This window comes from Podarcis raffonei, chromosome 4 (assembly GCF_027172205.1).
Source record: "Podarcis raffonei isolate rPodRaf1 chromosome 4, rPodRaf1.pri, whole genome shotgun sequence".
Taxonomy (NCBI): Eukaryota; Metazoa; Chordata; class Lepidosauria; order Squamata; family Lacertidae; genus Podarcis; species Podarcis raffonei.
This window is the reverse complement of record NC_070605.1, coordinates 35,060,262-35,121,209: the sequence shown is the minus strand read 5'-3', so window position 1 is coordinate 35,121,209 and position 60,948 is coordinate 35,060,262. Positions and strand designations below refer to the sequence as shown.

At 42.5% G+C, this 60,948-nt stretch overlaps 1 protein-coding gene across 2 annotated transcripts; it reads right to left on the bottom strand.

Moving 5' to 3' along the window:
* Positions 1-332: 332 nt before the first annotated feature.
* ST3GAL6 (ST3 beta-galactoside alpha-2,3-sialyltransferase 6) lies at positions 333-43,860 on the bottom strand. Of its 2 annotated transcripts, XM_053386177.1 has the most exons (10): positions 43,227-43,860; positions 15,592-15,691; positions 14,272-14,352; positions 10,104-10,207; positions 9,340-9,403; positions 6,692-6,790; positions 4,958-5,147; positions 3,293-3,430; positions 2,096-2,248; positions 333-1,071 (listed from the first exon to the last, which is right to left on the bottom strand). In XM_053386177.1, exons 2-10 carry the CDS (start codon positions 15,678-15,680, stop codon positions 985-987), a joined length of 1,005 nt encoding a protein of 334 aa, XP_053242152.1. In that variant the 5' UTR covers positions 15,681-15,691; positions 43,227-43,860; the 3' UTR covers positions 333-984. The 2 variants fall into 2 exon arrangements, with proteins under 2 accessions (XP_053242152.1, XP_053242153.1); XM_053386178.1 differs by lacking the exons at positions 9,340-9,403; positions 10,104-10,207; positions 14,272-14,352; positions 15,592-15,691; positions 43,227-43,860 and adding an exon at positions 7,930-9,312.
* Between the last annotated feature and the right edge of the window lie 17,088 nt (positions 43,861-60,948).

The window sequence follows — 60,948 nt, the reverse complement described above, 5'->3', positions numbered from 1 at the left end:
TTGCATGCACTACCAACATAAATTATTGTTTATGGCTTCATGTAGGATTCTAAACCACTGACTGTTCGGAACAAACATCTTCAGTTCTGGAATTGTTCAGAAGAAGATTCACCAGTGGCCACCAATTCAGCCACTTCAAAATTTCAGAGACATTTTAACTAATTCATGTAGAAACACACAAGTTTCCTATTACAAGATGTTGGGGTTTTAGAGCAGAGCAACTGCTTTAGCTTCAGCAATAATGCAATTATTTTAAAAACTCAGCTACTCTCAAACCACTTTTTAACAGTACCAGTGAGAAGACTCAGACCATCAAAATCAAACTTTCCATGTTGTGAGTGGACCATTATATTTACTGTCCCTATCACACCTGTGTCGCCTTAACCCATAATTCTCCTTGGAAAGGCCAATGTTTGTATCCATCCAAGCTGGATTAAGTAGCATAAATGACTTCTAGCATTTCTGCCATCCTGGAGCTGGATGAAGATTCATTCATGGACCTCTCTTTTAACACCTCTCTTTTTCACTCACAAATTTGACAGAGGGCTTTGTATATGCCCCACTTCCAAAACCTAGACCTTTGAAAGTCTACGATGGTGCTAAGTGATCACATGGAGACAAAGCAAATTGGGGGTGGGCGTGGAAAGAAGAACATGAAGAAAAAGAAACCAGCAACTGAAAACTCCATGTTGTATCATTTTTATAGATCTCCAACACTATTCGCGGAAGGTTGCGTTTCTTCCATTATTCAATAAATCCACACGTCAGTTAACTCTGATGGTTGTTTGCTGGTCAAGTATCAACAAGGCAGAGGCATCCTTCAGCGTTTTCAACACTTGGGGGTTATGCACAACGTGTCTTCTTCAATCCTCTTCTTAAATAACTTGGCAGATATCTTATTAAAAAATAAGAATCCAAATAAAAAATGAGTCCACGTCCCACTCCAGATCAGTCTGGTGGTGAATAGTGATTATTCTTTCATATTTATTTTTCTGTGAGATTGACCACAATGCTGCGGTCCACAAGTTCCTTCAGAAACCTTTGTTCAGCAGAAATATCATGGTATTCATTCTGTGCAAAACAAAAATAACAGAGAATTTTGTAATCTTTTTAAAAAAGTGAAAAGGGGGTATCTGTATCTTAATCCTGGGGCCCTATCAGGGGAACATTATGTACCCTAAATCTCACTGAAATAAATGGGATTCTAAACAAGGGTCCTTGATTTTTAACTAGACTCGGTAGCCAAGTCAAAAATGATGGTGCCACTTCCCTGAACTTGCTTGCTAGTCTTGCCACTGCACAGCTAACGTGCTTCAGGTGCTTCTGAGCAAGGAAATGGGAAACCTGAACAACTGCTCAGCCAAGTAAGCTCCTCACCTCCCTTTCATGCCCACCTCTGCAGCTCCAAGGGAGGAAGGCTGGGGCTTGGTATGCTTACAAGGGGGCAGACACATCCTTGCCATGGTCAGCAAAAATGGTGGAAGATTGTCCCTAAGTGACAACTTAAGAAAGCCCCTTTATGTAAATTGCAACTTTAACAGAGAAAGCTTTCTCAGGTTGAAGTGCTGCAGACCACCATCCAGTTCCCTTAGGTTAGTTGACAGCCTTTTCAAATGAGGGTCCCTACCAGAAAAACATACAGCTGGTGGTTTGTCTGTAAGCAAAACAAGGCATGAGCCTGGGTTTGGACGACATGCTAAGCCAAAGGACTAAAGGAGGAGCAAAGGGATCCCAATCTCCTCTCCAGGAACCCACAAACCCATGCTAAGCCATGTTTCACTTTGCCTTATGCACCAACTGAGCCCAACCATACATTAGAAATACAGGGTTAAAGCCAATGGCGGCTTTGCGCTGGTGGAAAGCATTTTCACTCACACAAGATGGAGCAACCCATTGCAGCCCCTTGAAACCGAAATATCCTACAACTGGGGTGGGGCGTTGAAACAATATGTACAGAGGACTGGAAGGGGTTCTGCGAAAATCAGGCACCCTCTCTTTCTGCTAGCACCAACCCACTATTTGATAGAATCCAATCAAAATTAAAATAAAATGGAATAAGCAAAACATGCATGCTAAGAAGGAAGTAGCACTTTACCTGGATCATCAGAGACATGGTGTCATGACCATAGTAGTGCAAAGAACTGTTTCGGTCCTCAAAGTTGTACCTGAAGCCTGCCAGGTGAACTTCACTGCATATATGAAATGCAAAAGCAATGGCAATTAACCCTGTGGTGGGATGCTTGGGTTTCTAAAAAAGCAAAACAAAGCACAAAAATACAAGCTGCATAAAACCAAAAGCATTTTATCTACAAACACACTCATCACACGAACACAATGTGTTAGTGTTTGGCAGTGCTATTTTTCTAGAAAAAGAGGTGCCAGAACTCACCATGAACGCCTATTTTTAATGGCTATGGTGTCCATCTGAGAGGTTCCAGAACTGAGTTCTGGTCTGGCGAGTTCTGGCTAAAAAAACAGCCCTGGTGTTTGGTTACTTATTAAGGAGAAAGAAATGTTTTGCCTAAATTAAAAACTTTCATTTCAAGCTTCAGAGAACTAAAAGCCAGATTCAAAATACTTTGCAGCCTATATTATAGTCAAACCAGGGACTCAGCTACACTGGCAAAGAAAAAACATCAGATGGCGCTGTGGAGTTCTGTTTTTGCTAACCTGATTTCTCATACAAAGTTTGCAATGTGTTTAACTGAAACGCCGCTTTGATATGTCTAGATCCAGCCCAGGATTATACCATTATTAGGAGCATCTAATATTAGGAACCTCTTGAATTTCACAAAACAGCAAGGAAGCTTTTAGGTTCTCCAGAATTCACCTTCTGGCTGGATATTAAACAAAAGAACAAAAGGGTCTGCTTGGCCATCTAGTATAAAGGAGGAGTCCTGGAAAACTCAGATGCTTGCACACTACTTTATGACATCTGAATTGATCCTAATAAAGGCATTACCCAATTGTGGGTTTATGTGTCTCCTTTCTATAGCACAGGCTTCCTGTGGCATTGGCTGTGTTACAGAGTTCCTCACAGGAAACTCCAAAGCCAAATGGTATTTCAAGGTGCTTGTGCATCATCATCATCATCATCATCATCTGGTTTGATAATAGCCCTAATCGGTTATCCTAAAAAATCTTGAAATACAGCACAGAAGGAAGGAAAACAAACATGCTGACTTCGTACAGGCTCACCATGTGACTTAGGGTTTATACAGCCTGCAACTCATGTAGAATGGCAGGGACAGTAATAGTTCTCCTGAAATGAGCAGTGTGAAATAATACTTACCACGTGTTTGGAGAACCTTGTAGGCAAGTGGAGCAGTTCATAGGCTGTTTTCCTGGTAATGGCAGGATCAAGGATTCTGATTTGGTGGGATTTATATATCATTTGTGTTGCTGGTTTTTTCCAGAAGGCATTTGTTCTCTGTGGAACAAAGAGCTTGCATTTAGCATTTAAAACTGTACCTCTGTTACATTTTGGCAAATCACATTACTGGAAGGGAAATTATCTTGACGAGGTCACACATCACTGAGAGGGGAGATGTAAGGGAAAGAAACCACACACTGCCTCACCCTGAAAGAAGCCGCCCCAGTTGTAAATACTCAGTCACTTTGAGTTCCTGAATGCATTCTGTGTCATGGGGCAACATTTATGGGAAAGGGAAATGACTGAATAACGAATTTCCTAAATGTGAAAACAATAAGATGATAATTCTTTTTCATGGCTAGATAACAAGAAAACTGTATAACAGAACTGGCAAGAAATTTAAAACATTGTGCTGGGAATTTGTGGGAGAAACACAAGTTTTCAGAATAGATGGTGTCAAGGTCAAGAGGAGTCACTGAAAGATAGCCTTTCCTATTACAACATAATTCACATATTTTTGGCACCTTCTTAAAAGCTATATATCTGGCTAAACTAGATGTAAGTGATTACAACAACCTTTCAGATCCTAAGAAAAAATGCAACACAATTGGTTTATTTTTTCCACTTCGAGGAATGAACTGATCGGAGCTTCAGTGAATATACTGAATAGCAGCTTGATGAAAAGCTAATACCTGTAGCTTCATCTGCCTGCTGACTTTGATGCAGAGTAGATTCTATTTATCAGACAGATCTACGGTTTCTGGTAATATCCCTTTGCCCAGAGACTGGAGGGGTTGGGAAAAGGGGTTTCCATTTTCAAAGAAGCGCTACATTTTGACACACAGTCAGGCCTGATGTTTTGATTACAGATGAGGATTTTGATCACTGCCATTTTTAAGTGAGCATGTGGGTGAGGAACAAATATACAAGGAATGTAAGTATTTTCTGAGAAAGGAAACAGTTGGACAAGGACAGAACAAGAACATCTTAAATCTGCCAAACTCAAAGACGAAAGGCAGACTCCTATAGCATGGTGCCGTTATAGACAATGGGCACAGATTGAAGGCGTATTGATGAAGGTTTTGTTCCAGCATTATGCCGTTGGGAAGGGGAAGAAAGAGAGCTCTTGTGCTTGAGTCCTGCTTGCTGGTTTCCTACAAACATATGGGACTAGATGGTACATTGGCTTGATCCAACAGGCTGTTCTTATGTTTGTTGTGGTCTTTTCAGTGCTAGGTGAAGACATTTTTAAATCACCCAGGCCTTTGAAACATGTGTTGTAAAACAAACACTAGGCCTTTATTGTTTATAGTAGGTGTTAAATAAACCTTTATATTCCTGCTCTTTTAGTGGAGTTTTAAGCTAAGCTATAGTTTTATTTGGTCTCTGTGGGCAAAAGTTATATAACATTTTGAATTTGTTGTTGCTTTAATTAATGCATTTTGTATTTTTTTAAAAAAAGTATGAGAACTTTATATTTTATTTTGTAAGGGCATTTTATTGATGAGAAGCCATGTACATTTCATTATCAACATCATTTTCAACAATGTATGCATACTAACAAATAAAATAAAACTGGCTTACTATTAAACGCTGGCCACTTAGCAGATCCCAAAGCCATTTTAAGTCATGGGTCTTGAAGACAACAAGAACTGCAGTTGTGTTAGGGTCATAATGAATTGGATCTGAAAAACTGGACTCTGGATAAAAGAGCCGGAATGTTGTCTTTCGTCCAACGTCTTCTTCATAGCCTGCAACAGGTCCATTATTCATTCTGTTGAAGAACATTAAAAAAAGAATTGGTTATACAAAACTAAATCCCATTTTTCTGCAATACAGCTTCATGCCTACACAGATGCCCAGTTCCCATTTAACACCAAGCCAAACCATGGCTTAATAAGAATGGGGAAGCATGCAAGTTGTAGCCCAGGTGCTCCAGCCCTGTTCCTGCTTCTGCCATGCTACCTGCCACTAAGACACATATCCCCATCCCCACACAAAACAGATCACACATCCACATACACTCATACCTCAGGTTACTGACGCTTCAGGTTGTGTGTTTTCAGGTTGTGCACCGCGCTGAGCCCGGAAGTATCAGAACGGGTTACTTCCGGGTTTCGGCGCTCGTGCATGCACAGAAGCACTAAATTGCGCTTTGTGCATGCACAGAAGCCGTGCACAGACGGGTTGCGAAAGTGCCTCCCGCACAGATCACGTTCACAACCCGAGCGTCCACTGTACCTAAAACAGGCAAAACTAGGATGGAAAAAAATGGTCAAATCACCATAGGCCGCCATCCCCCAAACTTATCAGGCAGGGCCCTTTCCAAAGAATTTTAGAGGGAGACCAGAAGACAAAGCATTGGCCTCCAGCTGCCCATTCCTCTTCTGTCCCTATGGAGAACATTTCTGTGCACACCTGGGTACAGTGGCATTCTAGGGAAAGGAAGGGAAGAGGGCAGGGTGGGTGGAAACCTCCACTTCTCTTTCTAGGCCAGCACTGATGAAAATAAGGCCACTTCTTTTACTATAAAAAAAAACCCCCACCCAACACCATTTTTTAAAAAAATGGGTCAGGGCTGCCACAGTGTTAACAGGAGCAACGTTGGGCAATGTAACAATACTCCTGTCTATATAAGGAAGTTAAAGAAGAAGAGATCTATAAAGAAGAGACGGTTTAGTGAAATCACTCATAGCTTCTCTAGACTTTTCATTGCCAATATGCAAATCAGTCTTGAGCAAACACTTCTATTGCTGAACAAACAGTTCAAGAGTAAAGTGTACATTCTCTTTAATGAGAAGCAAGTTATTGAGGAAGCTCACTGGGTTCTGAGAGATTTCAAAGCCCGGGCTGGCTGCTGCTGGTGGAACAGAGAAACCAGCTATCCAGGAATAATTAACCCTTCAACACCTTCTCATACGCTGTATTTCTCTTCTTGTCCCTATGCTTCCTTCCTATTCCACAACTGCCAGCACCACCACCATTAGAAGATAACACAATAGAAAAGGTATATCTTGTGGATGGTTGCCAGTCACACAATTTTCTGGATGTATCTATTTGCAAAACTTCAAATATTGCCTCCCACCCACCCCACCCAAAAAGTTGAAAATTATAGGATTTGTACCAAAAGAGAAGCTGGCTATTTTTTTAAATACTAGACTAGCACCCAAGACTGATGACAGTGGCCTTTAATTCAAAAGGGAAAAGTCATGGTAGCCACTATTTTGCAGATGAACAAAAGATTCATATAGGGAAAATGATGCTGAACAATAGAAATACTTACTAAAACTTATTAATTAATGCAAAAAATCCATTTACCTGATTACCACATCATAAGAATCAATTGTCTCCCCCAGACTCTTGTTTCGAAGCACCCCTCCATTGCCAACAACAACACATTTTTTACAGGATGGGCTGCTGGAACAAAGAGATTGTGATCAATCAAAGTTTTGTGGAGAAGATGCTTTTCTTGGGGAGGTTTAATTTACCCCACCTGACAACATAATTAGCACAAACATTTAAACTCTGAGACAATTTGACAATGAAAGTGGAGAGCCAAGCACTTGAGGAAAAAAGAATAGGGAATATGACCAAATGATTGGAGGAATTAAGTAGAAGGGGGGATTTTAGGACCGGCCAGCCCTCCTGGTAGTTTTCTGCTCCTGACTGCAGCTTCTGAAGCTTCTTTTCAGGTTTTCCTCTTTTTAAAAAAGTAAGAGAATCCAGGTCTTGTATTGCTCTTGGACTCACAGTAGGGTCCTGTCCAGATGCTGTGGACTACGATTCTCATCATCCCTGGTCATTGGCTGTGCTTGCTGGGGCTAATGGGAGCACCACAAAGCTCTTCTTCCACTATGTGTGCTTAACTTTTTCATAAACCTGCAGTGAAGCCCCTTCTCTCCTGGGCCATACAAGCGGTTAATAGATTCTTCTTCTGAAGGACCTCAATTGCCACTCCAGCCACCTACCTAGACAGCACCAGGCAGTGGGTACGTCCTGTCCTTGAGGTCCTTCTAGCCTCACAAGCCTCAGCCTATTAAACAGGCTGGGCATTCTCAAAGGAGGCATTAATTGCTTATCATTCTCTTCCTTTCTTCCCTCCCACCCAAGAGCCTGAACAAGAATGCACAATGTGTACAATAAATTCATGCATATATCTTAGCTTGGCACTTTGCTTGCTGACATAAATGCATATAATGTAACAAGCTTATTTGTTATCTGTGAGTGGGGCATGGCACTCATAAGCCAGATTAGGAAGCAGCAAACAACACTGGTTCGTGTAACATTCTGGTGTGGAAAAAGCAGACAAAGGCAACTGCTGTGTGACAAGCTCCCCGAAACCAAATATCAGTGCTTAGCACACAGCAACCAATCTACAATAAAACAACACAATACCCTCCCACCTTCCTCTCCATTCCCCAGCAACAGTAAGTCTATTCTGTGGTGTTGTTTGCACTGCACAACGCTTCACCTTTATCCAAACCAACCTCTTCACCCCCCCAGGAGAAATCAGAAATATTCTTTCGAAGTCTGGCATTGTTTTAAACTTAACATACTTTTATCCCTTCTTCTCATCCTTTTAGAACGAGGGTGATCCAAATGTTGTGAGTTGAAGCTAAATGTTGGGAGATCGGGGACAGACAAAAAGAAGTACTTCTTCACAAAGCACAATGGAATTCGCTACCACAATATGAGAGGTGAGAGACTCTGTGTTGACCAGCATGTAATGGCTTTTTCCACCTGCATTGCCTCACCCTCCAGCCCTAAAAGAGCCACTTCCAGAGAACTGGGAGGGGAGAAAGACTCTGTTTGCCATTAGGAAGTGGTTAGTTTCCCCTATGCTGCCCTAAGGAATCTTCAGAAGGGAGTTGCTGTCACGGGCATGAATTGAATAGAGTGAAAGATTAGTAGTCATGGGAGTCTGTGTGTATGATTCTAACAGTGCAGTATCGAACACGAATGGACCAAGATGACTCAGTTGGTAGAGCATGAGGCTCTTAATGACAGGGTTGTGGGTTTGAACCCCATGTTGGGAAAACAACACTCTCTTTCCACAGGCATCTGGCTAGCCACTGTGAGGACAGAATCCTGGACTAGATGGGCCTTTGGTCTGGTATAGCAGGGCTCTTATTATGTTCTTAGTTTTACCTTATCCATACAGTGGTACCTCAGGTTAAGTACTTAATTCGTTCCGGAGGTCCGATCTTAACCTGAAACTGTTCTTAACCTGAAGCACCACTTTAGCTAATGGGGCCTCCTGCTGCCACCGCGCTGCCGGAGCCCGATTTCTATTCTCATTCTGAAGCAAAGTTCTTAACCTGAAGCACTATTTCTGGGATAGCAGAGTCTGTAACCTGAAGCATATGTAACCTGAGGTACCACTGTATTTAAAAATTAAGCCACCCTCAAATATGAAGTTATGGTGTAGAATTCACATGGATCCAGGAAATTAAAATGGGACCAGCTGGTGAAGGGCAGGTAATTGAATGTATATTTTCAGGACCCATTCTATTTTTCACAAGACCCTTTTTTGGTATCTTTCTAATTACATGTTTTTAAACTGGATTTTTTTTTTAATTTTCTCTTTTAAATTATTGTAACCTGCCCTGTGACCTTAGGCTAAAGGGTAGATAATAAATTAAAATCATCATCATAATTAAAATGGCCAACAACATTTTTAAAATGAATGAAAGAATGAATGAATGTTGATGTCAACAATTGAAGAACTGCCCAGATTTTTTTTTCTTTAAATGAACAATCAAAAGGGCAAATCCTTTTGAGTTCCAATTTGCATTTAGAACTCAACTGAGCTATGCAGTGAGTAATTCCATATTGTGTGTCCTGGGCGGCTGGGTTTTTTTTTTTTTTTACATGGGCCTTAATCTCAGCTAAAATGGTAGCAATTATATCAATCCAAAGACTGTATTTTTCATCAACAGTTGGCAATAACACAAAAATAACCTCACCTATCATCTTCAGTGAATACTCTGCAGTTTTGTAGTCTTGAAAGTGCCATATGAAAATACCTTTCTGTAATACAAATTATTTTAGAAAAATCATTAATTAAGAATCAGCACTTTATTGTACCAACAAAATTAAGCGTAATTGTGTTATGTGCATTTTTAAATAAAATATTAAATTGTCAGAGGTGAGTGTGAGTTTGTTAAATAGGTTTATGACCTTTTAATCTCATGAACACTGTTGGAGCAGAGACTTAAAACCCCAGCGGCAATAGTCATACAAAGATTAGGAAGAATACAAGTTTCTTGTGCTTATCTCTATTCCATGTTAATTGATGGAAATATATGGAAGCAGCCTATGATTCTCTGCTCCCAACCAAGGTGCCAGAATGTTGCTGTGATATGCATCCTCACAATTAAATTGGGCCCATTCTGCACATTCCATATCCCTGCAGGCAGCATCCACAATTCAAATGTTTAAAATGAAATATTGCATGGACCTTCCAAAACATTCAATTTCTCCTCTCCACCCCAAATATAAGCAGGTAAAGAAGGGTGCATGCAATACCATGTATGAAGAAGAATGAGGAGGGGGAAGCAGGAAATCACATTCTACATTTTCCATATCTGCTTGGTGTTGTACCATACTGCCTTTAAACAGCAACACCTCAGAAAAAACTTTACACCCATTAATAAATAATGAAAGGTTCACTTTCATCATTTAATCTTGCATAACCTTATATTTAATGCAGCACATATCAATGGCTTACCTGCTCCTTTTATTCCATAAGGTAGTTCGATCCTGTGACTTCCATGGTCCCCAGACACTTTTACAAAATCGTTAATGCACAGAAAAGGATAGAATTTTTCCCCCCTAGAGGAAAAAAGAGGGGAAAAATATTAAAATGTTAGTTCATTTGTTTTATAAAATAATGCCATGTTTGGTGCCAAAAAAGAAACCATCCCAAGACTGCTTACCAACATTTCAGACAAGAACAGACAATAATTTTAATGCATTATAAATAACCCCAAAACAAATAAAAATGGGAGTAGTTAACAACCAGCACATACAACACGTCAATAAAAAATTGAATGAAACAAGTAAATTTGAAAGGTCTACGTAAAAGTAGAGGCAAAGTCATGTGTACTTATTTAGGGGGAGATTTCCAGAAATGTGGGGCAATCAGAAGAAAGGCCCTGTCTTTGATGTCCACTTCGGTGATGAGCTTTGATGACTATTATTATTATTATTATTATTATTATTATTATTATTATTATACAGAAAGCAGGGCCTCTGAGCCTGGTTGTAGGATCTAGGAAGATTCATCGGAGTGCAGACCTGGTCCCCAAGCTTTCAGTGCTTTAAAGGTCAAAACAAGCACTTTAAACTGAGCCTGGAAACAAAGAGGCAGCCAATGTAGACAGCACAGTGTTCCTTGGTTCCCACGAGTTCAGTCAAACCTCGGTTGTCGAACATAATCCATTCTGGAACCCCTTCAGCTTCTGAAATGTTCGACAACCAAGGCATGGCTTCCGATTGGTTGCAGGAACGTCTTGCGACCAAGCAGAAGCCGTGTTGGACGTTCGGCTTATGAAAAACGTTCAAAAACTGGAGTATTTAGTTTGGGTTTTCGGCATTTGGAAGCCAAAACATTCCAAAACAGAGGTGTTTGGGATCCGAGGTTTGACTGTATCTTAAAAGTTGTATTCTGTGCAGGCTAAAGTTTCTGAACTGTCTTTAAAGGCGGTCCTACATATTGCATAATTTCCTCTGCATGCAACCAGAGCATGTGTAGCTGAGGCAAGATCTGTTTCTCCAGAAAGAGCTAGTGAACTAGCATAAACCGAGGCACTCCTAGCTTACTAGGTCACCAGTGTTTCCAGATTGCACATAATCCAAGAGAACCCCCAAACTGTGCACCTGGCTCTTTTAGATGGAATGCAACTTCATCCAAAACTCATACAGCAGTCTGTTCAACACTCAGAACTCCCATCTTTTCTAAATTAAACTTCATTGATTTGCTCTCACCTATCCAGAATCACCCTTCAGACATACATTCAAGGGTTTTCATCACCTCTCTAAGACTAAGTGCTCAGAAAACATTTGTTATGGATGCCCAATAAGCCTTACTATTCCATAGTAAATGCCTTTTCTAGAACCAATGATTGCTGAAATAAGAGCAAAACTTCCACTAGATTTCCAGAAGTGACTTTTATGTCATATGAAAGACTGAATAAAATGCAGTAATTAATAGATCAGGAAAACTTGAGAGCACTACATGTGAAAAGGATCTAGGAGTCTTGGTTGACCACAAACTAGACATGAGCCAACAGTGTGACGCGGCAGCTAAAAAAGCCAATGCAATTCTGGGCTGCATCAATAGGAGTATAGCATCTAGATCAAGGGAAGTAATAGTGCCACTGTATTCTGCTCTGGTCAGACCTCACCTGGAGTACTGTGTCCAGTTCTGGGCGCCACAGTTCAAGAAGGACACTGACAAACTGGAACATGTCCAGAGGAGGGCAACCAAAATGGTCAAAGGCCTGGAAACGATGCCTTATGAGGAACGGCTAAGGGAGCTGGGCATGTTTAGCCTGGAGAAGAGGAGGTTAAGGGGTGATATGATAGCCATGTTCAAATATATAAAAGGATGTCACCTAGAGGAGGGAGAAAGGTTGTTTTCTGCTGCTCCAGAGAAGCGGACACGGAGCAATGGATCCAAACTACAAGAAAGAAGATTCCACCTAAACATTAGGAAGAACTTCCTGACAGTAAGAGCTGTTCGACAGTGGAATTTGCTGCCAAGGAGTGTGGTGGAGTCTCCTTCTTTGGAGGTCTTTAAGCAAAGGCTTGACAACCATATGTCAGGAGTACTCTGATGGTGTTTCCTGCTTGGCAGGGGGTTGGACTTGATGGCCCTTGTGGTCTCTTCCAACTCTATGATTCTATGATTCTATGAAAACAGGAAGATGGATTAAAGTGCCTAAAAAACTCCTTTTAGGAGGGAGTGTGTCATTTGTGAAGGCTGTTAAAGCAGAACAGAAAACGGAAGTGATCCATTTTCATATGTACATTCTGGCAAGTGTAGCTTTTATAGACAAAAACCAGCTGGTGCCTGGCATACAGGCTCGATGCCTGATATGCATTGCTTGGTACTAATCCTCATGTTTTTGTGGCTCTAGTGCTGCACTGCAGCTACAAATCGAAGCTACAAACATGAGTCTGACCAAACTGCGGGAGGTAGTGGAAGATAGGAGTGCCTGGCGTGCTCTGGTCCATGGGGTCACGAAGAGTCGGACACGACTAAACAACTAAACAACAACAGTGCTGCACTGGTGAAAAAGAGGTCCCTGCTCTTGTTGTACATAAATCTGCACTTAGGGTGGTCTGTGCCCACACTTGACTTGTGTAAAGTAGTTTGATTATACTGCAATGATGCAACATACTTGGTGCTGAACTGCACTGGTTTTTCAAGTCACAGCTGTATTTTGGATGAACTGCAGTTCCCAAACCACCTTCAAAGGTAGCCCTGGATAACACCTTGCAGTAGTTTAAGCTGGAGAATAACAGGGTGTGAATAACTGAGGCCAGACAGTCGTACAGAAAGCGCAGCAGTCTAAATTGGTAAATGGTGCACTAATGTCACAAAGGCAGCCTGAACCTCCAGTGAGTAGGCTGCTGTTGCTTACTGGAGGCAGAGGAGCGAGGCAGTAGGGAGGCTGGTGCAGCAAACACACTGGTAGAGCCAATCTAGTGCTCCTGCTGGTAATTTGCACCACAAATACCTCCCTCTCACCTTGCCCTCCTGATCAACAGCAGCAACCCACCTGATGAGAAGTTCGTGTAGTGGCTCCATCCCACCTGGTGAGCTGCTTCTGCTACAAACTTGTTCTTTTGGGGTTCAGGTGGGAAGCCGGTGGATTAGGAGCTGCATGCAAACCACAACCTTATTGAACACGGCCCTCAGTACCTTCTGAAGCTGCCCCACTCTTCTATCCCATCAGAGTTCCTTCCTTCTTGTTCATGCATTGCTTATTTTCCTTGGCTTTTTGCCTTCTTTCTGTGTAGTTAGTGCAGAACAACTAGAAGGACCAGTATTTTTGGGGGGGCGGGGTAACATGAACTGGTGTGGGTGTTGTTCTTTTTCCTGACTGCATCGCTTAGGGTAAATGTCTGATAAGCGAGGTATGTGAGCACACATGCTAAGTCAGAAAATAATTGTTTTCACTTGCTTTCCAGAAAACTGTATTGATCTGTAATGCTTTAAAAAAAAACACATCAGTATACCTATTTGAGAGTAACCCCATCAAATTCAATAGGGTTTACTCTTCCCACCTTGGATCAAATCTACGTTTCCAGGTGTCATAAGAAAGCTGCAGAGATAGTGCAGGATAGTGCGCACCCCGGAAATGATCTCTTTCAGCTTCTGCCTTCTGGAACAGGGTTATAAAGACTAGGACGAGCCACCTGAGAAACAGTTTCTATCCAAATGTGATTTTGGTTTTAAATTCAGTGTAAGGAGTCTCTATGGTAGTATATGGTATTTAAAAATGGGGTATCAGAGTTTTTAGGGGGCTAACCAGGTTGGGATAGCTGGGATAGCAGGCTTGTTGGTTTTTGAATGTCTTACATAGATTTTTCAATTTCGTTGTTCTGACAATGACAATAAAGATTATCGTATCGTATTAAGAGTAGAATCTGCATAGGACTGCGAATTCTAACCTTTGGTAGCCACGCTGAAAACTGGTTTTTATTTGTAAATCCAAAATATATTTGTGTCTGGCTCCACCCACCACCAACATGTGGACATCAACAGATTACCATCAAGGGAATGCAACTAGCAACAGAAAAGAAGTCGCCCACCCTTGCTTTTGGAAGAGGGGACTGCAAGCCCATTCAGCACATGGTGACCATTAGAAATCCCCCTTTCCCCTTACTTTATTAAAGATGAAATGCCAGGTTTGTAAGGGCAACCTATTATTTGTCCTTTTCTGTCTCCTCCATCTGTAGGGGGCAACCTAGAACAACAACAAATTCACCATATTAAAATACACAAACAGACCGATAGGAGGTAGTGAACATCTGAAGCAAAATTTTATATAGATATACACACACACACACTCCATTTTATTTACAGACAATCCGTAAAACCTGCCACAGCCTTCAGTCTCAAATTAAGTCTTTCTAGGTTGCACTGTTTTCAGTGCACAAGAGTCATATGCCTTAAACTATACAACACGTGATGTTGAATTGCATATGTTTCTTGCCTGGTTTATGGGCTACTTATTCTGCAAGTTCAATGACTGATTAAAAAGCACCCAAAAGAGAACTTTAATAGAGCTGAATGCAGAAGGCTTTGAAACATGACATGCCCCACCCACATTGCCATACGACACAAGCTAAATTGAAAAGGACACTGCCAATATCATAGTGCTGTTATACAAATCTATGGTGCAACTACATTTGGAATAGTTCTAAGAAGGAGGGTTGCAGCTTTTTAATTCAGAGAAAAGATGAGTAAGTGGGTTAACAATGGGTGATAAGTCTGTGCTTTTCTCGTGGTTTATTTCTATGGATCATGGCGTCAGTGCAACTGGCATACGTTTCAGATAAAATATACCATTCATGAACTATCTGTGACCCTGATACAAGCTCCTGTCTTAAATTCAATCCGGAAGGTACAGCAACCATCCTGACCCTTAAGAGGTACATACTAATCAGCATACTAATCTTACATTTACCAACACAGTTGAATTACCGCCCTCCTGTAAATAGGAACCAGACTTCACAGAGATAATATGGAGTAGGAACCAATCTTCACACAGATAATGAAATCCTCTTTCAAGAGTAAATTTATGATTCAGGAACTGTATAACCATATTGTCTTCCTGTACTGAAGACTTCAGAAAAGTGTAAAAATTAAAGCATCATGGTGTTCCAGTTTGGGTATTAAAAATCACTTTAAACTGTGAAATCCTCAAGCATCCTTAGTCAAAATAAGGTAGTGATACCTTTTCAGATTAAGTTCCACTCAGGTCAGGGATAGGGGACACTTGCCTATAATGCAAAATGTCATAAGTAATTCTGCAGTCATTTTGTTTTTCCTCAGACACATTTGCTAACTAACCTACCAACATGTTTTCCAGCTCCTGAATAAGATATGCAATTGCAGAGGTACAGCCAAATGATTCTTAGAGAGATCTGCAATGACAAATTAACAGGTAGTTTGTCTAAGTCTAAGAAGATGTTGTAATTACCAATAGTCATTTGTCCTTCGCAGGTTTCGGTGTAGTATAACATACATCACTCCCGCACCCAAGAGAATCGCACATATGATCCGTTTCATGACTGTCAAATCTGAAACAAAAGTTCAAAAGAGAAACGTTAGAGTTATTTCTAGATGTCAAATTTCGGAGAAAGAAAGAAAGAAAGAAAGAAAGAAAGAAAGAAAGAAAGAAAGAAAGAAAGAAAATAATCTGTCACCTGTCATTTATCAGTTTCACAGGTTTTCTTTAAGTGTATGGACTACTGACTCAAATTCCAGCTGAAGTACAAAGGGGTTCATTGACATGCTTGCCTATTAATATGATATGAAGGCAGCTGTGTTTGCTCAATAGGTTTTAAGGTGTTTAAATAAACCAGTCATGAAACAAATCTTGCATAGTCTTTGCTCTGAGCCTGGAAAAATGGTAGATCTTTCACAACTGTTTGATTAGCTATCAAAGCTAAGTTCTGTAATAATATCCTCCGTGATCCTGGTTAAGGGCCTCGTAGAAATCTGTTCCTATATTTGCTCTCTGTCTTTGTTTTCAGCTCATTTCCTTTCCGCTTTATGTAAAACACCTCCTCTGTAGCAAATATTGTGGCTTGCTGAAAACAGCTCAGCGCATTCTCTCTAATATACTATTTCCTAAACATGGCTTTCTGTACTGAGCATCTTGGTCAACCCGCTTCAGCAAAATGGAAAACCTCTATAACCCCCCCCCCAACAAGCATAGACTTTACATTTATGCAAGGGGAGCACTCTATTAAATGGAGAACCAGGGCTGATTTAAATTGCTTAAGAGCACAGATGGCCGGGGGGCAGCGGAGGGGAAGGGACTCTAGCATTTCTTTCCTCAATGGGGCCAAGATGACATGAGTTGTGCTAACTCCATAAAACCTACTACCTCAATCTGGTGCCTTCTCAACTACTACTCCCATCTCCTGTTGGGAGTGCAACAGAGAAGGCCATACATGTTGGATCTGGGCAGATCAGCCAGGAAGGAGAAGCCAGTGGGGAAGGAAACTGCCCTTTTGTAGGACTTGTCTGGTCAACCAAAAGGTGACTCTAACTCAAGCAGTGACTCTAACTCAAGTCCTTGGGGGAGAAAAGAAGGGATGTTCTTTTTCCCTACTGCCTGTTTTCCTTTGGGTTTCAAAGGAGAGGTTCAGAAGCACCCCTCGTACTGAGCCAGGGACCATAGTGTTGACCACGATGCCCACATAGCAGGGGTTAAGATGGCAGCCTAAATGACCCAACACATTTTGTCCAATTCCACATCCAGATGGAAGGTCTTTAGTTCCACCATATCCATGTTGCTGAGATGCCCCAGCTAAGGACACCTGTGTGCCACCCATTTCTTGTTCCTCCCAACTGACTGCTTTCAATGAGGGGGCTGGCACTGTGTTGCTTTTATTGTTATTACAGTGGTACCTCGGGTTACATATGCTTCAGGTTACAGACTCCGCTAACCCAGAAATAGTACCTTGGGTTAAGAACTTTGCTTCAGGATGAGAACAGAAATCATGCTCTGGCAGCAGCGGGAGGCCCCATTAGCTAAAGTGGTGCTTCAGGTTAAGAACAGTTTCAGGTTAAGAATGGATTTCCGGAACGAATTAAGTACTTAACCCGAGGTACCACTGTATTTGTATAGCTTTAATATATATTTATATGTATACATATAGTTTTAATTTAATTTAATTTAATTTTTTTAAAAAAATCTCTATGTTTTTAGCTGTTCTTATTTTTATTTGTAAGCTGCCTTGAGTCACTTTCACGGAAGAAGGTGGGATATAAATAAATACATCATAATAATCCTTGGCAACTGACAACAACAACTGGGGCTGGTGGGAAGTTGTAACTTTGGGGAGGGGAAAACAGCTGGGGGCACCAAGTTGGGAAAAGTTGCCCTAAAGCATTCATCAAATGAACTCAAATGGTTGACATTCTGCCTTAAAAGCATGCAACTATGTTTCAGACCCTCTTGAACACTTGTTTCATTTTTAGATGAAATGCTAATTTTGCATATCTCTACCTCTCTCGTGAATTTAGGTGGGCAGATTCTCTATTCATTACAACTTTTAAAACCCCCAACAACAACAACCTTAACACGTTACAGCTCTAATCGTTAAAACAGTTCGCATTTTCGAGCACGTCTGACCATCCAGTCTATTTGTATAATCTAACAAATCCATCCCAGAAACAAACAAGAATTTCTGGACAGCAGATACCCACACCCAGCTGTTTCAGTTCATGACACACACAGAAAGGAAGGGCTCTAAATTTTATGGATTGTTAACCTGGGCAGAGTTGTTTCTGCTCTAGCTAGAAAAAAACTATTTATGGTTGGCAAACATATATGTGATGTGAATCGATTCTAATCTGCAAAGGCTTGAGCAAACTGACTTCCCTATGATCTCTACTGACTGAACTTGGTAGGCCTGCTGTATTGCCCATAGTGTACAAGGCAATCACAATTCTATACCAAAAAAGGGAACAAAAATGCCATGGTGCCTGAAAGACCACCAAATGAGTTGCAGCATAAGCTTTGGTGGTGGGGAAACCCTCCTCAGATGCATGACATGTTATCCACAGCTAATACCATGGACGTGTCTGGAACCCAATTCCCAAGGAGTACTGGCTAGCGTCTGACTTTAATATCTGTCACTGCCTGGTATATCTCAAGGAGGTTTAACAAACTGAAGGACATTGTCCTCTTTCTATGCTCCTTCCGATGGAAACATGCAAATGGGAACAGATATACCCTGCTTTAAGTCGTTTACATACTGTCTTCCCCTGTATATTATTTACTACAAAGCTCAATGACAAAGCTCTTTAGCGACAAAACGTCTGATTACCCGAATGACGTCTGAGCACTGAACCACTGGTATATCACAAGTGGACACTTTACTTACTGTGTTTGCAACTGATTAAGATAAAACCTGTTTGGGAAAGAAACTACTTTTGCCATCTTTATGGACATCTGAAGTTTGTATTGCTGCATTTTTGCTGCTCTGTTGTTTTAATATGGTTTTGAAATACTGTTAAAACAATAAACTACCGAGCTCCTTGCAGGAACAGCAAGGCACACATGTAATAACATCAACAGATTTGACAGCAAAAGGGAAAAGTGAGTGAGAAGGATAGCAAGCACTGAAGCAGCTACTACATCTCTGAATGGGATCAGGTTACCTTCCTGCTTGTTATGATGTTCTTCCTGGGAGGCAGTGGGTGCTTCTCAGTGGCTCATACTTTCCCGACTGCCTTCAGCTCTGCAGTCCCAGGACTGTTACGGATTCCTATTACTGCTAACATTATTGATGGATACTGTTGTTGTTTTAAACACTGCCCTGGGAGTGGTAACACTTAAAGGTGGAACATAAGTTTCAAAATAAATCAACACATAAAAATATTTTAAGGTGCCGCAAGAAGCTTTCTTGTTTTAACAGCGACCCCTCTGGAGTCACTCAGTACAGACACAAGCTGTTTGAAAAAGGGCTTTCAGGCAGCCCTGTGCTTTGAAGTCCCAGAAATTGGGGCTTCAAAGTGCAGCTTCACCTGATGTCGTAGTGCAGGTGGTCAGTCCCAGCCACTTGTCAAATTTGTTCCACCAGGAGTAAGGAGATAAGAATATGACCTGCTGGTCAGAAACGATTACCTACCCTTTCCTTAAGCCAGGGAAGACAGAGTGAGACCCTGGAACCAAGAAGAGAAAGATGGGCATATTTGCCTTTTAAAAAATCTGGATTCCCTGTCACAGGGCCATGTGCTCTGCAGGCTAGGCCTACCCAACCAACCACACATTTGACAACTGTGGCCAATGATCTTCCTAAGTATGGATGAGCCTCTTACTGTTGCCAAACATACAGCTGATGGGGGAGGTGGGCACTGGTTGCAACTACATGTACAGCAGGGGAAGTCTATGAAGCCCAACTAGCTCCTCACGGATGCTTTCAACACATTAAATTGTGCATCTAAACTGCCCTACTGTGTATTCCTTCAAGCAAATCGGAGCCTAGCTGCCATCTTCAAATGGCTTGCAGCCACTGCTCCTATTTTAAAGTCCCAGAGGATCGGTTTTCTTCCTTGTGCCAACATAAATACTACATTCATAGGTTTTTGCAAAGTTACTTATTTTCATAGCACTAAACTGTTTGCTTTCTCAGGGTATCTTAAGCTATCCTGATAGCAGTAAGCTAGAAAGCAAAAATCAACAATGGTTTTTTTTGTGTTTTTTGCAGGAACAGTGTGTTTTGTTCTACTAGTATTCTGAATGCTCAGTAATTAAGATCCCTAAAGTAGAGGTCACTAACCCCCAAACCCAGAGGTTGGATCAGGTACCCAAAGTGATTTTTCTGTCCCATGGAGACCCTACTCATTTTGGGGGGAGGGTGTTGCAGTAAAAATGTAGGGATGAAGTAAACACAGAACAAGGGAGGGGACAAAGTTTTCCGCCCATCCCAGTACCTTGATGGGAGTCCCTCTTCCAGTTAAGATGGTGACAGGTCAGACAGGCAGCTCCAGAGCGCCACAGATCTAAACTGAGTTTTATTTGATTTTAACCTGTTTTAAACCAAGTGTTTTATCAACTTTCAACTGTTATTTTAACTTGGAAGCTGGACAGCAGATTAACAGCAATTAACAGGCCTGGGGCTTCTCTGTTTTGTTGACATCCCCTTTTATAGAGTGGAGGCGCGGGAAGCGGCTGAAACAGAAATTGGAATTATTGATATTTTAATTTGGCTTTAACACAGCTTTTAATTAGACTTAACTTGGACTTGTTTTATCAACTCCCCATTATTTTGGAGACCTGAGGGCTAGGGACTGTGTTGTTTGTTGTTTGCCAGTCTAGGTGGCCTGTCCCCTTTTAAATAATTCCACAGTGTAGTGAACAAAGAAACGTTTTAAGTTGCTACATATAAATCACCTTGGAGATGAGGCTGAGAATCAACCATTATGAGAAACAGACGGGCCAACCTGGGAGGAAGCTGGCCTTAATAAGAACTCTTATATCTTTAAATAAGGAATTTCAATTATTTCCTTCATCTTCCTGGGTTGCAAAAAGCTTACAACAGGGCAGTGATGGCCAAACTTGGCCCTCCAGCTGTTTGGGGACTACATTTCCCATCATCCCTGACCACTGGTCCTTTTAGCGAGGGATGATGGGAGTTGTAGTCCATAGACAGCCAGAGGGCCAAGTTTGGCCATCACTGCAATAGGGGAAGATGGTACTCACTCGTGCCCAAGCTTCTAGGGCCCCCTCTCCACAAGGAAAGCCAAAGGACAGGCCCAGCATCAGAAAACCATCCTGGACTTTTACAGGACAGACAACAACACACCAACGGGGACTAATATCACAAATACAAGGTGCCTGAACGCAATTCAGCCTCTTGATAATCATGAAAGTAGATTTTATGGGTTAATCGTGCTGTTAATTTATTTCATCGGATAATTCTTCTAGCTCTTGCTCAGTATGTTAATTTAAATAGCAGTGTTATTTCCCAGATTTTTCTCAGCCATTCTGATATGGGAGGCGGATTTTCATTTCTCCAATAACATCTGCAAATCGAAAGACAGAACGTTTTCAACCTCTGTCCAAATCATACATAGCAGGACTGTTTTAGGGTTCCTGGATAATCTAATACATTGTTCAAAAGTTCCTTATCTCAACAGAACATCAGCATATATGCACAAATTCATATTTTACTGATTTACACCTCCAGCATCAGATGAGTTTTATATATTTTGCTTAACCTGCATGGTTGTCAAATGCTACTATACAAATTTTTAAAGCTTTTATGATTTACACTTATCAGTAGTGATGATGCAGTATTAAACAGCCAGAACCGTTATTCAGTTTCCATATAGAGATTATATATTGATAAATCTCATATTTTTAAAATGTTAATCAAAATTGGTATCTTACAATATCTGGTATCTTTTGCTAATTAAGAGGCTTTGGTCTGAGTGAATCAGCATCTCTTTCAAAAGATCTATATTCACAAAGATATTTGTAATGCATATTCAGTTGACTGGCAATATGCCTTAGCTGGAAAGATTGGAATAATGGTAGTTGTGCAGAATCAATGTTACTTGTTTATATGAAATTATGTGCCCATAAATAATCCATTAAAAAAAGAGAGAGAAACTTCCAGTATTTTTGAACACTATACTAGTGAATTTATTTGTGAGCCAAGATGTACTTAGGGATATGCTTGGGGGCAGTGTTAGAGATATGAAGGCTAGGAGCTAAATGGCACCTTAAACCTAGGTTATGGGCGCAACAACAGAATGTCTAGGCATACTTTTAAATAACAAGAATACAAAGCTGAAAATAAATGAACTGCAGCTAAACTCTTATATTCATTTTTTACATGGTCTAGTCCTCTTCTGAAGACTGCAAAAAACAAAGCCATGCTTCCTCTGCCCACCCCTCTAATATTCTTAAGAGGGTCTCTTCTCCAGTCTTCAGAAAGCGGCTGCAAGTGGGGAGGCAGAAAAAGGTCCTTCTTTCCTTCCACTCTTCAGTTTTAATCTGAAATCTTAGGTGCAGTACTGCGTCCAGAGCTCAGAAACTGCTCATACTATTGAAATTACTTGTCCCTAGAACAACGGGAGTTTTGAATGCTGCTTGGGGGAAACTGATGTTAGTGTTTACGCCAAACTTTTAATACAGATTTAGAGTGGATGTCAAGACTTGAGAATCAATAACGTATGTTCTTAGTTGTACCGTAACAGTTTCCAGAACTGCTATTATAGATCTCTTTTTCTGCCTTAATTGCTTTGCCTATTTTGAATCACTTTGAGATATAGGCCAAGCTTTACTGCTTGAAAATATCTTGTTAGGGCAGGTATTTCAAGATCTCCTTTGCTTCTTTTCCAATATAGGTTTTCACTGGTGATTCTCTGTGGTTTTATTTGATCAGATGCATTTTAATTTTAAAAATTGGTCAACTTTTTAATTTAAAACTTTCAACTTCCAATGCATTCTAGGGTTTTGAGGGAAAACAATTTCTGTATTCACCAGGCCTACAAAAGTTCGTAGCCATCAACCTCTGCTACCTTCCTTCTAAATTATATTTGTAAAGCCTCTTGTTTTGCAGCAGGATGCTATGACTCCTGCTCACATAACTGCTTTTTTGTCTCTTGTTTTTGCCTGTACACATTTGTACAGCATCCTTTTTGAGCTTGGGAGTGGGGAAGAGAGAACCAAGCAGAGTATTCTAAATGTGGATACACGATGACCTTCATAAGAAGCAACCCACTTGAACTTTGCAAGAGCTTTGGTCTCTATTAGACTCCTCCCACTTGCTCTTAGCACCCAGATAAAAGAGAGCCAACTAAGAAAGAGGAAGCTGTGGGTGAACATTTCAAACAGCAAAGCACTTTTTTCTGACAGAACTCCCATGCATTTAACAGTTGTCTGGCAGGTAGTCATTTAGCAGCTTGAAACCTTTTCCTACATGGCGAAGTGGTGTGGAAGGCTTCCCTTTCCTGAGCATGTCTGCCGTCCAAGTAGCAGACTTAAATTACAGAGAATCCTTGCCAGAATGGAGGCTACCAACAGCACTGGGCCCTCCTTATCTGCAGATGAAAGAAATAGAACTATCAATATAAGAAAAAGCAAACAAAGGAAGTGTGGGAGGATTGTGGGAAATATATCATCTTCTTTGGCAATCCCTCGTAGATGAGTAAGAAGCAGCAGTATAAGAAAAAGGGTTTGGAGAGGACTTCATATCAGGTGGACTCCACATATATGCGGTATCTACTTCTGTTCGGAAGCCTTTGAGTCGTATCTGGCTCAGTAAGAGGCACTCCTTTAGTTTCCAACCAAAGGAGAAAGTGGCAACAAAATTTGGGAACCAGAGCGCTTAAGAACCCAACCAAAGGCCCACTTAGTCCAGCATCCTCTTGTCACAGTAGCTAGGCAGAGCCCTCCAAGAAGCCAGAAAGTGGGGCACAGGTGCAATAGCACTTTAGAGGGCTAGGAGAAAGAGGGGCTGAGCAGGGGCATAAGCAGTTGTGGGAGACAGAGGCAGAGCACAGTGTTAAGCCCTTCTTCAGGTAAACATGCCTAGATCAGAGAAAGAGGGGTCTCTCTCTCTCTCTCCCCTTCGCTGTGTGTGTGTGTGTAGTTGTAACTTGAAGGTAGAAAGATGTAGCACCAAGTCATTATTCCAGGGGAGGAGTCCCAGAAACAACAGGCAGCCAAGGATAAGGAATAAATAAGGTCAACCTGGACATAGGACTCAATGTATCATTAGAAAGCAGAAAGCACATCAGAGTTTTATATTTTAATAGAAGGTACAGAAATTATTTCCACAGAGACTGTACGCAAAAGTGGTTCCTTCTGCAGCTACATACCCAATGAAAATTTTTCCCTTGTGCTGGAGGGGGTGCTTTTGTTGGGATTCCAGTGAGGGAGAGAACTAAGCCTCACCACCTTGTACACTCTGGTCCCTGTAAAAATTGTTTTCACTTGCCTATTACTATTACTTTCAAAGCCCTAAACGGCTTCCTAACAATTCACTTGGTGTCACATCTACTTTGGCCCTTATTTAAGACAGCAAAAGACCTTGAGAGGCTAAGGATAGTAGAATTGGAGAAGTTCCAACTTCTGCAACATCCATTGTCATGGGCACTCCAAAAGTACTTAACAGTGCTGCATGTTTAGGAACTTCCTCAAACTAAGTTTGTATTGATATATGAGGAAATCCCAACGAAAGAACAGTGACAAGAAAAAGTGACGAGTTATGCAGAGTTGGCTAAACTGACATATAAATTGTGGGATAAGAACAACTGTGGCTTTAAGGAAGAATGGGAGCTTTTAACAAATTATTTAAAAAGGCAACAAAATGAACTGGACTCCGTGTAAACATACACAGATTTATTGGTTGATAACATGTTAGATAGATAATGTAAGGATATGTAAAATTTTATAACATGCAGAGAATAATATGTGCTGAGAAATCAGAGAGAGGAGCTGAGGGAAGTCTTTGGTGGGGGAGGGGAGGGAGGGATGGAATGGGGGAAAGGGGGGGGGAAATAATGTATGTGACTATATGGTTTGATAATTTGTTATGTTGAAATTGCTAATAAAAATATTTTTTTTTAAAAAAAGGGGGTTGTATTGATATAAAGTCTCACAGAATAGCTTGCATTTGAGAAATGAATTCATGCTGAGTGATTGAGTCTAGGGAGTGATGGACCAGTTAGCTTATGTCTGAATTATGCACATGGAGCAGAACCACACCAATGAGCAGCTACAGTCAAAATCAGGCATCCCCAAACTCAACCCTTCAGTTATTTTGGGGCTACAGTTCCCATCATCCCTAACCACTGGTCCTGTTAGCTAGGGATGGTGGGAATTGTAGTCCCAAAACAGATGGAGGGCCAAGTTTGGGGTTGCCTGGTCAAAATGGTTTCTCTTATCCAGCCACGTGAACTAAGCCAGAGTGGCTGATCCACATTAAACATCAAAGCTTAACCCATCTCATCCACAAGCAGGTACCACCAGGGACTATCTATCCTCTTTTTCCAGGACATGTTCTCTTTTTTCATGGGCAGAGTCATCATAGCAATTCATGGTTAAAAGTAAAACTCAGCAAATGTGTCCTCTTTTTTGCTCTTCAAAATATGGCAACGCTATGGGACCTTCAGGGAAATAAATTATTTTTTGCAAAATAAAACACTGGCCGCTCAAGCATATGAGTGTGCCAGCATAGATGAGAGAAAGTTTTATGTTTTGTTTGGGAAGGCAAAGCATTCATTAATTCTCATACCTAACACACACTAATTTATATTATCTCTCCCCCAGCTACACATCCATCCATATTCACTCCCCCCCCCACACATACCTCTGTCCTGAAATTATTGTAGCGGGCGGGGGGGGGGATTGATTTTCAGAGAGACTGTTACTAGAGTTAACATTCCCTCCAATGATACAAACTACACCAAACTACACCAAAATTTGGTGTACAAACTACACCAAAATTCATATTGGGGGAAAAACACTCACAGGAACCATTTTTTCCAAGCCTAATTGTGAAGTGAAAGGGCAAGAGAGAACGTCATAGCACACAGGGAGAAGAGGGTTAATCCTTCCCTCTCCAGTTGAAACTCCTCCCTCCAAAATGTCCTCTGTGCAGCAATTAAATTTGAAAGCATCCTTCCATTAGTTCAAGTGGAAGCGTATTTTCAAGTCTCATTGCTGCACAGGGGAAGAGGTGAGGAAAAGCAAGCCACATAGGGAGACTAGTGGTTTCCCAAACAGCTTGATGCTAGAAATGTATACAATTACGCCTGGCATGGAGAAAGAAAAAATTCCCTCTCATTCGTGATACTAAAACTCAGGTTCCTCCAATGAGGAAATTGCTTAGCAGCAATGAAGGTGGGTCCCTTGCAGTTGCAGTGTACAAGTGCTGCCCCTTGCAGAACTCAGTGGGGAAGAGGAGAGGGGCTAAACTAGAACAAATTCTCCCCTTCTCCAATTGGCCCTACTATTGGTCTGACTGCCTTCCACCCCAATGGGCACCAGCCACCGTGGAGTAGCAGCAGATTCAGAAATGACTACTTATTCATGCAACGCGTGTCTAATTTATGGAACTCACTGCTGCGAGCTGCTGACTATGGCAATTATGTTGTTGTTGTTTAGTCGTTTAGTCGTGTCCGACTCTTCGTGACCCCATGGACCAGAGCACACCAGGCACTCCTGTCTTCCACTGCCTCCCACAGTTGGGTCAAACTCATGTTTGTAGCTTCGAGTCTCCTCCAGCACCATAATTCAAAAGCATCAATTCTTTGGCAATCAGCCTTCTTTATGGTCCAGCTCTCACTTCCATACATCACTACTGGGAAAACCATAGCTTTTACTATACGGACCTTTGTTGGCAAGGTGATGTCTCTGCTTTCTGCTTTTTTTCTGGCAATTATGCTAGATGCCTTTCAAAGTGGACTGGACAGATCCATGAAGAACATGTGCCTACCAGTAATGACAACTGTGTGGAACCTCAGGAACCTCAGCTGCTGGGGAGCACAGAAGGTCTGCTGTCCTCTTTTCTGGCTTCCCAAGAAATCTAGTTAGCCACTGTGGGTATTCTGGCCTGATCCAGCAGGACACTAGTTTAAGATATAAATGCATTTTGCTGCACAAGCTGCATGGCTGGTTTCTGGTATAAATTAGGCAGTTGCCTGCTTGCGGAGAGGGCTTCATGGTTATGGATTCCATGTGCTTAACATAGCTGGGGCACACTGTGTCCAAAAACCCCTATGAGAGATAAAACATCTAGATACAGAATACCTCTCTCCCATGCACATACTTTTAGCCTATGGGCCATCAATTGCTCTAGCCTGATTTACAAGCCACAGAAGGCAAAGGCAGGAATAATACTATTAGAGGTATGGATTACCTTGTTTGAACAGAAACGGCAATGTAATGGAAAATGCATTAAACATACAATTATATGAGATAATGGGTATTTATTTTTATTTTTTTAGAAGTTCACGGATAGGTCAAGGAAGGAAACATTCCTTATATCCTGTAGCAGGAGTAGCATGGACATTCATTAGTTAGTGCTTACGAGGAAAGAGGCAAATTACGCTGACAGTAGGGAGTGTCTTGTTTCTGAAGAGCTTCAGTATGAAACAAAACATGCTGCTGAGCACTTGGCCAAAAAAATAAAAAAGCCAAGCAAGTGGAATGCTACACAGCCAATTAAACTTTTTTTCCCCCCAGAAAGCTACTCACTTCTAAAACAATCAATCAGCAAGAAGCTGTTCCTGCTTAGAAGCAGTGCCAAAGCTGACTGGATCTGTAGATCCCTGGGATACAGATAATGAAAGCACATTCCCCTCCCCCATTTTTTTCCCATAGCAACTTTGTTACTTACAGAGCAATCCTAAATCCGGCAGAATGATGGCTAAGGGGCTCTTATGAGATCTATGAGTGCTGCTCTGCCACTGGAGAGGGAGACCAGATCTCTGGTACGTTAGAGAAAACAGGGTGGGTGGCATCCAGCTAAACAGCTTTTCTACTGCAAGAACTTTGGGCTGCGTATAGTATTTCCTCTTCCTCTCTTCTGTTTGTGTGCCCCCTAACTCTGTTTCAAATGGTATGGGGGGGGATCCAGACCGTATTTAATGGGCACAAAACTTCAGGGTATATGAATCTGAATGGTTCTCCTCCACAACATGGATCACTGCTCCCAACACCCACCTTCCATTCCATTACAAACTGCAGGCTTGGGTGTCTCAACAGGCCCTGCAATATATATTTTCTCTTTTCCCATAACCTTTGGATTTTAATTTTTGTTTTTGCTTACCAGATAAGTTCAACTCTGCTCACTACTCTGATCTTTTAGGCAGTCCCAATAAAGGCATCATCTACTGTTGCTCTGATATGTGTTTTCCCTAATGAGCCAGTGTGATTTTTCTGCTCCTAACAGTATTAACTGTATCATGATATTTTATTATTATTATTATTATTATTATTATTATTATTATTATTATTATTATTATTATTATTTGGGTCTTTCAGCCCATCCTAACACCATTCATGCACCCAGTCTATAAAGGCAGGTTTCAAGGAGACTTTTGCAACAGCAGTCTGATTTTCAGAACCACTTCACTTGTTACAAAATACCTTTGAATCTGTGTAGGAAACAACGTGCAACTCATGTGTAGATAATCATGTGTGATGGTCACACACATTGTTGCTTTTCTTAAGAACACAGAGGCATCAAGTAGACGCTCACTTAAACTGTGGCTTATTACATTCCCTTTCCCCATTAAAGGAGACGCAAGCCAAGAAGAACCGCTCTTCACTCACAGCCCTAATGCTTTGGGGCAATGACAGTTCATTAACCATAGTTAAGAAGGGGGTCCAAGTTCACAAATAATGCTAAGCTATGGTGGATGTTAACTAATGTTTTGTGAATCAACCACAACATTTGATTAATGAGTGAGCTTTGGTCATAGTTAATAAACCATAGTTAAGCTGCCTGGCCTGGGTTCACATTAATGCTAGCCCATCATTTAAGAAACCACATACAGTGGTACCTCAGGTTACATATGCTTCAGGTTACATACACTTCAGGTTACAGACTCTGCTAACCCAGAAATAGAACCTCGGGTTAAGAACTTTGCTTCAGGATGAGAACAGAAATCGTGCTCCGGCGGTGCAGTGGCAGCGGGAGGCCCCATTAGCTAAAGTGGTGCTTCAGGTTAAGAACAGTTTCAGGTTAAGAACAGACCTCCAGGACGAATTAAGTACTTAACCTGAGGTACCACTGTATTAATAAACCTCGGCTCAACATTATGTGCGAACAAAACAACTCTCTATGTAGACTGGCAATAGCTCACTAGGGTTTCAGAGATGCTAGGGGTTCGACTCTACCATTGAGCTGTGGCCCAAGTTATGGTCTAAAAATGTTTCCCCCACTTTTTGTGCACAAACCAGGAAACTATTATTCCACTTTCCCTGCAAAGTCACTGGACACTTACAGTGAAGCAGTCCTTGCATTTGAACACACGGACAGCAGACATGATAAAAATTATTTTCTGAGAAGAAACACTGAGAAAAATCTGCAATTCATAATTCTGATTTTTGCTCTTTCCAAAATTGCCTGCGTTGCTCTGAAAGGGCACGTGCCTGTGGTCAAAAGCGTATCTTATCAGAGGCTTATTTGTCCCTGCATGCTTCATTACATTCTCACAAAAGACCAACTTGCAAGCTGCAGGCAGTTTCAAAGAAACATGTTTCAAAAGGAAACTTGCAACAGGCTTGTATCTTTTGTTTCCTGTGCCAAGATAACCTTTCCCCACAGCTTCCTATCTTTACAACAACTCTTCCTGCCCCCAGGCTCCCCATCTCAGGCTTTGTATCCTGGGACAAGAGGAACTGTTGCCTGCTTGGATGAGAAAGGTTCCTTTGCCTTTCCAAGATTGAAGACCATCTGTTTCTGGAAAAATGACAGGTTCCCCTTTTGGACCTCATTCTTGCACACTATCCTTAGAATCATAGAATTGTAGTGTTGGAAGGGACCCTGAGGACCATCTAGTCCATGGGGAGGCAAACTAAGGCCCGGGGGCCGGATCCAGCCCAATTGCCTTCTAAATCCAGCCCGCAGACGGTCCAGGAATCAGTGTGTTTTTACATGAGTAGAATGTGTCCTTTTATTTAAAATGCATCTCTGGGTTATTTGTGGGGCATAGGAATTCGTTCATTATTATTTTTCCAAAATATAGTCCAGCCCCCCACAAGGTCTGAGGGACAGTGGACCGGCCCTATGCTGAAAAAGTTTGCTGACCCCTGATATAGTCCAATCCCCCATAATGCAGGAAAATGCAGCTGTGGGGCTCAAACCTGTAACCTTCATGTTCTCAGCACCATGCTCTAACCAACTGAGCTATGCAATCCTTGCTCCAAAAGTACAATAATGGGGGCAGTTCCTTCCTAAGAACTCACTTAACAGCAATACTGCACTACAGAATCCATCTATGTGAACTAGTTTTTGGCATGTATTGATTCTGTAATACTGAAGCCTATTCCTGAGGCATATTTTCTTGATCTGCTACTGCATGTAGAAAATGACTAACATATCACTTTGAAGTTCTGAGAAATCTAAAGTGTGTGAGAACAAGTTTGGGTGTGATGGAAATAAAAAGAAGCAAAAAACCACAGATTGGTGGCATCTAAAAATGTAAATACATTTGTTTCTCAGTTGTTAAGAAATTATTATTATTATTATTATTATTATTATTATTATTATTATTATTATTATACACTAGTGCTATGAGATTTCTGTCAATCAGGTTTATTTTTTTTGGTTTTTTTAAAGGTACCATCATCTCATTTTCAACTGGGAAATTGTGGAGGTTATGTAAAGTTTGCATAACAGTTATGAAAGAAGGGATAATCTTTAAAGCGTATGGAAAAATGGACAGTGTCACTTGCTTTGGTGTTCACACAAAGGAAGAGAAAAAGGAAGTGGCACAATTGTAACATGAGAATCTCATGAAAAGTAAAGCTGATTAACATGAAGCAATCAAATACATTTCCACAAGTATAAAAGAAACTATGGCAATCCTATATTCAGTGGCCTGGTAGCAAATCACATTGCACTAAACGACCCTTCCTTCTGAGCAAACATGGGTAGGATTGCACTGTAAATGACATTCAGCCATGCTACATTGACAACGATTTAAAGAACAAATAATTTTAAAAAGAAGGACTGATTAAGTGGAAACCCATGAAACAAGCTTTTTTAAAAATCCTTTCTGTGCCTACTTTGCTTTCCAACACATACCACTCTTTTTACACACAGACATCTCATACTCCCAACACTCAAACCTAAACTATACTTGAAGTTAAATGTGCTTTTCCACCTAACTTGCAACATGTTTTTCTTTCATGCAACTTGCATTGCCATTTGTGAGAGATAACTAAACACAGCAGCCAATCCTTCCTAGCATGCTGCTGTCTTGATGAAAACTTCTGTTTTGAAGGTGCAGTTGCCATTGGAGGAGATCCTCCATTGGCACCTGTGTGGTGATTCTCCGTCCCTGCAAGCTAACAGCGCTTTCAGAGGACGGATTTTAATCAAGACTGAAAGAAGGCCAGAATAGTTTAAATTTCCCTTCTGTTCTTGCCCTGATACGAGCTGGTACAATATTCATTTTTTTAAAACCCTGCCTGATAAGTAGCTGAAATGTTCAAGTCAAGGGTGAAATCCAACAGTGTACCATAGCCTTTAGGATTGGGAACTGGGGTGGGAGTAAGAGCTTCTCACTGTGCTCAACCTATACCTGCAGTTGGAAGTTCTGCCTTTCTCCTGTAACATGCAAGCACGGTTTAAGTGGTGGACTTAGAACGTGCCTACAGTGGTACCGCGGGTTACAGAAGCTTCAGGTTACAGACGCCTCAGGTTACAGACTCCGCTAACCCAGAAATAGTACCTCGGGTTAAGAACTTTGCGTCAGGATGAGAACAGAAATCGTGTGGCAGCAGCAGCAGGAGGCCCCATTTGCTAAAGTGGTGCTTCAGCTTAAGAACAGTTTCAGGTTAAGAACGGACCTCCAGAACAAATTAAGTTCTTAACCCGAGGTACCCCTGTATTTCTTTCTTCAAATCACCTTCCATAAAAACACAAGAACAGTCTGTTGGATCAGGTCAATGGTCCACCTAGTCCAGCATCCTGTTCTCACAGTGGCCAACCAAATGCCTGCAGGAAACCAGGGAGCAGAACATGAGCTTGAGAGCACTCTTGCCTCTCATGGTTTCCAGCAGCTAGCATTCAGAAGCACTGCTGCCTCCAAATGAGGAGGCAGAGCATCAGTACCATGGCTAGCAGCCATCCATAGCCCTCTCCTCCTCCTCCATGAATTCATCTGATTCTCTTTTAAAGCCATCCAAGTTGGTTGCCACCACTGCCTCCTGGGGGAGCAAGTTCCTTAGTCTGACTATGCACTGCAGGAAGAAGTACCGTATTTTTTGCTCTATAAGACTCACTTTTTCCCTCCTAAAAAGTAAGGGGAAATATGTGTGCGTCTTATGGAGTGAATGCAGGCTGCGCAGCTATCCCAGAAGCCAGAACAGCAAGAGGGATTGCTGCTTTCGCTGCGCAGCGATCCCTCTTGTTGTTCTGGCTTCTGAGATTCAGAATATTTTTTTTCTTGTTTTCCTCCTCCAAAAACTAGGTGCGTCTTATAGAGCGAAAAATACGGTGCTTTCTTTTATCTGCCCTAAATCTTCCAACATCTAGCTTGACTGGATGTCTCCGAGTTCTATCCACTTTCTCCATGCCATGCATAATTTTATAATCTTCTATCATGCCGCCTCTTGTTTGCCTTTTCTCAAAATTAAAAAGTTCCAAAGGCTGCAACCTTTCCTCATAGGGAAGTCGCTCCATCCCCTTGATCACTTTCTTGGCCCTTTTCTGAACCTTTTCCAACTCTACAATATCCTGTTTGAGGTGAGGCGACCACAACAGTACAAAGTACAGTCGTACCTTGGTTTTCAAACAGCTTAGTTCTTGAACGTTTTGGCTCCCGAACGCTGCAAACCCAGAAGTGACTGTTCTGGTTTGCGAACTATTTTTGAAAGCTGAACATCCAACGGGGCTTCCTGCAGTCAATCAGAAGCCATACTTTGGTTTCCGAACATTTTGGAAGTCGAACGGACTTCTGGAACGGATACCGTTCAACTTCCAAGGTACGACTGTACTCTTAATTGTGGTCACACCATAGATTTGTCTAACAGCATTATGGTAATATCGTACGTAGCATGTCTTCCTTTCAGCCATCTATATAACCCTGAAGTTTTGCACCATATACAAAGTAACTAAGCTTAGTCACACGTTTGTCTCAAATCCACCAGCTATAACCACATCCTGCTTCTTAACTGTAGTTCAGTTCAATTATAAAAGGCTTCTAAAATTTTTAATACAAAAAAAATTACAAGAAAGTGATTTTCATGTTATGCTTGCATAAACATGGGTTCCCGCACTATAAAGAAATGGGAGAAATGTCTCGCCTTTAAAAGGGACATGATGCCATGCTAAATTAAATATGCTTTTAAGACCACTGATTTCAATGAAATTAAGCACACTGTAGTCTGTCTTTCAATTATAACATATCTCCAGCTGACACCAGTTTCAACAGTGTCACTTTACATGCTCAGGCATATAACCTACTAGCATTACTTCTTTAGGATTATAGCTCAGTAACACAGGAAGGTATCTTTTTATTTTTAAGAAATGTTCTCTCTACTGAGCATCTAGTTTTTCTGGAAAAGCTTGGTTTAAAAAATAAATAAAAGCTAAAATTCCAATGTAATCGTAAGACTCTGAGAGCGGAAAGGCTAAGGAAAACATCAAAAGGTCACAAGACATGGAATACCATCACGAGATAAGTCACACAGCCCATTTTATTTTCCAGCATAGCCTTGTAGCCTTTGGAAATTCAAAGCCTGCAGTCCTGTGGAAGCATGAGAGCACCGTAAAGAAAAATAAACAGGGGCAAGTGAACAGCAGCATGTCACAGGTATCAGGTTTGCTAACAACTGTGAATCAACAATAAGGTGGAAGAGAAAGGAAGGGCTCTGTTCATTCATCCATCTCAATAATGAGCCCTACCTGTCTATGTCGTACAGAAGGGACTCATAAGAACATACTAGCCGTAACAGCTATTCTCTGCCTCCACAGCTGGAAGTAGCAATACTTCTGAATACCAGTTGCTGGGAACCATAGGAAGGAGAGGGCTCTTGTGCTCATATCTTGCCTGCTAGTTTCCCACAGACATCTGATCAACCACTGAGAGAATAGGATGCTGGACTAGATGGGCCACTGGCCTGTTCCATTAGGCTCTGCTGGAAGAAAAATCTGCTGGATCAAACCAATAGCCCATCCAATTTAGCATGCTGTTCTCACAGTGGCCAATCAGATGCCTGTGGGAAACTCGCAAGTAGGACCTGAGCACAACAGCACATGCCATTACCAGCAGCTGGTATCCTGAAGCCTTTTGCCTCCGACTCAGGAAGTAGAACATAGCCATCTAGTTTAGTAGACATGGATATTCTTATCCTCAGTGAGGTCTCACAACCCTGTCCCTTCACACCACTGGCATGCCAGCTTACAGCTAATAACTGTCTCCCACAATACCACTCTTTACCTTGAACGGACCTGATTAGAAATCCTGACTCAAGAGTATAAGCACTTCCAGTCTTCATAAGGCATCTTCAAACTTTTTAGACCCAAAACCCATTGCATTGGCAGACCCGTTTCTGAATCTTTTACTACATCTTCACATGATGGTAGTGCTCCTGCTGAAACCCACCTTGGGTCATGCCACAACCCACTGATGTGTCCCCACACACAAGTTGAGAACCAGTGCCAAAAGGCATATTAATGGGAAAGACTTCAAATAATTAATTCTTGGACCAGCAGCTTTATGAGACACTTCTAATTGCTGTTACACCTCATTCTCATAAATGCTTGCCTCTTATCAAAAGGCAATTACTCCACAAACTGCAGGAGATAAGCTTCCCCAACAGTTAGCAGATGCCTGCCCCATTGCCCTTCTTTGAGGCTATACAGGCAACTCTCAGCGTACACGGGGATTATATTCTGGGGATAGCAGATAAAGCCAAAATAATGTATAGTCAAAACGCATTGGGTTGCATGATGGGTGGGATTGCCAAAGTCTATTTCCACGGATGCCTCACCCTTTTGATAGAAAAAATAATTGCCAAGCACATAAAGCTGAATGTCCACAAGTTAAATGCATGCAAATTGTGAGTTACCTGTATATTGCATCTCAGAATACTGAGGGGACCGCCTTCCGTTATGCTGGCCAGCTTCCCATTGGCTGCAGGAAGCTCCTGCAGCCAATGGGAAGCTGCACATGCCTCCTCCACACTGGAAATAGCATTTGAGTGTGTGTGTGCGCATGTGCGCACTCCGGCCCACCGCGGCATCTGTGGGACCGTGAACTGGCCCAAGCCACAAAAACTTTGCTGACCCCTGAGAAAGATTATTTGTATGTGAGGGGAGCTAACTGGTTAGCAGATACTTCTTACTGGGTTAACCTTTAGTGCTGAAAGACAAGGAAAGTTTCTGGATCTGCAGCCAGTGTTAGAAACTGAGATATGAAAGCTAGGAGCTAAACGGCACCTTAAACCTAGGTTATGGGGGCAACAACGGAATGTCTAGGCACACTTTTTTAATAATAAGAATACAAAGCTGAAAATGAATGAACTGAAGCTAAAATATTATGTTCATCTTTCACATGGTCTAGTCCTTACCCTGCCCAACCCCCTAATATCCTTAGGAGGGTCTCTTCTCCAGTCTTCAGAGAGTAGCTGGAAGGGGGGAAGCAAAAAAAAAGGTCCTCCTTTCCTTCCACTCTGAGTTTTAATCAGAAATCTTAGGTGCAGGACTGCTCCCAGAGGTCAAAAACTGCTTGTGCTTATGAAATCCCGTCGCAAAATGCGCCTAAAACAATGGGAGTTTCGAACACTGCCTGCAGCTTGAAAATTTGCTACCATTTCAGCTCTGAAAATACTTTTTTTTTTACAGGTTCTGCAATCCTATTGCAGTCCATTGATATACATTAGAGAAGGGTGAGTTAATGTGATGATTCCCACACTGCACACACAGTGTTAAGGACCCACCCTACCAATGTAAGAGCCCCAATTTTGAATTTGTTCTTACTAATTTTGAAGGTACATCAGGTTTAAGGACTTGTTTGCTTTGTTCTGTTCCTTCTACTCTTTTATTAGCCACCTTGAGTCTTTCAGAGAAATCAAAGATATATAAATTGTTAAAATAAATAAATGCTAGTAGGGTTAAGAGGGAGGTCTGCAAAGGCAGAACCAAGGGAAAGCTAGGATCCAATGGGAGGCAACTGATTAAGAAGGGGGGGGGACCCTGCAAAAGGACAGAGTTCACTCCTCATTTCTCATCTAACTGCCTTCAGCTCCCACTCACTAATGCCTTAGGATTACATCCTTAAATCTCTCATTGGCTTCAGCCAGCATGGCAAACTCTCCATACCACTATACGTCAGGCAGGGGATACAAATCCATAAATGTCAGCTTGTATAGCACATGAACTTTCTTTCCAAAAGAACAAACATCTCTTTGTAATCAGAGGTTGCCTACTATACAAAGCTTTCCTTTGCACTAAGGACAGGACTGTGTATGCTAAAGAAATGAAGAGAATTAACCGAGAAAACCAAATTCTATGTCCTTGCATAGATTGTCTGAACTTGCATAATTCTCCTGCTTCTAACAGATATTGGTGAAGGAAAGTGGGGGTGTTGGAAACTAAAGCTTTAGATCCTGGGCACTGGAAATTCTACTAACAGCAAAATCCTATGTAACAAGGTCTCTAGTTTTCAGCCAAGCCCCCGGCTGACTACTGACTACTACAGTCACTGCCTAGTGTGCACACTTGTGACCTGCATCTTTGTTACATAAGTAAGGTCTGGAAACTTGCTTTTTTAAGAAGAAGGGCAAGGAGGAGGATCTCAGATGCTAAGTTCCATATACAGGTAACCAACCATGAGCTTTTGTGGATCTAGGGCTCTTAGTAGACCACTGGCTTAATATGAGTCAACAGTGTGATGCAGCAGCAAAAAAAGGTCATGCTATTCTAGGCTGCATCAACAGACATATAGATAGTGTCTAGATCAAGGGAAGTAATAATACCACTCTATTCTGCCTTGCTCAGACCATACCTGAAGTACTGTGTCCAGTTCTGGACACCACAATTTAAGAAGGATATTGTGCAGATGAATAATAATAATTTATTATTTGTACCCCGCCCATCTGACTGCGTTTCCCCAGCCACTGTGGGCGGCTTCCAACAAAGATTAAAAATACATTAAAATGTCACACATTGAAAACTTCCCTAAACAGGGCTGCCTTCAGAAGGTGACCAAGATGATAAAGGGCCTGAGAACCAAATGTTATAAGGGTTTGAGGTAACTGGGTATATTTAGCTTGGAGAAGACTAAGAGGATATATGATAGCCATCTTCAAATATCTGAAGGGCTGTCACATGGAAGGTGGAGCAAGCTTGTTTTCTCTTGCTCCAAAGTGTAGGACCTGCACCAATGGATTCAAGTTACATGAAAGGAGGAGATTCTGACTAAACACCAGAAAGAACTTCCTGAAAGTAAGAGCAGTTTGATGGTGGAACATGAGGTTATGGACTCTGCTTCCTTGGAGGCTTTTAAGCGGAGATTGGATGGCCATCTATCATGGATGCTTTAGTTGAGATTCTTGCATTGCAGGGATTTGGACTAAATGACCTTGGAGTCCCTTCCAGCTTTACAGTTCTACAATTCTATTATTCATACTGTCTTTACAACAGTTTCATTTAGTGTGCCTCTCCCTCTGACTTTCTACTGTCTATTTTTGTCCTGTTTCAGCCGTTTCAGTATTTGACTCACTACTCTGCTCACACATTTAACTTTCTCCTTCCTTCTGCTTCCTGATAAAGATCTAAATAGGACTGTGTGCCTTCCAGTGTTTGATTTAGAAGATTTATATGCCCCTGCCTTTTAAATCCAAGAGCAGCGTCTCATTGTATAATAAAATAATACTGTGATTATAAAAATGCAAACACCATAAATCATGAAAACATCTAAACCCACAGCTATCTAACAGCAGTAACAGGACTTTGCTTTATACAAGGACACAAGAAATAAATGGTTGCTAAGTTATGGGTTGAAATGGTCACACCTGCAATGCAGCCTTGACCAAGGTAAGCAACAATTCCTTACCATCTATCAGCTTACCAGAGCCATTACTCAATCTGCCCATGCAACCTCATGTAGTTGGTGGGCTAATAATTTTTTAGGCATTTGCAAAGCTACTACCAACAGAGCAGCAATGGGACAGATTACATCCTACAACTCACAAGGGTACTTTATTAGACAGTTGCAATTTCAAAGGAAGAAATGGCTGGAGGCAACTGACAAAAGCAAAAGGTAAGGGTTGAGGCCTACCTCATAGATGCTCTTTCTCAGCAGTTTAACAGCCATGCCTGCTCTTGGTGTTCCAAGGAGTTGCTCATACAAGTGTTTTTGCTGGACAAGTATATACTGGACAATCTACCACTGAGCTCCCCACCAGGTTAAGTAGTGGAGGAATGAGGTTCCTGGCTCAGACCAGATTACATATGGACTACTCCACTGCCTGCACAGGTTACAGTAGCCTGCACTGCACTGTTACTTTGTTGAGCTAATCAGTGCTCTTCGGAGTAAAATTGTGCCACTACATGCTACTATTCTCTCATTCAGGGTGAGGTCAAGTGCTGTAAGAGAGGAAAGCAAAAACTCTCTTGAAGAAAGTTTGAGTCCCTTTCCTGAACAAGTTCCTTTCCGGCCACCAACTCAAAGCCATGCTCTCCAAATTGCTTTCCTCCCTGCAGGGAGAAAGATGCTCCCCCACATAGGTTAAAAACAAGCAGCTTGGGGAGGGGGGTGATTTTGAGATGCAAAGCAAACGTGGAACCTAGAATTAAGTAGCCTCTCCCTTCCTGCTTTTCTTCCAGTTAAGATTTGTAGCCTACATAGGATCCTTTTGCTTAAAAAAAAATGCAGAGAAAAGGAGCATGGAACTCCTTCAAATGTCTAGATCAGTGCTTCAGTGGATTACAGGGAAAGGGCACTCTGAACACATGCAAGTATGCATGGTATATACGGTATGTTCCCAAGCCTGCATTTTCAGAGTGACTAGTGCACACTCAAAGCCATCTTTTCCACACCTCTGAACTCCCCAAAGACTGGCTCTTTTCTGTTCCTGAACAGACCAAGACTATAGGATGTCCCTATTTTCATTGGAGAAATGTTAGAGAGTATGCTTTCAGGGCTGCTCTGCGTAATGCTTGACAAGGAAATTGAGAATAACCACTGGATAATGCATTCCAGGCCTTGATTCCAAATTCTGCCTGGGACAACATGTAGTCTTTGCATAATGTTGAAAAAAGTTGGAGGTGTACCTTTTACTCAAGCTGTGATATACATCAACAGCTTTACATCAGCTTAGTGTATTTTCCCCTCAATGAAGGTTACAGATGTTGCCCTAAGGCTATGTATTCATAGTGCATGATGTCACAGTAAGCAAGTTAAACACTATTAACTTGAGTAGGAGTGGGAAAGCTGGTTTTTATCCCTTGTACTTCTGAAAAACTTCTTGAGCAAAAGTATGTCCAGCCTCAGTGCTATGTGTGCACTTCAGTGTTCCTAAAATGTGGACTGAGGTCTGTCCTCAAACCAAAATTTTAAAATAAAAGCTTTTAAATATAAAATTGTATAGAAAGCATGCAAAAATTATTCATTTCCCCAGAAGTATATTCCATCATTTCTCCCAGAAGTAGATTGAAGGGAAGAATAAATCTTTATTTATAAAAAGTGTATTTATAAAATTAATTTTGACAGGATATTTTTAACCTGTTGCTGTTCATAACTTAGCACCTAAAATTAGTGTTGGAAGGTATGGATAATTTTTTGCAGATTAGTTCCAAATACAGGGCTTATACCAGTGCTTAAAATTCCCCTGACACCAGGTGAATTTGCGACCATGTGGAGAACTCTGAATGCCAGGTTGGTGACTGACATCTCCATCTGGCTGGCCCCTCCAGTTTTCTTAATGAAGCAAGCAGAAGAGCTTACGGTAGTTATTGCATTTATATCTCATCTTTTTCTCCAAGGAGTACATGGTTCCCCCTCCGCGCAGTTAATCCGTACAATGACCCTGTGAGGTAGATTAAGAGGCTGTGACTGGCCCAAGGTCACCCAGTGAGCTTCCTGGCTTGAGTGGGCATTTGAACCCTGTTATCTCACAGGTCCTATGGGGCAGCTATATAAATTAAGTACCGTATTAGCTTGAATTTGTTTTATTTGATGCGTTGTAAACCACTTTGGCATTTTTTCTTTAAAATATAAAGTGGCATAGAAATCCAATAAATACTAATAATAACAACAACAGTAAATCTCACTGGGAAAAAGGTGCCTAGACATTGCATCGCAGTGACTGTAAACTAGGTTTAAGCTGCCGTTTGGCGATTAGCTTATATACCTGAGTTTGTAACACTGGTTTATACTCTCCTTCTCTAACATGGATTAGAATTGCAAATGTACGTTTAATTCCCCCTCCCCCACTTAAATTTTAGATCTTCGAAAGGAAGGAGGCATTCTGCACAACACTGCTGCAGAGATGCACTTCAACTTAATCAGTCTCCCTACAAAATCCTGGCTGAAATGTTCTAAGACAGTGATATCCAACAGGTAGATCTACGATCTGCTCAACAATGATTCCTTCATAAAAAAAGTTCAACAACCTTGGTAGATCACTGCCAGTTTTTTAATAGTGGGAGTAGATCTCAGTCTCTTGAAAGTTGGGCACGCCTGTTTTAAGAGGAAGCCCATATCCAAAAGTAAATGACAACAAATCATATGCAGAGGAGAAGTGAATATTACAAACCCCAAAACACGGCTAAGAGGTAACACATCTCCAAAGGATGTGGGTAAATTATATAAAAGCAAATCAAGTGCACTGGAGAATTACATTACAAATCAATCTGTTTTAAATGGGACTTCTAATCAAATCAGCTTTATCTTCTCTTTTCTCCCCCAATAGCCTAAAAATAAAACAGGCTGTCAGTTTTTCTAAAAACAGACATGGATCTCTAGCTGGGGATTTCCCCAAGGAATGGTCCAAGAACCACAGAATCAACCTGAGAACGACAACAAAATATTTTCCATTGCTCTATAGCCTGTGTTTCCTTGCCTTTCCAATAAATTTCCTTCATGTGCAAAACCTAAAACTAAAACCTAAAATAAAAATGGGACACATGCAGAGAGAAAAGCCTTTAGAAGCAAACTGTGATGAACATGTAAAGCATGTTTGAGCAACTTTGTTCAGTTTGCCTAGTTTGCATTGCAATCTGACAGACATTTCTTACTAGTAAGCACCATTAAAATCAGTGGGATTTGGAAGTAAAGATGTTCAGGGGTGGACTACACAGTCTATAAATAGGTCTTATGATTACCGTGCAGCAAGCAACAAAGGGAAGCCACAGCTTGAAACAGTAAGCAACAGTTTTGACAACCAAATAACCATTTCTCTCTAAACCCATGCCCATTTACAGTGTCCAAATTTCACTCTGTCCTCTACAGATTCTTAGGCACATGCACTTACAGAATTTGCTATTCCAGATTACAGAACCTTTAATTCATCCATGTTGGTCTGGTCCACTTACCTAGGCTGAATTTACACAGAAGTCTATTCCATTTTCACAATGTTCCCCTAACTGTCATTTTTGCACATTCTATTTGAACTTCCACCCTTCCGGAAACACAGCAGAATATAGCACCCATTTCTGTATTATTTGCAAATGAAGTCTAGAAGGAAATAACACGGAAATGAGAGCTAAACTTGCGCTATATTCTGCTACATTTCCAGAAATGGCTTCTATGACACCTAAAAGTTCAAATACAATGCTGAAATTAGCATTTAAGGGACAGTTGGGATAATGGAATTAACTGCTGTGTGAATACAGCCTCAAAATGATTTCCATTTAGCTTTCAAGCAAATGGACCAGAGATGAGTACATACGGATGATGTGTAATGTTTAGTGGATTTAAGCCTGATGATTTCAATGGATCTAGTCTTGAGTATACATTAGTTGGATATCACCTAAGTATATTTATGATTGATATTGGTTGTAAAACAAAGGCAATTAACATCACTAGGGCCAAAGTCTTGACCTCAATAAAATTCAGAATTTTACCTTTGGGGAAGTCTGGATTTGTGGAAAGACAAATGTTTGTAGAGAGTGGGAATGGTTTTGTTAAACCTTCCAGCCGCAAGCTGTAAAACCAACACATAACAGGCACAAGGTACTTGGGGGGAAAAGTCACAAGAGGTGAAGGCTGTTCTTGTTTAAACTTGCCTAACTTTCACCGCGGAAAAAATCAAAGGGCCCAGACATCTCTTTAAACTGTTTGCGCAGACTCACCTCACCAGAACCAAAACCGAATAAATGTTTTTAAGAGCGTAGGAAGAAAAGTGAGACGGAGAAAATTATAAGCCACAACGATTGAGGGGGCGGGCTAGTGAGGGAAGGGAAGACAGGGCCACCGCTGCCTGTCTGCATTTAACCTTTTCAAGGAGCGATGCTGCCGCCGCAGCAGCCGCTCTCTACCACGTCGGCCCTTTTCGGCTGCTTGCTAACAGCACCGAGAGGGAGGAAGTCACGCCTCTCTCAGCAGATCTCGTTTCACTCCGAGGCCTTAAACTTTTCGCCTTTTTTCCTGGAAGCACGGGAGGCAGGAGGGACAGGGAGGCATGGAAACCGGGAAAGGTTTCCCCTCCGGCTTTGAAAAAAGCACGAGGAGAGAAGCCCCGAGATCTGTGATCGCTACAGGATTCCTCCCCAGGAAAGCGCGGGCTGCCTCTGACGCCAATGCGAGGGGAAGTTTGAAAGGAAGAAAGCGCTCTCTCCGTCTGCCTCGCTCCCAAACTTCACGCCACGTTGGGAGGGGGGAGGTCGGGGAGAGACAAAGGCAGGACCTCGAAACCCGCGCGGATGCCCGGGGGGGCACTTTTCTCTCCCGTCCTAAAAAAGTTTGAAACCGCATCGCCAAGCTCCTCTCGAAAGCCGCCGCGCCTCGTGCAGCCACGCGCTGCCTCGCTCCAAGCCTGAGGTGGGAAAGGCTTCAAGGCTTGCAGGACCTACCCGCTTTCCCTTTGCTTTCGTACGCAGAGATCCCGCCCCCCCCCCCCCAGCTACATCCAGGTGGGAAAGAAATAAACCGCTTCAGGTGAGCCCAGGGATTTGCGCGGAGTGTCACCCTTGGTACCCGGCAATCTTTCCGCACAAAGCCTTGCATCCCACCCGCCCCCATTTCTGCAATAGACTGAAGCGCAGAGAGAAGAAGGGTCGCCTCGCAAGCGACCTCGTTCAACTCACCCAGGCTGGCCCCTTCCCTCCCCGCTGGCCCAAGAGGCAAGTCCTCCCTCAGAAGTGGGGAAGGCGCCAGCGTCGTAGCAGCCAGGCAGCTGCGGAGATCTTTGCAGCGTCAGGCGGCCCCTCTTCTCCACAGACGTTCGCTTTTCCTTACCGCGCCCGGCGGGCTGCTGCTCTTTCGCTAACCTCCAGCGTGGCTGGAGCCGCTTGCGCTGCAGCGCCGGGGCTTTCCCGCCTTGGGCTCCCAGCAGCCTGTGCTTCCCGGCGGCGGCTCCTTGCTGCCTCACTCTTCGGCCCTCCCGTCGCTCCGGCGGGTCTTCAGCGCGAAGGGACGGAGCCTCATCTGGGCAGGAGGCCGTGGCGGAGAGAGGGAGGAGGGAGACGGACGGACGGACGGTGGGAGGGACGGAGGGACAGAGCCTGGCGCTAAGACGGCGCTGCGCCGCCTCGGCTGCGAGCAAGAAGTCCGAGAAGGCGAGGGAGTCCGCGGCAGGAGGAGAAGCAGGCTCCGCCCGCTGCAGCCGCCAACAACGGCCTGCCCACTCGAGGAGAGGGAAGCCCTCCAGGTCGCGGGGCGAGCCCGGCCCCTCCTCCGAGCACAAGGAAAAGTTCAGAGGCAGGCGAGGAGACGGGGCAGCTGGACGAGTCCGCGGCGCTCTAGGGGACGCCACCCGAGCGAGGTCTCGGAGGGCTTTCGCCTGCCACAAGCCAGCCCCCACTATTGCTGAGTATTGGAGGGGGGCCTTGCAGGCCTGGGTGAGCCCGGCCCCCTGCTCCAGGCAGGAAAGCTAGAGCCGGGCTGAGCCTCCCCACCTTGAAGACTCCCAGGAAGGGAAACCTCCTGCGCCAACCTGGTGACTTTATTCGAAGGTTAAAAGGTTAGGGCGCTTTGGGCTGGGAGGACACATTCCCTTAAAGAGGAAGTGGACTCCTAGGGGCCGAGGTCCCTTCGCCCACCCCTACCCCAGTGAAATATTTGAGGCGTCCGCCCCCAAAGTTGCTGGCCATTGCCATTCAAATAGTGTCCGTGCATCGCGTCATGTGATTGATTATGCAGAGTAGGGCTTACCCGCCTCCCCCATTTTATTCAGGTTGGCACCCCTGATGGGTGGTGTTTTATTTTTACTCTTAGCAGACCTCTTGACATTTAATGCACCTAAGGCAGCACGTTCTTTCATTAATTTCAGTGTTTCTGCTTGGGAGTGAACACCTAAGGCCCTCTCTCCTGTGTTGGTAATGTGGTTATTACGGCCTGTTTGCTTGCAGCTCTTTCACACGTGTTTTCTGCATGGGGTGCTTCCCACAAGGCAGGAGGAGCTGTTGTTGTTGTTGTTGTTGTTGTGAGGATAGCCCAGAGTTTCCATCTCCTGTTTGGCTTCTGGGAAAGGGGGAAACCAGCACATTGGGAAGAAGTGGATTCTAGACTGGAAGCGAAACATTTCTCTCTCTTTTTACACCAGAGTCCAAACTCCAGCTTCCCTCTCTGTTTGACCTCTCTCTGAGGAAGGACAGAATGGGAGGTAAACAGCACAGTCAAATATACTCAGAAGTTCTTTTCTATAGGACTTACTCTCAGGTAAAGTCTGTCTGAGGCGGTGATGCTGTACAGGCTTACTAGGGAATAAGCCCCACTGAACACAGTCTTATTTCTGCATGAATATGTAGAAGCTTGCACTGAAAGTGTAAAGATTTCTTGAAATGGGGGGACCTGTGCCATGAATGTAGCATGAGACTGGCAATTCAGTTGCCATCTTTTGAGTTACATGTAAATTGGTGCGCCATCTGAATTAAAACCTAGGACAAACCTGTCTGAAAGACAAACAGGGTGATGCAGATGGCACTCCTAATTTCTGTCAAGCACAGGAGTCCCATAGGCATATAGCCAGGATTTTTGTTGGGGGGTGCACTACCAACATGATTGGTCAGTCAGTTAAGTATTTCTATCGTTTTAGTTGATGGGGAGGGCAGCGTATGAGAGTCCACTATTGCCTGCATAACTTAAGTTTACTGTACGTTGGGATACTGTTTGCCAAAAAGCATTATTTGCCCTGTTCTTGCAGAAGCTCTTCTGACAGAACCAGATGTCTTTCCTTCCTTCCTGCATTCTCAAAAGTGGGCTTGTGGTAAAGCAATCTGATATTCTTAGAAAACACCCAAACTGAGGGTCTGGTTCAGCCCCTCCCATAAGCCTTTTCTTTTTTATTCCCCAAGATTTTACCAGTTTGGTAGTGGTGGTATCCACTAAGATGAATAAATAAATAAAGTGGGCACAGAGTGCTTTAGAGATGCAAATTTCCCCCTCTCCAGTCATCAGATCAATGATTTGATAAGCAGGGAGGGGTGATAATTCCATCCTCAGCTGATATGCTGAGGGGAAGTTTCTGTCCTGTGACTGTGAGAATGTGTGAGAGTTATCCTGCAGGAAAATTATTATTTACTTCACTGGGTGGGAGCTAATAAATTGTAAACTGCTACAATGATTTAATGTTTCTGAGGGCCACCACTACCCATAAAAGAGGAAAGATATCTACATTTCTGACACAAGTTAACTTTGTATTTTCTGTAAAGGGCATGTGAAACAAAAGTCTCCCTGCCCACAAAGCCCCTATTAGTTGAAACTCCAATATGTTTGTTTCCCACTATGATTTTAGTTATGTAAAGGCCATTCAACACCTACAGAAAACTTATGATCAATGCATGTTGGGTAGACCGAAAAGCCAAGATTAGAATCCATTATCATACCTTCAACGCAGGAGCTGAACCATTGCAGAAAGAATCACCCCTTTCCCCAAGGTAAAGAAAAGACACTTGGGACATGCTGCCTTTTACTCTTGGATTGTGCAATTCAAAGCAAAACCGCAGAATGCTGTCCTGTGCATCATTAAACACTGGTATTGCATTACAAGATGACATATTCACCAGAGAATCTGCACTAGTTTTGCTAGGTTTGTGTCAACACACTTTGAAAAATAGTCTCGAAACTCCAAATAAGAGGAACTTGAGTGACACATCAGTATCTGAGAGAAATCTTAAGTGTGTACTTTTCCATGAATTATTTTTGGCTGCATCCTAGATCTATGTTTCACTGTACTTTGCCATTATAACGAGGAGTAGCAGGCTAGTATTACCTTTACTTTTGGTTTAGGATCAAACCTGTTTCCACTCTCAGAATTATAGAACTGTAGTGTTGGAAGGGACCTTGAGGACCATCTAGTTCATGGGTAGACAAACTAAGGCCCGGGGGCCGGATCCGGCCCAATCACCTTCTTAATCCGGCCTGCGGACAGTCCAGGAATCAGTGTGTTTTTAAACGAGTAGAATGTGTCCTTTTATTTAAAATGCATCTCTGGGTTATTTGTGGGGCACAGGAATTTGTTCATTTCCCCCCCAAAAAAAATATAGTCCAGCCCCCCACAAGGTCTGAGGGACAGTGGACTGGCCCCCTGCTGAAAAAGTTTGCTGACCCCTGTCCAACACCCTGCAAATAACTGCAATCCTTCTCATAGCGAGCAGATTAAATAAGATTGCTCATAGCTTTAATCATAATGGGCAGATTAAATGGGATTGTCAGAAATGTGACACATCCTGTTTCCAAGATTTTGATATATTGTGTATTCTCTTTTATATAACACTACCACTTCAGCCTGAAAGTCTGCCTTCTAGTGCCCTGATTTTACTTTATTGGAACTGGAAGCAAGAGAAATTGTGCCCCAAGGCAAATAAAGCAAGCCAGCCTAATGTCAACACTGCTGATTGGCTAGGCACCAGTGGCTGCCTGAATATAGGTATCTAGCCTTCAACATGCTTTGGGTGAAATTCCCATCAGTCATGGCTAGCATTTCCAGTGTTCAATTCTGTGATTTACCCTACATGATTTGCGACTGCATTATCTGAAAGAGCACATTCTCCCCTATGAGCCTGTCTAATTTTAAGGGAGAGGCCCTTCTCTCTGAGCTGCCAACATTTGAAGAACATTTGGCAGGAACTGGAGGGAGGGCCTTCTCAGTGGCTGCCCCTGTTCTGTGGAACTCCTTGCCAAAGAAGACCTGGCTAGATCCTCCTCTGATAAACTTCCACAAGAAGGCAAATATAAGTCATAAGCTGACTTATAAATATGTCATAATTGGTTTTGTATTTTTTATTGCTATTTTAGCTACCTTGGGGGGGTTAAAAATGTGTTTTCTTCCTGTTTTATCCTATTTTCTTATATTTTATTGTATTTGCATTATAGTTGTTTGCCACCTTGAGCTTCGTTTGGTAGAAATGCCAAGATGCATATAATTTTGCATACAATCTTTCTATATACATAAAAATGTAAGGTTTTCATTGTGCAGCCCACACTGGAGGATTTATAGTGCTGTATCGCAGTCTTGGATTCACCTGAAGTCAAGGCAGGGGGGCTTAAGATAAAACAGCAGCAGAGGTTTGAATAAAGCAGGGATGGAGAGATACATAGGAGCTATGAGAGAACATGGGGCTTGAAGGAGCTGGGTAGAGAGGGAGTGAGATTCCCCTTCACTTCACTGGCCATTTTATCAAAATGTTCCTTCTATTATTTCCTCTTTTTTCATACATCACCAGCTTCCTTTAAAAAAGTTTCCAAAGTATTTGAAAACCGTGATTTTTGAGAATAAATATGACCTTACGCAATTTATTCTGGTCACCCAAATCTGCATTTTCAGATATGGAATCTGATGAATTGATCTAAAAGTATCTCCAAACTATTGTTTTGTATTATGCACATGAATCCAACTGGATCCTAAAACTTACACAGTATCTCTTCCCTTGTGCATGTTGATTCCCTTCCTCCTTTTCTTCAACCAAACCAGCAAGTTATGGTTGCACTTGCCCTGCAAACCAGGTATTGATCCTGGTTTCTAATATTGGTTTCCAGGGAAAAGCACAAGTCATAGCCAATTCAGATGAAACAGTCACCTGTGTTTTGCTTCACACCGTGAAGGAGAAAAGGAATTGCAGCATGGCGGGGAAGAAGAGAGTCCAGCCAGGTTCATGCATAGAGAATCATACCACTTGACATTGCACCTGAACCATCCCTGTCTCTCAGCTTGCAAAATAGCAGAACTGGATTCAGCCACTTGATGCCACTCAATGCTGGGGAAGAGAAACCTGCCATTCTGCACTCATTGCTTAGTGTGTACTGAACTGAAACAAACTGAAATTCCAGCAGAGGGTGATGGCTTATGCCACCTAATTTGCTTATTTATGCTCTCTCCCCCTCCCCACCCCACAGCGAAGCCTGACCTTTGATCAACTGTTCTGTTTCTCATGAAAACCATAATTTACTCTTCAGTGTACTCAACAAAATGCCCATCACTACGGCACACAAAGACACAGCTTCCTTTACCTGGCTACTGTTTTTGTCCTGCTGCTGGATAATATGTTACTTTTCTCATGCTAATTTAATTATAAACATATTATCATTTATTTTAAAGGAAGAATCTCAACACAGAAAAATACATACTGTACATAACACATGTTCAAAAACTGCAGTACACAAGAACTTCCAAAGAGGTTGGAGGAAGAAATGATTGCATGACTTTCACAGGCAATGCTTTTTGCTACGCCACAGTACAAAATGCCATGAATGAAGTAGTCCTGATTTGTTGTGTCCCATTGTTGATAATACATGTTTCACACCTACATGTGGTAGTCCAATCACATATTGGAACAGCCCCCACGATGGCAACAAAGTCCTGAGCTTCGCTAGTCAAGGCTTGCTTATTAATCACAGTTATAATCCACCCTTCACTGCATGATGCCGAAGTGGGGAACATAAGTAAAATGCATTAACAGCATAAAACATAAAAATAACGAAAACCACAGTTAGAACAGACCGGTTAAACATTCTGAAGGAGGTAGCTACCTTTTATTTTATTTATTCCAATCTCCTGTGAAGGCCTGGGCAAAGATGTATGTCTTTACTTGCCTATATATATATAAATAAAAATACAGTGGTACTTCGGGTTATATACACTTCAGGTTACATACGCTTCAGGTTACAGACTCTGCTAATCCAGAAATATTACCTCAGGTTAAGAACTTTGCTTCAGGATGAGAACAGAAATCGTGCTCCAGCGGCGTGGCGGCAGCAGGAGGCCCCATTAGCTAAAGTGGTGCTTCAGGTTAAGAACAGTTTCAGGTTAAGAACAAACCTCCAGAACGAATTAAGTTCTTAACCCGAGGTACCACTGTATGGCATTCCACAGTCTAGGGGTCCCCCAGAGAAAGCTCCCTCACATGCTACCACCCCCCAAAAATTCAGTGGGAAGTAGGGTATTGCAAGTAGGGCCTCCCCTGCCAATTTAAATACCTTGACAGGTTGGCAAGAGAGAAGGCGCATCTTCAGATATTTGGGATATCTTAAACTCCACAGGGATCACCATTCTCAGGGCTTTCAATGTCTGATACTAGCTGAGGCAGGGAAGTTGGAAGGCAGCAGAATGTGGTTTCTGATCTCTTGGGGGCTGTGCTAGAGGGGGCTGATGAGCCTAATGCTAATTCACATAATGCAGAACCATCGTTTAGCACTGTGCCCAAATGCAGCCATTCTGTTTGCAGAACTGTGGGCTATTTCCTCAAACAGGTTATAATTAACTTACGTGACTCACTGCCACATAATGTGGTGATGACCATCAATTTTGACGCTGATAAGGTGGCATTAGAGAAGACTATGGAGATAAGCCTGTTGGTGGGTATTAACTTTCTGGTTCCAAGGTAGTGTTCTTCTTTGCTAGCTGAAAAGCAGGGGATGGCTCTTGCTATTTTCATCTGCTTATGGGCTTTCTGGAAGCACTTGGTTAACCCCTGTGAAAAACAGGATGGTGGAGCAGATGGACCTTTGCTTCTTTTTATGAGCAATGGTCAGGATTGTCTGCCATAAATTAAGTGCTTATGTAAGTCCATGTGTTTATAGTGTTACATGTACATGCAGATAAGAGGGTGATAAAGATAAATGTTGGTCTTGTATCTATTTAGCTTGTAAACTTTAAGGTTACACCTTGAGGGCCTTCTCTGTAGTGGCGCTCTCCCTGTGTAGCACCCTCCCTTAGAGAAGTCAAGGAAATAAAAGACTTTCTGACTTTTAGAAGACATCTGAATGCAGCTCTGTATCAGGAAGTTTTTAAATGTATGATGTTTCAGTATGTTCTGATATATGCTGTGAGCCGCCCAGAGTGGCTGGGGAATAATAATAAATTTTGTCAATCACGATCATACTCTGCCCCTTGCTTATGTGTTTGGGTTCATATTCTGTGACCATCAAACACTGTATTCTGAAATGTCAGGGGACTCCCCCAAAGCTGGACACACTGTGATTCTTAAACCCTTGTTAATCATTATGTCTCCTTTCAAATGAGTTGATGCATTATTTAATTTCCCAGAGCCTCATTTTTTCCGTTCAGCTACAACACAAATATTACGTTATTAATTGGTTGTAGCTATGATGGTTATAAGGGGTCTGGGTGGCGCTGTGGGTAAAAGCCTCAGCGCCTAGGGCTTGCCGATCGAAAGGTCGGCGGTTCAAATCCCCGCGGCGGGGTGCGCTCCCGTTGTTTGGTCCCAGCGCCTGCCAACCTAGCAGTTCGAAAGCACCCCCGGGTGCAAGTAGATAAATAGGGACCGCTTACTAGCGGGAAGGTAAAACGGCGTTTCCGTGTGCGGCTCTGGCTCGCCAGAGCAGCGATGTCACGCTGGCCACGTGACCCGGAAGTGTCTCCGGACAGCGCTGGCCCCCGGCCTCTTGAGTGAGATGGGCGCACAACCCCAGAGTCTGTCAAGACTGGCCCGTACGGGCAGGGGTACCTTTACCTTACCTTATGATGGTTATAAACCACCTCCAGAATCCAGGGTCTCATGTATGTGAGGATCTGTTGCTGGGGAGCAGCAAGAGAGAGCTATTGTTCTCCAGCTTTGCATATGGGGTTCCCATAGATAACTGGCTGGTTACTATGTGAATACAGGGCACTGGGTTAGTTGGACCTTTGGACTGATCCCTGGAGGAGTCTTCTTATCATCATGAATTCACATATTATTCGTGGGAAAATTGACCTACAAATTAAGAACTAAAGGACAACACCTGACACCACCTCAAACACAAGAAATCTTTGGAAAAGTGACTTTTGATAACAAAAGTCTATCCCCATGACTGATGACATATGTATCTCTGGAGAATAATAATATCCAATATTCCAACATTCTGCAAGGCATAAGTGTTATTGTGCTACTGTTCTGTTTAGTTGTTCACCTGTAAGATAGATAGGTAGAAGATAGATAAGTGTTTTAAAAAGGTTTTCATGGATTATTTCATTTATTCCTGCTACATATTATTTGTTTTCTGACTGAAAGATCTGGACTTCTTTATACTTGATGTGGTTAATGTTTGCAGTGCTGGAGGGTTAGACTTTAAGCCATCACAGCAGGTTTGCAAGAACTATAGTGTCCCTACAAACCCTACTCCTTTTTTCTGTGTAGTCTCTGGACTGGAGTGTTTTATATCCAGTTCCTTGCTTTTGTGAGAATATAGCTGCAGGCCATACAGCAAACAGTAATACTAAAGCATATTAAAGTAGAAGTTGGCAGGTATAAGATATCCAGAGCACATTCTGTTGCTGCAACGGCACTGACAATCTTATCGTTGATTTCTTGCAACATTATTTCAGGTGAGAAAGAGAAACTTAGCCATATACTGCTCCTGTCGTTCTCCCCCCCCCCCCCCAATTTGTCACCAGCCATACCCCGCACTACTAGACGCCATCAGCTCTGTTAATGGAAATTATATTTGCATGCACTATGTTTATTGTGCATGCTAACTGATCTCACTCTTCAAAGCTACTATTAAAATGTTTATTTAATATAATGCTAAGGGGCGGGGGCAGGCCGCAAAAGGGGATACCAGTGTGCATAAAATTTTCATACTGGAACTTTGCATTGGATTCCCTGTTTTATATGTATAGATGCAAACTTAAGGTAAAAGTACCCCTGCCCTTATGGGCCAGTCTTGACAGACTCTAGGGTTGTGCGCTCATCTCTCTCTATAGGCCGGGAGCCAGCGCTATCCGCAGACACTTCCGGGTCACGTGGCCAGCATGATGAAGCTACTCTGGCGAGCCAGAGCCGCACACGGAAACGCCGTTTACCTTCCCGCTAGTAAGCAGTCCCTATTTATCTACTTGCACCTGGGGGTGCTTTCGAACTGCTAGGTTGGCAGGCGCTGGGACCGAGCAACGGGAGCGCACCCCGCCGCGGGGATTCGAACCGCCGACCATGTGATCGGCAAGTCCTAGGCACTGAGGTTTTACCCACAGCGCCACCCGCGTCCCAGATGCAAACTTAGATAAGTGCTATTATTTAAATAGACATACAGTGCCAGAGTGAGGAAGACTATAACCAGGTGATCCATTGGTCTGCTATGCAGGTGTTATCTGTTGATGGGCAGCAGCAAGGCCCCCTCCTGCTCTCCCTCCTGATGCTTCTTTATCCACAAACTGGACTTGAAAAAGACAGCACTTCAAAAAGGACACTGTCATCTAGAAAGCAGGGCACACAACCACCCTGTGTTGATCCTGTTCTTATTCTGAGTACATTTAGGGAACATCTGTATGGTACTCCCCCATCCTCCAATAATTTATTTTTCATTTTTGTATCCTCCTAAGCTACTTCCCCCAAAATGCTTCAGGTGGTATATGCAGTTTGTTTGTTTGCTTCGTAAAATGTATACACCGCTTGATTGTAAAAAACATCTCAACGTGGTTTACAAAGAGAATAGAGTTCTCAACAGAGTTCTCAGTAAAAGCTATAAAACAACTCTTGAAACATTCAATCAGCAGTAAGCTAAAAACAGATTAAAACATCTCCATTCAACCAAAAAGTTTTTTTAACAGAAAAATTCGGTTTTTACAAATATCTTTTCCTTCAAAAAAAAACAATCAATTTTATACATATAAGGATTCTCTGAATCCTCAGATCTCCCTCTGCCCCCTCCTGGTTCCCATTATAAATCTTTTTATACTGCATCTTATAACATTTATCTGTGTTTTGTATGTGTCCAAATTTTAACCTTCAAATTCTTCCATTACAAGTGTTAAGTCAATCCTGCTAACGAGTTTAAATGTTTACAGTGTTCTTCAAGATAGTCTATGTATTTTTTCCATTCCTTATTAAATTTCTTATCTTCTTGATTTCTGATTTCCCCGGTCATTTGTGCCATTTTAGCATATTCCATCATTTTAATTGTCCGTTCCTCCCTAGTTGGAACACTGTCTTCCTTCTGTCTCTGGGCGTAGAGAAGCATTCCATCTCTGGGAGTAGAGAAGCATTCTCGCAGCTGCCGTTGCATACATTAAAAGTATTTTCTGCTCCTTTGGTATTTCTTTACCTATAATTCCTAGTAAGAAAGATTCTGGTTAAAACAAAAATGTTTTTAGCAGGCACCAAAAAGAGTACAGTGAAGGTGCCTCGTGCCAATAAGACAGGAAGTTTCAGAGTTTAGATGCTGCCACACTCAAAGATTGATTTCTTACAAATGCAGAAGGGGTATACTGCAGCACCTGTAGCAGGGCCAGTTGCACAGATCAAAGGGGTCTAGTGGGCATACATGAAATAAGGCAAACTTGCAGGTAATCTGGTCCCAAGTTGCTAAGGTCTTGACATATGAATAGTAACACTTTGAACTTGCCTCCCTAGCAAATTGGCAACCAGTGCAGATATCTGAGCACAGGTAATTCTATTCCATTTGAATTACCTCTCTGGTGTCTCCCCGTCTGACAGCCAAAAATTGTGCCCATATGAAAGTGGCAGATAAGATGGTGGAAGGACCACGAGTGAGACTTGGCTCAAATTGAAAGGGAGAAGAGACAGAAGAGTCACACACAAGGACAGCAAAACATTCCACGCTATCATTACAAACATTCTGTCTTTTGATCAAGGCGAGGCCAGTCTTGGCCACCTTCATAGTACCAGAGCACTGTTCCTTTGACTTCCTGCACAAACAGGAAGTTCAATAATATACGCTGACACATTGAGGAAGTTTTCCAACTCCCACAGCTCCAAAGAAATAGAACAAGTATGAAAGGAATGTAATGAATGAGATGAAAGCCAAACCCTCCTCCTTCCCAAGAAACTACTCATAATTTTATATTTCGACTACAACTTCCTGAATCTTTTTATATGATTCGGCATTCTTTTATGAAATATACAGTGGAACCATCGTTTTCAAGGAAACCCTCATCACTAGCCGGGCAAATCTGGAACTATACCTGATGATCTGATAACATTAATAGTCTTTACTTGGACTTCGTTATTTTAACTCATGCACAACCGCACTCATTCCACATGCCTGTTTTATCGTTTTGTTTCTCATCTGTTGTTATAATTGTTCTCCATTTTACATATATTATAAAGTGAAATAGAAAATCTTTAAAGAAAAATCAGTTAACTAGTCGACACTACAATTCTGGAAGGCACCATATACCAGAAGAGATTATGAGTAGCAACACTCTTTGGTTTTGCTTCAGAGATTTCAGAATGTTTGCAAAAGAATGGGACTTTGTTTATGCTGCGTCAGATCTACGGTTTTCTCAGTCCAATGCATGGCCGAACAGGACATACAGACCGTAAACAGGCTTCTGAAGAAATCTGATTGTACCTGCCCACCCATAAAGTAAACACATAGCAGTGTAAAGCAGCAATCCACCCAACCTTGCCATTCCTCCGGAGCCATTCCCACTCCCCTGGGGTGGCAACAGCAAACCTTAACAACTTATGGGTTGCCTTGTACATTTCACCTCTCTTTCTCCCAATGCATCACAGACAGTGCCATTGGGAAAGGCCCCAGACTGAGCAAGAAGTCAAAGAAGCAGTCAGATCAAGTGATGGGACTCCAGGGTACATCATGCATGCCCATGCCCATGCTGGCATTGCAGCATTTGTCTCAGTGGGTGGTGAGCAGCAGGCAAGAAAACCCGTGAGCAAGTGGGAGAAAGGTGTTGGAGGAGAGAGCTGCGTCTGCTCCATGGGCTACTGCGGTGTCACCCCCAAGCTAGCCTGCTTCCCCCAGTTGAGTGAAGCATGCTGTCCAATTGCAGGGTTGAAGGAAGATCCAGCAACTAGCTGTATGTGGAATTAGAAAACAAAATAGAAAGGGAAGGAAAAGAGTATCAACCTACTCAAGTTCCTGGCAGGTCACAGAAGGCATGCTGGAGGGAGATTGTAGTTGTGTGTGTGTGTGTATGTGGAAGTTACAAAGTAAAAAAAATGTCCCCAACCACACGATAAAATTAGCTTTCCAAAAGAGGATTTCAACAAGCCTTTTAGATAGACATCTTGCCCAGTCTGTCTCTGTATCGGAATTGTTTTTAGATGTTTTCATTGTTTTATCGCTTCTGTGTTTGCTGCCCTGGGCTCCTTTGGAAGGAAGAGCATGATATCAAGTTAATAAATGATAATGATGATGATGATGATACAGTACAGGGATGTTTTGAGAGAAAAGAAACTGAAATGGGTTTTCCCCCCTTCACACTCTCCAACACACACACACACACACACACACACACACCTATCAATACCTAAATATTATATATACATATATTTGTTTTATTTATTTATTGCATTTATAACCAACCTGTTTTCCCAAGGAGCTCAAGGTAGCTTAACATGGTACTCCCTCTCCTCAATCAACCCCCCCCAAAAAAAACCAACAACACAACCCTGTGAGGTAGATTAGGCTGAGCAGCCCAAGGTCACCCAAAGAGCTTCATGGCCAAGTGGGGATTTTGAACCCTGGTCTCCCAGGCACTCTGACCACTATAGCACACTGTCTTTCAATCTATCTATGTCAATTTGGGGCTGACTGAGCCACTAGGTCTATATAGAACAGCAGGGGAGGTGCGGGAAGTGTCCTCTTTCGTAACTGGCTGGGGAAACCCAGCCAGATGGGCGGGGTATAAATAATAAATTATTATTATTATCTTTACACTTGTTACAGCTCATCCTCTCCAGAGTCCTGAACATGAACATTGTATTCCCAGCTGTCTGGGGCCTTGGCCAAGAGGACTTATTGTACTGGACGATGGGATATACTGTAACATTTTGTTCCAGATCCACTTCTTTATGTATCTTTTGCAGTAACTTCCCCCTGTGAACTTGCTCTGTGTAGATCTTCCAAACAAAGACTTCTGGGGCTGCCTCCATCTTCAGAAGTAAGGCCACCCATGATAGCGTCTTTTCAGTCAAGTTTTTATTCTATTACCCCTTTAATTAGGGAAGGAGATGCAAAATATAATACAACAGCTGTGGCATTTTTTGGTTAACTTATGTGAGCAACACTTGAACAAATACTTAATTTTCCACCTTTCTTTCCATGAGAATGGCTCCAGTTTATGATTCAAGCTCAATACACACTTTATTCCTAAGGATTATGACTGTGATATATATATATATATATATATATATATATATATATATATATGCGCACACACTTAAATGCGGTGTGCCAAGCCGTGACATTTGCAAACTTTTGAAAAAGTTGAGGCCATTGTATTACTATTAACGTAAGACTATGTGAAAAGCTTTCCCCTATGGTGGATTTCAGGGCAAAGGATTAGAAACGGCTGTGTTGCCTTCTGAAAGCTTAATTGAAAAATATATCTTGAATGCCTAAATGTAGCTGAGAGAACAAAAAGGAAGCATAGGCCCTGAAGCTTATCATGATTTTCATGTCGGTCATAAATTGCAACATCTAGACGCAACTGCAATGTGCTAACAACAAACCGTACTCATGGAAAACCCTATCTCCTTTAGGCAGCTGTTCAAACAACCCCATCTGTCTTGGAGTGACATTGTATGCAATAGTTTGTGTTCCATTTGTGACAGCGTTTTTTCTAAATCTACATAATACCATCACTTGCTATTTTAAAGCCACATTCTGTGATGTCGAACAGACTGTTGTTGCTATTAAAACTGAAAAGAGTGTGGATATCATGCCCAACCCCCTTTGCCCACTGGAAAATTCCTTCTGCAGAGACTAGTGACTTCCAGGAGTAGCCCATACCAATGATCTAGCTTGGGTTCGAGGGAGAGACTACCAGAATTGCCACCTGATAGCTCCATCTTGGAGTAAGAGGTGCCCAGAAATAGTTCTCTGCCTCAAGAGGCAACCCAGGCCCCTCATACTCAGGTGGAGCGCCTATTTATTAATTTTCATTAGTAAAGGGCTGTACCTGAGTATGGCCTTTCTCCTGAGGAGGACTTCTTCTGGGAGCCTCTGAGGAACTACAGCCAAACCCTGAGTGGGGTTCTGGCAGTTCCTGCTTAAATCCCCACGCTGAGAGACCTTTAGGAATGATTTAACAGCGTTATCGTTGCTTTTATTTGCAAACTTCATCCTGCACTCTTGTAGTATCTCCGATACCTTTCCACAGGGAAAAAAGTCACAATCTGCTTACATTCCATGATATATGGATGAAAGTTCCTTTTTCTTTCTGGCATTTCCAGAAAAGTCTTACCTGGATTGAGCTTCAGTTTGTTGGCTCTCATTACTGAGGTGAGACATCGGTCCAGTACATCCAATTTTCTAAATTATTCAGAGCCAGATCCCTCATCTCATATCTTCTTGCATTATATAGTCATGCATGCCAAATATATAATATCGCTAAATGATGATATCTGGCCTAGTCTGCATTGGACTAAAATCCTTAGCAGCAAATTTAAGCCATGGGTGGAAAGTTTTGCTATGCAAAAGAATGAGCAGAGATTCTATCCAAAGCAATTTACATAAAATGCTTTAGTGGCTTTGCCCATTATAACATGATAGAAGCTTCCAGAAATTCGGTTCATTTAATATTTGTATAAGAGAGTTGATGGATGGCTAAAAAAACGTAACAACTGAATGAATGACAGTCTTCCAAAGCAATACAGTGGTACCTCGGGTTACATATGCTTCAGGTTACATATGCTTCAGGTTACATACGCTTCAGGTTACAGACTCTGCTAACCCAGAAATAGTTTACATACGCTTCAGGTTAAGAACTTTGCTTCAGGATGAGAACAGAAATCACGCAGTGATGGCGCGGCAGCAGCAGGAGGCTCCATTAGCTAAAGTGGTGCTTCAGGTTAAGAACAGTTTCAGGTTAAGAACGGACCTCCAGAACGAATTAAGTACTTAACCCGAGGTACTACTGTATAAGGGGACGCGGGTGGCGCTGTGGGTAAAACCTCAGTGCCTAGGACTTGCTGATCGTAAGGTTGGCGGTTTTGAATCCCCACGGCGGGATGAGCTCCCGTCGTTCAGTCCCAGCTCCTGCCCACCTAGCAGTTTGAAAGCACCCCTAAGTGCAAGTAGATAAATAGGTACCGCTTTATAGTGGGAAGGTAAACAGCGTTTCCGTGTGTGGCGCTGGTGCTGGCTCTCCAGCTGCAGCTTTGTCACGCTGGCCACGTGACCCGGAAGTGTCTTTGGACGGTGCCGGCTCCCGGCCTCTTGAGCAAGATGAGCGCGCAACCCTAGAGTCGGACACGACTGGCCCGTACGGGCAGGGGTACCTTTACCTTTACCTTTATCACTGTATAGGGACTCCAAACTCTTGTGTTTGGAGCTGGGCTCTTCGCCAACTGCCCTCCAAAACAGCCTGTTTCAGCCTGAGCAAAAGTGTCACTGGGAGCACAGGGGGCAACTCTGGTCAAGAAAGGAGAAGGCAGCAATCCAAAACCCTGCTGGGGGAGCATTGGGACTTAATGGAGGGGCAGGGTTGCAGATGCAACAATGGCCCTGCCACTCGCACCAGCCAGGATGTGCCGTGCCAGCCTGGAGGTGGTGCAGCAATCAGGCCCAATGCCATCATGTCACAGCGATGAGACTAGCTTGGGATCCACTGGATCCTTGGCTGGCTCAGCTGCTCCCTGCACCTGGGACACCCTGGTTCAGCATGTTCTGTAAGCTACTCCCAACAGGGATCCTGCTAGTGGCACCTCAGCCTGCCTGCACATTTGGTGGGTATAGAAGGAGACCAACAAAGGTGCGTATAGTTAAAGCCATGGTTTTCCCTGTAGTGATGTATGGAAGTGAGAGCTGGACCATAAAGAAGGCTGATCACCAAAGAATTTATGCTTTTGAATTATGGTGCTGGAGGAGACTCTTGAGAGTCCCATGGACTGCAAGAAGATCAAACCTCTCCATTCTTAAGGAAATCAGCCCGGAGTGCTCACTGGAAGGACAGATCCTGAAGCTGAGGTTCCCATACTTTGGCCACCTCATGAGAAGAGAAGACTCCCTGGAAAAGAACCTGATATTGATAAAGATGGAGGGCACAAGGAGAAGGGGACGACAGAGGACGAGATGGTTGGATAGTGTTCTCGAAGCTACCAGCATGAGTCTGACCAAACTGCGGGAGGCAGTGGAAGACAGGAGTTCCTGGCATGCTCTGGTCCATGGGGTCATGAAGAGGCGGACACAACTAAACGACTAAACAACAACAGAAGGAGACCTGGTGGTCTTATGCCACTAGATCTAAGAGCTGAACTACAGTTGTGCTTAATCCTGAAGGAGAGATTACTAACCTTATAGGGAAAATCCTAGGCTGCAATTCCTGTTGGTTGAAACCGCTAATAAGTGGGGTCATCCTTCTGTAATCCCTACTAGGGCTCTAAGTGTGTGAGCCATTCTAGGAGCTGGGATTCTGCTTCCCTCGGGATTGGCTGATGCTTCAGAAACAGTCTAGACATAGACACACAGATGCTCCTGAAACTGGTTTCAAGGGAAGAGCAGATTATGTCTATGTCTTCCCTTGCAATATAATGGAATTTGACCTTTTCAATTTTTTTGTCACAGAAATAAAAAAATATTTTTGGAGTAGGAAAGAAAGAAAGAAAGAAAGAAAGAAAGAAAGAAAGAAAGAAAGAGTCTAGACATCGAAAGCAGCTACAGGACCTTCTCTGCTGATACCTGCTGGTTGGAATACAAATTTCCTCCTGCCATCCAGATGGCAGAAGCATTTGCAGCGTACACCCAAGTTAATTGCTGCCACCTACTGGAGAATTTATGTTGCAGCATTCTCAAGTTTTTGCATTTTTGTAGAGTGCACAAGGCTCACTGACTGCATCCTTGAATTAGCTATGAGTTGCTTCAGAGGACATAGACTTACTCTAGCAAATCTAGACAATGGGAGGAGAAGGGCAGCTGTGGATTTACAGAAACTTCTGATTTTCCAGTCTCTTGTTTGTTTGTTTGTTTGTTTGCTGATAAAATGTATATTTTACCCTTTGTCAAGCTTGCGGGTACCCCTGGATATGTCACTGGAGGCCTAAGCTTTCTCTGTGACCAGGAAAGCTTATAACCACTCTGTGTGGGGTTGCCTTTGGGGCTGGTTCAGAAGCTCCAGCTGGTGTGGAACACAGAGGCCAGCCTGCTGTCGGAGTACATGTGACAGCATTATTTAAACATCTGCACTGGCTACCCATCTACTACTGGGCCAGGTTCAAGGTCCTTGTATTAGTTTACAAAGCCTTAAACAACTTCAGTCCAGCATACCTCAGGGACCACTTGAACCCTTATATGCCACCTCAGTCACTAAGATTAACTACAGGAGTTTCATTGGTTGTTCCCCGAGTTAGAGCTCATCCACACTTAGTTTTTGCACATTGCTTTCTAGGCACAGGTCTGCACTTACCTGATCTGTGTCTTTCCCCAGGAAAACCCACTCTTTAACACTGAATCAGAACTAATGGCAATTCAGGTTTCCCACAGAATTGTTTTCAAAATTATTTTTTCAGAACTGTATTTACTGGGGGGGGGGGGATTACTTGGACATGGAGCTTTAAACTGTGGACCTGTGCCTAGAAACAAGAAACAAAGGGAAGTCTGGATG

Excerpts from the sequence above, each read along its gene's own strand:
- ST3GAL6 (XM_053386177.1), bottom strand. The coding sequence starts at position 15,680 with ATGAAACGGATCATATGTGCGATTCTCTTGGGTGCGGGAGTGATGTAT. Across the intron at positions 10,208-14,271 it reads GGCATTTCATCTTTAATAAA|GGGGGAAAAATTCTATCCTT; the intron begins GTAAGGGGAAAG and ends TTTTTCCTCTAG. Across the intron at positions 9,404-10,103 it reads TTATGGAATAAAAGGAGCAG|AAAGGTATTTTCATATGGCA; the intron begins GTAAGCCATTGA and ends TTTGTATTACAG.